Below are 72,089 nucleotides of genomic sequence, written 5' to 3'. Positions count from 1 at the left end.
CTACAGCGAACACGCAAGCTAAAGCCTACTTTCTTCCACTGTAGAGTATTTTCTCTCTGGCCTGCCACTAAGCATAACGTGAAGCTAAAGTCGAAAGTGCCGTTCTACACCATCTGCATGGAGATTGTGTCAGCACTCCCCCAAGACCATAGTCCGAAGCATCAGTGGACACGATCGGTTTGGTTTTTTTTTTTTTGTTTTTTTTTTTTTTCTTTTTTGAAGTGAAAGGTCAACAAAGTGCAAGCACTGGCTTTCCAACTGCATGGCCTTTCAGTTTGTTCAAAGCAGTGCGTCACCCTTCCATTCGAACACAGTTTCAGCAGGCATTTTTCAGAAGAGCACGTAATGGTGTCCGAGTACGTGGCAAAGTTTGGGAAAAAAGAATACACTGTACCACGAGATCAATCCAAGGATATGTAACGAAGAGACGATAATTCATGTACGTGACCAATTGAACACTCTGCGCAGACCGTGGAGATGCTACTGAAATAATGCCCTTTACACACACAACGTCCTGCGAAAAACTGAAACTGCATAGCCTGTACACCACAAACAAACTCGGTCTCCATAGACTGGGCTGTGTCAGTTGAAATGTGCACGTGACACGTAATCCTGTCAAGCAGAATTTTCACCAAGCTCATACTGACATATTTGGTACTTCGGGCAGAACTGCACCGAAATGATGTCCTTCGAACGGCACACTTTCGCAAAATGGTCCTGTTTTGCCCATGAATTGCATGTAGCTTTAGCTGCCTGGACCAATCCGGTGCATTTGCCAAGTGCTTATTAGAGCCACACTCTGTAACACGTACACTGGTGACGCAGCTAGGGTTACTCGGTTTACAGATTTAGGTCTGGTCTGTTTATAGTTAAGTGAAATTTAGAAGTCTTTTGAACTCAACCGCAATGTACCGGAGCCGTATCCCGAGATTAAATTCACATGCTGCAACGCTTGTTTAATATTGCAGCCAAACAGTCCAATCAGTACTCCAACGACGGGGGGCGGGCTGATACAATAGAAGTTTTTTTGCGGCACTGTTGAAGTGTAAGATTTCTCGATGAGCGGATCCCAGGATCCTTTCGTCCTGGCCTGATAACCATAAGGACAATCGACTGCCAATTCTCGTAACGATGTAGTAAATTGTGACAATAGTTTATCCCGCGCATTTAGGCTCTCTCTGAATGGTGACGTGCGGGGGGGGGGGCGGGGGGGGGGGGGGGTTGCGGAGGGGGGAACCCCCACGTTAACTTTCGGAATGAAATGCGCTTCCAAAGAGGAACATGGCTTTTCTTCATCATCAGTAGCTACCATAGTATTTTGCAAAGTGTAGAAGAAAATACGTTTCCTTCTGCCCCCGGCGAATGTACAAGAACCTGCGCGTCTCTTCGAGTCATCGTCCAAGGAGTCTCCTGACACGTTTTAATAGACACAATGTAGTTCTCATAAATTATTTTTCCACATGCGCAGAAGGGTGGGTATCGGTGGTCTCAGAAGCACATGGCAAGGAACGGAGCATGGTGTGTGAAGAATTGCCAGCGATCACCAATTGTTGGTTGTGACTAGTATAGTAAAGCAGGTACTCGATGAAATCAGAGTTATTGACGAGGTACGTAAAGGATAACAAATTCTTCATCATAATACACACGAACTCAGATGAACCATGTCTATCAAACTCAATTCACTGCTGCTCCCCCTCATCTTCTTCTCATCCCCCTTGTACTCAATAGTACCCGCTAGTGCAATTACACGGAACACAACAAAGCTAGTTCTGAAGGTGATTAAAACTACAAGGTGCTTTCTAGGAACTGAAATGACGCTTTGTCCATGTTTCAAAGCATTTGGGTTGTTCATGAGGACAAATTCATGCAAAAAAGTGTTCCCTTTACTGACAAAGCTTCATAACCAGGATAGAGAGATAGGAAACCAGTATCTCAAAAATATTTAGAATATTTCCTAAAGATCAATTCATTAAAAATAGATTTGCAAAAACAGAAAAGTTCTTTAAAAATATGTTCATCAAGTGCACCTACTGGCCCAAATCTTTGGGCACACCCAGCATCAGTTAGGTAAAAGCCAAGTGAGCTGGTCAGCCTGTGGTGACTGCTGAGGCACTATTGAGCTTCAGCTCATCTGTATTGTATCAGGTCAGACATATTTGTTCTGGCCAATCAGAAACACAATAATGTCATGGTCAGTAAACCGGCGGGAGTGGGTTTGGCATATGACGAGCTTCAGGGTCTGCTGGAAAGAGGAAATCCATCTCCATAAAGCATCCGGCAGATGGACTTTGGGGATGGTGAGCAACGATTCGTCTTTCATAGCCCAGGGTAGATGCTTCTGAGCGTTGTTTCCTGTTTTTCCAGAAGTGGGTTGGTAGAAAGCCCTTTTCCTGAAGACGATCTGAGTAGTAGGTGACTCTTGATGCACTGCACGCGATCTTCCAGTCCCACTCCTTGTGATGCTCTCCCGAGGTGTTTGAATCGAGCTTTGCTTGACAGTATTCTCAAGCTTGCGGTCCATCACTTGTTGTTTTGTGCACTGCTGCGCTTGCCAAATTTCTTTCTTTCCAGTCTTGCGCGTGCAATATGGCGCTGGGTACAAGCCCTCACGTGAACAGATGCACCTTTCAAATGTAGACTTTTTGGCTGACATATTTTGCGATAAGTCATCAAAACAAAAATTGCTTACACAATGTGCTAATTGTTTTGAGACCAGTCGTATGTTTCAAATTCGTTTCTTTCTTTCTTTCCCTTGTCTTTTTTCCTTCTTATCTTATTTTATCTTTTCTTCCTTTCTTTCTTTCTGTCTTCTTCTATCAATATCTTCTTTAAAAAATGTCACAGTTTCCACAAAAATTTGCAGCACAACTTTGTGACACCATTGGTCTTTCAGAGTCATCCTAATAGGGCGGGTTGGATTGCTCAAGGGTAAAGTTTTCTTGTTATTATCAATAAGAAGACATTTTGTATATAATACCTGAAGACAGACCTGTCTGGTTGTTGCTTTCCAACTAATTCAAGACCAGATATACTCAGGATGTAATACTTGCCTGTATGTAATTTGAAACTCAAGAGGATGCTGTAAAACTTGGCATATCAAAACTTTCAAACTGGAAATGGAAGAAGCAGGTAAAGTTTCAGGGGTTTCATGGGATGAAGGGTTCACTTTTTTTTATGGAAAAACAGATGCTTATATACCAAAAAGTTTGGCACTTTCATATCCTCAGATCCGCAGGGAATAGGAGGGATATTTTGACAAATGTCATTAAAAATCAAACAACACTTTCATAACACACATCTGCGGTCTCTTTTGGGGTTCACATTGCTGGAGTTCATCACTGCTTTGCCTCACGGCCTGCCACTTCCAGGGCAGGGAAGCTTGGGAGGCTAGTGTTCCGGGTTGCAGCCACGGAGATGCGGCTGGTGGACAGGCTGTCTATCATTCTCTCGCCTATAAAGGCCCAGTATTCCATGGCAGGAGGAAAGTTTGTAGGCGAGGAGGGTGGTGATTTTCATTGCATCTTTACGTAGACAGTCTTTAAAGAGACAATTACCAGCTCCATTAAGTATCCATAGGCATGTAGAGAAGTAAAAATGCCCATCACTTCTCAGCCAGCCTTGGAAAAAGAGGAAAAATGAGTGTATGTTTTCTATAACCTATCTTATCAAAGGCACAACTATGATAAAAGATATCAGCTCTCCCAACGCATACTAAAGCTAGGGCTCCCATTTCTCAGTAAGCCTTACCCAGCAATCAGTTACATCTACCAAGAGGGATGACCCAGTTTAGTTTTTTTTGAACCTTCTTTTTTTTTTTTTTTTTACCCTTAATTCTAAACCTTATACTAGCTTAAAAACGAATTGGAAACTTTGAAGATATATCATCTTGCTCTGTGTAGTCGAATGTGCTACTGTTAAAGGTTTTCAGAAGACAGAAGAAAAAAGGTAGGGCTGGATGCTGGTTGGATTCCACACACAATTCTGAAAAATACATTCCAGCTGCAAATTTCTGTATTCGTCTTGACCCATCAGCACTCCCAGCTGGTTTTCAGACCCCACTGATCTGAGGGGCCGGGCATAGGAGGGAGCATGCATGAGAAGGAGTTTTGGTTACACAGCTGGTGAAGTGTAACTTAAGGGCAAATCAGCTTAGAGTAATCCGCAGCGATGTTGTGGTGGATATCCGATGCAACTTGACATACTGGATGCGCTTGTTAGTTTGTGCGTAATGGTCGACTTCAGCTGTCTAGAGAGAGAATGAGTCTGACAGTAGTTTTAAGGCGAGGTAATTGCAGCATTTTCAATAACTAGGACAAAAGGTCAGATCGGACTCAATCAGAGCCTGTGGGATACATTCACCTTTCTAACAATAGCAGCTTCGCATATTGTGTGCAGTAAGGTGGCTCGTCTTTTGACCAATCAATTAACTATGACTCTTCTTTCCATGTATAGAGAACACACAGAGGGTAGATTGTAGTTGTGTCACACTATGAAACTGAACATTCAAATATTTTGATAGCCATCAAGTCGGATAAATAAATTTGTTCTATGATGGCAGATACCATATGTGTTTTAATAATCAGCATCTTTAAAGCACCAGGAGTTTCTTCTTTTTTCACTCTTTACAGGTCAAACACAAAACTATGTTTTTCCTATTCAATGAAAGGGGGAATCCAAGCAGGCCCACTTTCCTGGGCAATTAGATGAGCTATAAAAGCTCTCCTTTTGCTTCTCTTTGATCCCTACATTTGAAACTATTATTATGAGAGAAGCCTCTTGCATTTGATATTTGAGTAGGCTTAAAGGAGATGGATTTTGAAGGATATTTTCCTTAAGTGGCCCTCTCATTTTCTTGTCGATGAAACAATAAATTAAACATAACAGGTTTGTTGCTCTTTAATTGTTACTGATTAAACCAGCATGTAATGTATGTATGTCCCAAATTGATATGTCTTGTTGAAAGTCAAAACTAAGTTACTTGATAATGGTCTATGCAAATGAATATGTAAATGATCTTTTTGTATTTGATTCTTATTTATTATTTGGGAAGCACCCTGCTGGTAACGGTGACATGTACAGTAGTTGATGCACAACACAATATTAATCAGCAATCTCTAAACCAGATGTATTAAGCTTAATCACGAGTCAGGGGCCACACTGTAATTGCATAGTGATTTATTAAAAAAAAGAATCAAAATACAGCGTCATCAAATGTATAATGTTAATATCTATTTCATAATGCGTTTGTGGCATATGCTATCCTTACATTCAGTTGTGAGCTGTGTCAGTTACTGAAGCAGTTAATTAAAAATGAAATTATGTTTTTGTTTATTATTTAAGCTTCCTCAAGTCATCCAATCATATGTATCTTTTTTTCACTAAAGGAGATGCATGGCAAAAAAAAAAAAAATTAACTGTAATGTAAAATTTTAAACTATTAAAATCACTGGTTAACTGAAATAAAGTGCAAGAATAAGATATATTATCATATATATAAGTGGTCAATTTACAAATTTAAAGATTTACTTGAGCTCTCTCTGGCAAACAACTGAAACAGATAGACAGAATTAAATTCAGTGATAATTTGATATTGCTGTGAATTTCAGCGCCTTCCTTCATCCTCAACTTTGTTCGGCACACTGAAGCTACTCCAGCAAAGCTCAGCACACAGAGCAAAATTTTTAGCTATATGTAGAAACGAGGAACCTATCCACAAGCAAATAAACTGGTACATACATTCAGCACAGAAAAAACCAGCAGAAAAAAAGGTGACATCATTTTAGAACTGCATGAAAAATCCTAAACACCTATGTAGAACAAATTAGCTTAGCGAGGTGGACATATTAAAGCCAGTTTCACACAACCATATCAACTCTTTGACAGAACCCTGGTACCAAAGCAGTCAGGATGAATATGCAACTTACTGCAGCTACTTCAAGAATCCATAAACAGCTTATGATGATACCGACTGAGCACTGGACACACTCTGAAAAGTTTGCACAACTTGACAACTTGAGGATAACTCACATTAGCTGTTACACTGGCTTCCAAAAGACATGAGAACAGATTATTTGGAGGCGCATAACAAACATAATCTGTTTGCCTGCTTTATTGACAGTCGACGAAAATCCTGCTCGCTTTGCTAAACATCATCTGTCACTTAATTAATGTGCAATAATTAACAGATATAATGGAGAACAGGAATAATTTAATAAAATATGAGCAGCCAGATGACCTTCTGCATAGCCCCAATTGTGGAACAAAGAAAGTGCGTATTTACCAACATGTAATAAACAAACTAATCCAAAGGCATCAGCTGGCAAGGAGATTTGGAGGCTCAGGGGATGTGTGGCACAGATTTTCAGGTTAATAATCAGTTGTTTGTGTTGATGTTAATGAACTCAACAGGGTTTACACCAATAAATGCCTTTCAAGCCCCCTGCACTCCCTAGTTAGAGGTCACAGCCTGGCGCCCTTCATGAATATACAGTATACAGCTCTAAAAGGGTGAACCCTCTTCCTCATTTTACTAATTAAACAGGGGAGAGTAAACGTAGTAAACAGACCCTGTTTCTTTGAAACAAAGCTCTCTGACCCTGTTATCTTTGAGGGAAATGTGGGGAAAACTAGAGGCTTGAGGGAAAGGGTGGAAAAAGGCAAGAGCCTCATGTGGGCGCGAAATCTGAGAAGGCTTTGTAAGAAGGAGGGCGGGACTGTTACCAGTGTTCGACGTGCAAACGGCCTGGAGTACTATGGGACTTTGGGATGGGTGCCCTCTGTGTTATCGCACTAGCTGCATACCGGTCAGCATTGTGGTGATTGTGTTTGGCTCTGACTTGATGTGATACGGGTTTATTTTGATGACTTGTATATGTAAAAATAACATGAATTGTGGTATCTGTTTACTTTACCAGCCATGACTATATTGTATAACTGTGCTGATGGTCTTTGAAGGCTAATTGGTCAAGTGGCATTCCAAGAGTGCTGATATAAAAGTCTAACACGCACATTTTCCACAGTTTTGCATCACTCCAATTGTCTGTGTTTGCATTGTTGTATGATTTGTGCCGAAACTACATACTCTATGAGTCAGGGTGCTTCTTTTGACTAATTACTGCACGATTAATTAAAAAAGACCAAGAAATTATATTTCTATATAGTATGAATGTGTAGTGCTACATGCTGATGGACATGCTACATACTAATGTGACTAGTATCAGTTTGGTTTGCTTCAGTGCCATTCACAAATGCTCTCCCACTTTCTTAAGGGGATAGTAAAGTATCCATCAGATGCTACTTCAGAATCTAGATGGAAGAATCAAGTCATCGGGTACAGTACATTTTGCTTTGCCTTTTAATAAACACTATGACCTCCATATCCTACTCTTTTACATGTCTACTTAGTAGGGAAGAATGCCCATTTAAAATGCATTCTGTGACTCTTTTGTTCCTGCTCTTTACACTAGTAGGTGGCAGTATTCATGATTCAGGAACAGAATACGGTGTTTTGTTACTCCTGTTTGAGGAATTTAGTGTTCCGCCATTTATACTGATTCTGCTAGACAGAGTAGAAACAGTTTCAGATAAAAAGGCTATCATTGCTCCATAAAAAACTTCAGCATCACATGCACAAAAGACAAATTGTTCTTTTGAGATTCTCTATAATTTAATATCCCATTCCACTGCTCTCACCCTCACAATCCCGCTGCCTGTTAAGCTGCTGCCGGAGTCAAACTGACTTCTTTAAAATCTATTAAATTATGATGTGTCATAAAACTAATTCTCTCCAGAGAGCATGAATCACATGACCATCCCTTTGTACGCCCCACCTTTGACATTTTGTGTGTGTGTCTTACTAAAATGGATTAATATCAGCCTCCATTCCTTAATTATTGACCCGTCCTGGTTCTAAGGGCTTCCATCTGAAATCAGTTTAACAACCAAGAGAAAGTTTGAAGCAGGACAGAGGGAGATGAGTGGAGAACAAAGTAGTTATTTCGCTGATATTTTTTGTAATCCCATAGAAAACTACCATAAAAGAGTGATCAGTTATTTATGCATATAGTAGTCAGTGTGAACAATCCAGGTCACAGGTGATTTTTATGGGCCAGCTTTTCTTTCACTAATTCAGCAGGAAGAAGTCTGTTAATTTTTAATCCTAACATTTATTATTAAACCAATTCACATGAAAAATTCAGAAGCTAATCGTATTAAACAGGATTGAATGATGAGAGTTTTTATTTTTACTTTAAAGGGCATGTTCTTTAGTTTGTTTGTTTGTTATTTTATGTTGGCCTTTGTGGAAAGTATTCAAAAAATGATTGACGACGCGCATGAGAAAATCACAAGTACAAAATCTTCGGGTCGAGAGTAAATAAAACATTTAACAATTATGGCATTATTATTATTATTAGTATTATTATTATTATTATTAGTATTTATTAATATTATTATTTTCAGATGTTTAAAGCAATCCATTTAGTAAGGTGTTAAGTTAGGTACTATATATATATATATATATATACCTTATATACATTATATATATATATATATGTTCTATACATCTGTTCTAAATACAGTCAACTGTTTGCCATCTTTATCCTTGACAGAAATAGGAAAGTCTGTTTTAAATGAATAAATGTTGTCTATTTCTTTTTAGTACATCCTCTGCATTCAGTAAAAACAGTTTAACATACTGATGCAGCCACATCAAGAAAGAAAGAAAGAAAGAAAGAAAGAAAGAAAGAAAGAAAGAAAGAAAGAAAGAAAGAAAGAAAGAAAGAAAGAAAAGATTTCTACAAGTGGAAAAGCTGCATTATTTCTTTTTAAAGAAACCAACATTCCATCTATATTGTACTACAATTTATTTTTCATGAAACCTCAATATTAACAAACTAAAGCTTAACCATATTTTAAGTTTAAATATTTGTATAATCACAGGAGTCTTAAGCTCCACATTTTTTGTAATCACATTTTCTTTAATGCATAATACTGAATCTAATATTGATACATAATCAATATAGCCTATAAATTCAAAATTCTGCTTCTTTATGTGATAAATTATAAGATTATAAGTTACAATTTTTGTCATGTGATTTAGTGTACTTCTGAGATCATTTAGCATTATTATATTCCTTTTTGATGGATCAGAACATGAATGATGAGACCTGTCACATTAAAAAAAAAAAAATCTACTTTCTTATACTCTTTGGTAAAGATGTTTTGGTTTTTGTTTTTAAAAAGTATGTCTAACCATGTGACTCTGAGAAGAGTAGCTTTTCGACACTTACAGTAGAGGTAAAGTAGCTAGAACAAACATGTCATCTCTGAGCCTTTTTACAGTCAGCAAAGAACTGCAGAATTCACTTTTTATGACTTTTAGTAATTTACAGGAGACTTTAAAAATTTATTTAAAAGATTCTTTCAGCACCACGGAAGCCAGCTGAGAATCTTCCAGTACCTCCAGGTTGTGAATCTCTCTCACCTCCTAAGCAACCCTGATAAACCTCCCAACTCTCACAGATCCAAGCCAAGATTACCATCCATGCCGAGGCAACAAAATCATACACACAACAACACAAAAAAGCAGCCTCAGGTGCAAAGTTGATCTATTTGTTTTACTTTGTTCCTTTGACAATGTCAAAGCTTTGAAGTCATCTTTTATTCCAACAGGGTTGATTTTCATTTTTTGCAAGCTATGGCAGACCACAATCATTATTTTCTTACAATGAAAGCCAAAGAAAACAAGATCTTGACAATAACACATCTCTCACTCACTTTTCCTCTCCTGCTGTCCTTCTTCTGCTTCTCTCTCTGTCAGTTCTGACTGCTCTGAAAACTCAGCTATACTTTCAATTATCCTCAACAACAGAGACCTCACAAGTGAGACCAAAAACTGTCAAAGCAGTGGCACTGCGCCTGTCAACTTGAAAATCATTTAGTGTCACTCTCTCTTTCTCGGCTCTCTGACATTAGCTGGGCTTTTCTGTGTGTCCGATTTGTGATGGGCGACAATGTGCGCTAGAAGAGATGAGATGAACAGGAATGAGAAGATGTTGTGGCTGTTGTTCATTCTTTGAGCTGTCGCTCTCTGCTAATTAACGGCTTTCACAAATAAGTACAAAATGACACTCGCTTTTATTGCCTTGGTTCGACAGGGTGAAAATGATTTTGGGTCTTCCTGTTCACTACCTGTTCAGCGATTAAAACTCATATGCTCTTCTTTACTGGCAGGGACTATGCCATTTTCCTGTCAAGACAAGAAACATTTCAGCCCACAATCAACCTCAGCATTGTTTTATGTAAGTTAGTGCATATTTAACAAGGCAATGCATCATTTGCATATTTAAACATACAATTTCTTGTAATAGAAAACAATTATCTTGGGAAAAACAATGATGCTATCTATTAGTTTTGTGTTGTTGTTTGTTGTTGTTGTTGTTTTACCCTATTCTATAATGTCTTGATTGAATGTAGTTAAAGAAAAGATTGATAGGGATGGGAATTTATTTTATTTTATTTATTTTGTGAGTGAGTGAGTGTGTGTGTGTGTGTGTGTGTGTGTGTGTGTGTGTGTGTGTGTGTGTGTGTGTGTAAATGCATGTAAAAAATGGTCTTGTGAAAAGTAACATACAAAAAAAAGTACATAAAAATAAAAATCCATGCAGATGGTCACGTTTTCTTGTAGTGATACAACACACCTTAAATGTTGTACTTAACATTCACACAGTTAAGGAATAATTCCAGGTATAATAAAGTTTGAGATACATAAAACAAGAAATTAGTTTACAGATAATAAACAAATGTGTTAAAACATGAAAAAAAAAAATAGACATTTGTAACAATATTGTTAGAAACATGAAAGAAAACAAGTAGATAGAATAGAAATAGAATAGGGAGTGTTAGAAGATCAAGTATAAATGGAAGCGATGTGTCATTAGCCACTTAATGAAGATGGCTAAAGACTCAGGTGCCCCGATCAAACTGGGTAGGTCGTTCCACCAGCAGGGAACAGTTAAGGTAAAACTTTATGACAAGTGATTTTGCACAACTCTGAAATATCTATATAATGTGCCATTCAATTGCAGAACACAAGCGTTTGGAGGGCACATAAGTCTGAAGTAGTGAATTTAGATAAAGTGATGCAGAGCCAGTTGTTGTTCTGTAGGCAATCATCAATGCCTTGAAATTTATGAGAGCTGCTATTGGTAGCCAGTGAAAATTAATGAACAGAAGTGTGACATGCACACTTTTCGGCTTATTGAAGACTACTCTTGCAGCCACATTCTAGATTAGTTGCAGAGGTTTTGATAGAACAGTCTGGAAGACCTGCCAAGAGAGCATTGCAATAGACCAGTCTGGACAGATCGAGGGGCTTAAACAAGGAGTTGTTTAGCATGTTCTGATAGAAAGGGCCTGATCTTCCTAATGTTGTATAAGGCAAATCTGGGTGACCAGGCAGTTCTAACAATGTGGTCTGTGAGATTCAGCTGATCATCAGTCACAACTGCAAGATTCCTAGCTGTCCTGCAAGTTGTTATGGTTGATGTGCCAAGCTGGATGGAGAAACTGGGATGAAGTGTTGAGTTTGCTTAAGCCACAAGCAATTCTGTCTTGGCAAGTTTGTATTGAAGGTGATGGTTCTTCATCCAGCAATAAATGTCTGTTAGACATGCTGAGATGTGAGCAGCTATTGTCAGATCATCAGCATGAAATGCGAGTAGAGTTAAGTGTCATCAACATAGCAGTGATATGAAAACCATGTTTTTTCTGAATAACAGAAAGTAGTGATTACCATGTGGATAGATAAAAGAAGTGGTCCAAAAGCAAAGCCCTGAGGCACCCCAGTAGCTACAGTAGATGCTGTGACTTGGACATATCATCCCTCCAAGACACCTTGAAGGATCTATCTAAGACTTGAACCACTGGAGTGTGGTTCCTGAAATGTTTCTTTGCCATGAGGAGGATCTGGTGGTTAACCCATGCCAAAAACAGAGAACAGATCCCGCAAGACAAGTATTGAAGTTTTGGAAGCCGCTCTTGCCAGTCCTAGAGCTTCAACAAACTCAGAGCAAGGCAGTCTCGGTTGAATGTTCACTTCTGAAGCCAGTCTGGTTGCTGTCCAGGAGGTTGTTCTGTGTGAGAAGGGCAGAGATTTGGTTTAACACAACTCATTCAAGTTTTTTTTTTTTTTTCAATGAATGGAAGAAGGTATTCTGTAGTTTACTAAAAGTTCTGGGTTGAAAGTGGGTTTCTTAAGGAGTCCTGCATGTAAGCTTGTTTATTGTGTTGTTTTTAAATCCATGTCATAATGACAAGAAGCCAAGCTTTCTAACCACAGGGCAAGAGCTGTAGTTTGAAACCACAGAAGTTTGTAGTACTGTTTGTTTGTAAATAGTAAATTCAATTAATCTTTTTTTTTTTTTTTTTTTTTTTTTTTTGTAAGTGTAGTTGCAAATTAATGTGGGTGTCTGTCCCATTGTGGGAGTGCCTGTCAGTTTGCCTAGACAGAGGTCACTAAACCACTGGCACTTGAACTTGCTTCTTTCCAATCTAGGTGGCATTCCTGCTTTCAGACAAATCTGTAATCCCCATTCTGAGTAACTTCAAGCTGAGTTCAGTCTAACACAGAGGCAGCATTCAGACACACCCCTTCTTATTAATCACAGGTGATTAAGCTTATTAAAAATTGATTTAAAATTTTAATTTAAAATGTACACAGCTCTACAGTTTTTTCTGTCTCTATTTTTCATATTCAAAGAGGATTCATTTCACAGATTCACTGCTCTAAGCGAACAATGCTGATCAATCTCTGCTTCACCATTCTGTCCCCCATCCCAATCAATACTTTCCTCTCCTCACATCCTTTCCCCATGACTCAAGTAGACCTGCATCAATATCCATCATCTGGAGATATATATATATATATATTATATATATATATATATATATATTATATATATATATAATATATATATATATATATACACACAGTTTCAGTAAATATTTTGAAATTATTTGCATGTATTTATGTCTATATTTATATTCATAATATAAAAAGATATTGATCTGATTGAATATGATATTGTGACTTTACAAACATGATTGCCTTTGTGTTTAAATGGTGTAATATGGTGTAAATGGTGCAATGGGGGGGGGGGTGAGCCCTTGTTATTTATGGTGTATGAGTTGGTGATTGGTCCATATGTAACATCGATTACACTCATTGGTTGGGAGTGTATTTAAAAATTTTTTGACTTTAATAGTATGTATATACCTGATGAAGGTCAGGTGGACAGAAACGTTGCTTTTGTAAATAAACTTCAATATTTAGCAAGGATTGATAGTGTGCAGGACGGGCATTCTTTTTATATTTGGACTTGACAGTTTTGTTGGACATTTTTTGTACCTTTCTTTTTTTTCAGGTGTGCTGAGTTTGTGTTGATTGTATATTTATATTCATAAAATTTATATTAAAAATAAATGTATTTAACATATAAACATATTTTTTTCTGAATAATATACATGCAAGTGCGTGTATGTTTTATATATACATAATAAACATACACAGCACACATAAATATTTATGTAAACAAATTTTTTTTTGGATTTGATTAATTGTTTGACAGCATATATCTATATAATATATATATATATATATATAATATATATATATATATATATATATATATATATATATATATATTATATATATATATATTATATATATATATATATAAACTAATTAAAAAAAAGAGAGTGTCAGCTCATGTGAGAACAAAAATACTGAAAACTATACCTCATGCCTAAAAATTATTCCTCAAAGTAAGAGGAAATAAGGGTTTACCATGGCAACAGGCTGTGCTCGAGGCCCGACATTGAAGGGATTCTGCAAATGATCCAAAATAATTTAAAACTTTTATAAAATGTTCCCACCTGCACACAGCTATAAGAGGAGAGTCACCTTGCACAACACAGTTCCACATATGTTAGCATTTAATGAACAAACAATACAAAATATCCATCAGGTCACATTGGTGAGCAGCGTGCTCTACTGACGCGAAACCAAACTGAAAGCTATTTAGTAGCAAGGATAGGAATCATCAGGAATAAACAATTCCAGTTCTTCATTATTTGAATTTGAGGAAGACTTCTTTTTTTTGGAAAACAGAAAACTATTTTATGGCCACTGCCCATCTGTCCAGGGTGTCTGCAGCCTGTGGCCTAAGAAGCTGGGATAGGCTCCTGCTTAAAGAGGACAAATGGTTTGGAGGATGGATGGATATTTCACCCATATCTTTTTTAAACATTCCACTGACAAACTTATATTACACCACTGTCATATGAAGATCCAGTCTGACCATTGGTTTAGCAAACCTTTAATACAACAAAACATAGTGACAATTCCTGGTTCCATGGCCTGGTCTAGTTACTCTAGAAGAGAAAGGAGAAAAGGATATTAGAATCATCCTTCGCTCTTCTTTTGTTGCTCAGTGCTGATGAGTTTTGGGGACTCCCATGCAGCATATTTGTGCGTGCTGATCATGGAGCTAGACTACGTAGTGCCAAGGGACATATTCACAGAGGATTCGCTCAGAAGCACAGAAATAAAACCAAATGTCCTCGATTGTTCACTAATGAATAATATACCTCAGTCAAGTTTACTTTTTCCAACTCCCTCTTTTCTCTCATGCAAACATATAGCAAACGGCATCCTCATATCTGGGGCAGCTTGTTTAGCAGAGTGGAGTGTTGTGGCTCATTTCTTGTGAGGCCTTTATTTCTCTGACAAACACATGCCGCAACATTTCACTGATGAAATAAAGCGTATCAGAATAAACAACAAAGAATAAACGTCTCTACCCAGGTTTGTTCTATAGCGCACTCAGTCAAGCCAAAGAAAGAATGCAGATGTACATTTGTGCAGATGAATAGTTGGTGGTTTTGACAAAGAAGAGAATAAATAAATGAATGAGAGGGAAACAGGAAGATGAGAGAAGCGGCTGGCAGCAGAGTTCGATGCTTTCAGAAGTGCACGTATTGGAAATAAACCACAGTCTAATTTTCACACAGGCTTCATTCTTTTAGCCACAATAAAACATGTGAAAAGCTTCCACTAGGCCACTGAAATTAAGAGGAAAATTTTTATTTATCTATTTTAATTTAGAGTGCATGAATTAATTCCCATGGACTACATTTCCAAAGAAATTTTTCCAAGACTCATCATTCCCACCATTGTGGTGACCAGAGATATCAGCTTGGCCTCCGCTGTCTAAACACAGCGCTGTGTCATCAAGAGATTGCCCAGGTGTTCTGGAGGTCTACTATAGTATATGCTGACAGTGACAGATCAGCTCTGGGTCTTTGCATGGCCTTCCTCCCTCAGCTAGCCTGGTTCCCAGCCCCAAATAGAGAACATATTTCATCCGTTTGCATTCAAAAATTATCTAGGTCACAGGCATACTCTGCATATGGGCCTGATGAATGGGCTGTGTCCAGGGCATTTATGCAAGTAACACATCACACCCACTTTTTCCCTATTGGAGCAAAACCTCCATCACCATTTACAGGTTTTAATTTTTTTGATACTCCGTAAATGTGAACATACATACTTTGCATGTTAGAGGTCACAGGGGCATTTTAGAATTAATTACTTTCCAATGTGTTTGTTTAGAACAGTAACTGGTAAAAGGCAAGGACAGAGAGTTTACATGTGTTCTGGGGATCCTTTGCTTCCGTTCTGCCTGGGTCTCAGAGACCCCAAGGTCATTTTAATATCACAATACAAAAAGGAAAACTAAACAAGTGCAGTCACATTTAACCTTGTTCAGCAAATGTTCACACGGTGAAATCCAGTCATTTTGACTGGAATCCATCATGATTGGGGATTTTGCGTCAGAACAAAAGATTTCTTCATACAGATTTCACAGTTGTTGAATCGAATTTGAAGTGTTAACTGATATAAATCTGCTTGGTTTTGATAGTGACTTCTATTTGAGCTGTGCTTTATACATCACTACATATATATACCCACAGAATTGTGATCTTCGTAGTTTCACCTGGTTACAACAAAATAATCTGATAACTATTATGATGTCCAAGTCCAAAAACTGAGTAGATATACTGATATTAAAATTCTGTATACTATGTTTGACTAAGAAAACACGTAGAAAAAAAACTAATAGCATCAAAATTCTATATACAAACAGGATTTTTTCATTGTGAATCTAGAACTCAGAATGTTGGAAATTAGTACAAAATAAAATGAGGGCAATAAAAATAAATAAATAAATAAATAAATAAATAAATAAAAATCAGCTTATTTGATAAGTCAATGTTAACAGTATTTTGGTGCTTCACAATAAAAATAATAATAATAATAATAATAATAATAATAATTGTCTGTCTTTGTGCATCATGTTTGGGTTCTAATTATGCAAACATTTGATTTCGTTTTTTTTAAAAACATTTATTTAAACCTTATCTGGCCCTCTATTAATGTGGAAAACTTGTGTCATTGTAACTACTATGCTGCCTTTTACTGAGCAATAGCGCGGTGTTAAAAACACAGAACCTTATCTGAGTTTTTCCACAACAATACAGCCATTTTACAGCTGTCAAGTTCAAAGTAACATCCAGACGCTTTTTTTGAGAATTGGTTAGCTGACAGGTGACAACAGCGTTTCTCATAACTAGTTTTGTTTTTGTTTTTTTCCATTTGTCTTTTCTTGAGAGAGATGTTCACCTCCAGTGTCACCTCTTTTAACTGCCATACAAACCTGCGGCACCTCTACTGCGCCTCTTTAAAACACACAAAAGTCAGTAAACATTTGTCTGTCTGTGTGAAGGCATTCTGACTGAAAATGTATACACTATTCAGGGTGCCTTGGTGGAGAAAACATGCTGAGCTTGATTGGCAAATAGGGAAAAGCTTTTTTCTACTCGACAAACAAGAATGCAATAGAATCATGTTTATGAGAAACCCGTCTGTTTAAGATGTCCCCTCTGTGTGTATTTCATGGTTGCAACAATGGAAGGATGGGAATGTTTGGTAAACCGTTTTCGCTTATCATTTTGGCAAAGCATTTAGAGTTGATTTGCAGTGTGGCCTTACACCACTTTGTGTAAATGTTTTCACAAAGTTATAAAGAAACTTTATTCCAATGACCTTGCTTTACTTATTCATGTTCCCCCTAATCTGATTTAAGCTAATCTGATCCATTTTTCCATGCTGTACCCGTCGTTTATGTGGTGTCATTTGCTCTTGGTTTAATTTGATTCAAAAAGGAGGAGACTTAACTCGTCGAAAAACTGTGCAGGCAGTTATGTAACTGCAGGGAGCATTTGTTGTTTACGTCTGGCACACTTTTAGTCTCTCGGGAGCAGTATCCCATTTTGCTCCTTGACAACAACACTACAACCAAACATTGCAACATTGAAAAATGAAACCTCTCTGCTCCTCTAATTAAACAGCATTTCATAATTAGAGCCATGCTAGGCTTTAAGGCCTGCTTATTTTGTGGGAGGTCAGTCCACAAAACAGAAATTGTGGTACAAAGTTTGGGGAGGAATATCCAGATTCCCTGTGCTAATAATCCATATTAGCAGCACAAATTCTGAGTAGGGGTCACCATACTTGGTGCTGTATGTCACGTCACTTTACTATATAATATCCATCGGATCTATCATTTTGGTCTGTGTTGCTATAGATCTAAAGTCATACTATGCAAACCAGAGTCCTCAAACTTACACAAATCGTGCCCCTCTAAAGAATGCTCTAAAACTGCCAACCCCCACTGAGACCACAACTGAGCATATTATCTTTAACGCATATTAAATCACTCCCTTAATAAATGCTGTGTCTTTAACGCTTATGCCACATGCATTGGGAATTTTCGAATGTTGGTACATGGTAAACTTTAAATGTTAAAATTTAATTGTACGTCACGTCATACAGCTACTATAATAGACCACGCAGAAATGGAGAGCAGTCGAGCAGGCAGAGAAAATGTCACAGCAGCACATACACAGCTTCAAAAGGCTTTTTTTTTTTTTTTTTTTTTTTTTTTTTTTTTCAGGCACCATAGATTTAATCTGTGCATCAGTAATGAACAAAAGGGTTCAATTAGTTTTTACTGTGAAACCCAGGAGATCATGATCAGGATCACCTTCAGTGTAAAGCCTTTGCAGGACTTTGGCCATATTTACCCTTTTACTTCTAGAAACAAATGTTGATGTGGACTGTCAAAACCAAAAAAGCTTTTTTCATGGAAACATACCATACAGTTAAAGGGACATTTCAGCCAAGAAAATCTTTATTCATCTAATTTAAAACTTATATGATTCCTTTATATGGAAAATGGGGGATATCTGAGGAATGGCATAGTGTTAAGTGTTTTAAATGATTTACTTACCAAAATTATTCAAAATATATTGTGTGTGTGTGTGTGTGTGTGTGTTCTGCAGAAGAATGTCAGTTATTCAGTTGTTTTAATTTTCATTTTTGTGTGAACTGTCTCTTTAAGAATGTAGCCAGTCAGGAGAACAGTCTGCATCTCAAATGAAATCTATGGCAACTGATTAAATAATGTTATTTTTATATAATTTTGTTACACATCTGATGATATGCTGTATGAGTATTTAGAGCCAATTAAAGTTTAGAGATGGACCTTAACATTTCAATACAACACCAAAGTAGACACCATAAAGTATAATACACTTTACCCAGTCAGCATGTCTGAGAGATGTCACCGTTATAACATCATAATGTCTTAAATTGATCATATATCCCACAGCACAGCACATCATGAGGATTAAACGTAGCCTGAGTTTTACTTCATATTATATACTGATGTAATGCCTGGGTTTCTAATAATTATATAAGACAAATTTGATAGAAGCTAAGCATCTTAATACATAAAACTGTGGGATCAAAACCCTAATCTAAACAAAGAGTGTCTGTATAAGAACGTGGACATGCCGAGCCGACAGTCCTCAAAGCTGCACAAATCCACACATAAAATAAGAACATCTTCCCACTTCACATTCCTGGCTTCATAATTTAAAAACCACTTGTGAAGAGCACCATTCATAACATTTCAAAGACATTTCATATAAAGTGGCTTCAGCTTGGCAAGTAATGTGGTTTTGATTTTAATTTGATTATTAATTTATTTATCACATTGAATATTTTATCTTGAACTTTTAACATTTTTCATTTCTTAGACATTATACTGTGTAAATAATGTACTCCTGGTAACAGCTTTAAGAAATATTAACATGGAAAAAAAAAATATTTATAATTTTACAAAAATGGAAAGGCACAGAGACATGCTTCTAATAGATAACTCCATTTAAAATCAGCTTCATTTGCTGCTATGTAACACCATAAAAGCTTTTGCTTAAATGGTCACTTAAAAATAATACTGGATATTTCTAACATAAAAATGGGGGGAAATACATAGATATATTGTAAGAATCCATCCTCCAGCCCAAAAAAGCGGAATCCAGCGGCCATGGTCGAAGGTTAATGTGTATTTGGTCTTTTACTTGGACTTCTGAATTTATCAGGGTTTAGTTTGCATTTTAGTCTAGCTCCGTGTTCAATCTGACTCCAGTTTCATGTATAACATTAAATTTGGGCAATATTTCTATCAAAAGCTGATCACAGATATCGATTGTTTATTAATTTAGATTTTGAGTATTCTGGAAATCCCATACTTTCAATTATTTGTTCATTAGGGACCAAGTACCGCACAGGAATTGCACTCGGCCGATAGTGAACCCACGGACACAAACTCGTCAGTTCCAAAGTTACTCAGAGGATGTAGAGTGGTTATAATACCTTTAAGTGAGCTACACCCTGCATGCTCATAACAAAAAGTATATTCTTCTCTATAACCACAGAGCTACACCGTGTTAAGCCAGTGACAGTCAGAAATCTGAAATCCCTCATGGTGTTCCCCATGGTTCATCTATTGGTGCTTCAATATGTTCTGTCCTGAACGCAGATTTGCGGAAATACCACTACACATTAATCTAATTGAAAAATGATTTCAGAAGAGATCAGAAGAGTCAAATATAAAAATATTTATTGTCAGTCAGGTAAAATATGTATTATGCCAATTTACATAGTCAATTCAAAGATATCAAATCAATACAAGACATCAAATTCTCAAAGATAAATCTAGGAGTAAAGGATGCATACCTGACTTCAGGAAAATACATAGTATAGAGTGTGTGGACACACTCCCTACTACGGGCTTTCTGGCTACAGAATCGCAAAGTAGTGTTTTTTGTCACATCCCTTATATACACAGTAAAAAATGATTGTGATTTTAACAGTAAAAAGACTGTAAAAATGCTACAGTAAAAACCTATTAATTGGTTATCAGTAAGTTTCCATACTATATAAAGTGAATAACTGTAATTACTTTAAATGTACTTTTTATGGTTTTTGGAAGTGAAAAAAGAAATAGTCATTGTACAATTTACAGTGAAAAAACTGTAAATTGACACTCCCAGAATTCCCTGCACGACACTTCATATTCATGATGGTGTTTAGTATTTGTGTAAATGACACTATGCACTTTTATCTTACATCTAATGTTTTTAAATTAATGTTTATTGAATTATTTCAGTATCATATGTGTTACCATGATGGTGTTTAGTATTTGTGTAAATGACACTATGCACCATCTCTCTCTTTCTCTCTCTCTCTCTCTCTCTCTCTCTCTCTCTCTCTCTCTCTCTCTCTCTCTCTCTCTATCTATCTATCTATCTATCTATCTATCTATATATATATTAGTATATCCCTTCTAAGCTTGTGGAAGAGCTGTTTGTGATGAGTTTTGATTCATCATGTGAATTTCTCATGACCACCTTCTTTTGGTGGTTATCAGTATTAAAGTGAAAGTGAAAAGTGATAATGAAAAGTTACAGTGGTTCAAAACAGATATTAGTACTTCAATATGCTGGTTTATTAAACATCAGTTAATGAAATAAGTTTTTTTTATATTTATTTTGAATTTAGGTTAAGTCTGTAAAAGACTAAAATGTTGCTACCATATTTTTAACGGTGAAATTCTGGCAACCACAGCTGCCGGTATTTTACCGTAAATGTCACAGTTTTTTTTTTTTTTACAGTGTACTCAGACCAAAAACAAAGAAATCTTCAAATCAGCTGTAAAAACATAAAGACCTTTTGGCTTGATAGTTCTCGTGGCCCCAGAGTCACACCTGGCTTGCAAGCATTCCCACAGGCCCTAAAATGGAACACACCCCTTCCTCACAGAACACAGTTCTACAAAAGTTTTCCATATTTCTCATAATACAAGTGACTACTGTAAAACTGAGACCATTTCACCCAATCCAACAAAGACCTTTAAATGACACCACACATGAAAAGTTTACGATCATGATCAGTTTTACATTACACTCCTCCATAATCAAGGAGCTGCTGGATGTTAGACACATGGCGCTTCTCCACCTTCCACTTGAGGATGCCCCACAGGTGATCAATAGGGTTCAGGTCTGGAGACATACTTGGCCACTCCATCACCTTCACCTTCAGCTTTCTCAGCAAGGCAGTTGTCATCTTGGCGGTGTGTTTTGGGTCGTTATCATGTTGGAAAACTGTTGTTCGGCCCAGTTTCTGAAGGGAGGGCATCATGTTCTGCTTCAGAATGTCACAGTACATGCTGGAATCCATGTTTCCTTCAATGAATTGCAGCTCCCCAGTACCAGCAGCACTCATGCAGCCCCAGACCATGATGCTACCACCACCATGCTTGACTGTAGGCAAGACACAATTTCCTTGGTACTCCTCACCAGTGCGTCACCACACATGCTGGACACCATCTGAGCCAAACAAGTTTATCTTAGTCTTATCAGACCACAGGACACTCGTTCCAGTAATTCTTGCTCTTGGACAGGTTGTCTTCAGCAAGCTGTTTAAAAAAAGTGAAAAAAAAGTGACGTGACATTCAGCCAAGTATGGTGACCCATACTCAGAATTAGTGCTCTGCATTTAACAAACCATCCGAAGTGCCACACACACAGAGCAGTGAACACACACACACACTGTGAACCACACACCCGGAGGCAGTGGGCAGCCATTTTATGGTGCGGCGCCCGGGGAGCAGTTGGGGGTTCGATGCCTTGGCTCAAGGGCACCTAAGTCGTGGTATTGAAGGTGGAGAGAGAACTGTACATGCACTCCCCCCACCCACAATTCCTGCCGGCCCGAGACTCGAACTCACAACCCTTCGATTGGGAGTCCGACTCTCTAACCATTAGGCCACGACTCCCCTATTATGTTTGTGGGCTTTCTTGTGAGCCAGCTTTAGAAGAGGCTTCCTTCTGGTACGACAGCCATGCAAACCAACTTGTTGCAGTGTGCGACTTATGGTTTGATCACTGACAAGCTGACCTCCCGCTTCTGCAACCTCTAAAGCAATGCTGGCAGCACCCATGCATCTGTTTTTTGATGCCAGCTTCTGTACCTGACGCACAGCATGAGGACTCAACTTCTTTGATCGACCCTTGCGAGGCCTGTTCCGACTGGAACTCGTCTTAAAAAAACCTATGTATGACCCTGGCTACTGTACTGCAACTCAGTTTATCAGTGTTACAGATCTTCTTATAGCCTAGGCCATCTTTGTGGAGAGCAACAATTCTAATCATCAAATCCTCAGAGAGTTCTTTGGCATGAGGTGCCATTTTGAACATCCAGTGGTCAGTATGAGAGAATTATACTCAAAGCACCAAATTTTAACTGCTCTAATACAAGATACACAAATTTGTAGGTCCTGTCAAGCAGACAAAAACATTAACATGATGAAGAGGACATGTGGCTTTGCATGGTTAAACGAAATACAACACTTAGGATGTACTCTCTTTTGTTGCCAGCTATTTTGACAATAATGGCTGTATGTTGAGTTATTTTCAGAGAACAGTAAATCTGTACTGCTATACAAGCAGCACATTGACTACCCTAAAATATATCCAAGTTTCCTTTCTATAGTATGTCCCTTGAGAAGATATACTAAAATGGTTGCTGAAAAGTGAGGGGTGTACTCACTTTTGTGAGATACTGTATACACAAACACACACACATTATATATATATATATATATATATATATATATATATATATATATATATATATATATTATATATATATATATATATATATATATATATATATTATTAGACTATATATTAGATTATATATTAGTATTTTTTTTTTTATTATTTACTTTTCATTATCAGGCATTCCTGTTTTCTTATGCCAAACTTCAAAAGATTAAATCACAAAGTCAACTAAGATTTTTTTTTTTTTTTTTTTTTCCCTACCACCAAATTATTGAGATAATGAATTTTGAACTTCAGGCATTCGAAAACAAAGCAGGTTCTTACGCCCCCTTATGAAATCCTGCTATCCACTTTATCAGGGGGTCAGCCCACTCACAATCAAGTCCCATCATTATCCCTAGTTAGGCCTTTGGAAACCTCTTTGTGGTGGGCAGAGCAGCTGTGAACGTTTTATGTATACAGCATATGTATGCATATTTTGCAGGTTCCTGCAAAGTTTCACCCAACAGCTTTTTGGCTACAAACAGGAGAAAATGGCTTTAGAGTAAAAAGAGCCAAGGTCAAGCAGAAAGATCCCTACTGCAAAGTATTGTGGTGGACCTGTGAAGTTGCAGGGTGTTTTCATCTTCCAAATGCCCGGGTAGCATAGTACCACATAGATTTCAGGTCAAAATCTGTCTGTTTCTGTCTGGGGGTTTAGATTGGTCGTGGCTGGGTCCTCCTGCAGAACCATATCCAGATGAATAATACCTCTAAATTCCTGACCATAAAACCAAGATTTTGCCACATCTATTCCTGTTTTCGGACCTAAGTCCCATTGAAAATGCATGCTGTGGGTTTAAGTAGCCATAAGCGAGAACCAAGGAGAGATTTTGTATGGTCTGATGGCCTTAGATCCCTTAATAATTGTTCTCTCTTCTCATCCATTACACTATAATATAATAGAGACTGTAATCTCAGGAAAATGAAAGGTCTAAATTCAGGATGCCATCAACTGTGGCAGCAAAGACATTTTTGCTGTTTTACCTTATTCATTACGATTCCAATTTCTTTTTGTGAGAATTATGTATTTCTTACTGATTGAAAATTGAAAAATGTGTGTCTCAACTATAACAGATCACCATGGCAACAAAACTGTTGTGAATTCTAGTTCTGTGAATGTCTAATTATATAGTATGTGCCACTTTTGTGGTCTATTAGCATAGATTGGTTATTGATGAACAGTGAAGCATGTAATAGGCCTGTAATTAGTGAAAAATAGAATGTATCCATTAATGAGACACAGTCATTAATGAAGATTTTGGGATATCATTCTTCTTTGTATGTAATACCTCTTTGGAAATGTATTAAGGCGGTGGGAGGGAGTATTACATAAAATGTAATCTGGTACAAGCTATTATTTTTCATGAGCTTCTCTCTGTGTTTATGTGCACCGTTTCTTATGTGCGAGTGGAAAAAGAACTAGACAGACAGGAAATGGATCTGTGACAAAATGCTGCAGCTTGGAGCTAAGATTAGAAATTCATCTGTCTTCAATGAAATATTCAAGCACACATGGCCCAGTCAGTGGCATTACTGAAATGATGGCTGTCTGAACTGCACTGAACAATATTGGGGCCATACAATCCAAAAGTTTAGTCCAACCACAAGTCCTAGGTAACAGTTCTAGGTAACAGTACTACTTTGCTATTAAATCTGAGCCAAGGCTATGAAGCGTTTGCACATGTAAAAAGCTTTCGAGTATTTATGAGGATCTGGCTTGGGTCAGCGCCTACTGCACATAACAAGTGATATATGAGGCACATATAGCCCTTCCTGACATAAAGTCAGTAGTGTCCTTTCACAGCCCTCGCAAACATAAAGAGAAAAACAGAAAGCTAGCAGACACTTAAGGGTCAGTATTCCAAGGCTTTAAAATTAGAGGAAGGGACAGTCTAATTTGCATGCTTTAAGATAATTTAGCAGTGACCTTCAAAGTGTAGAAAAACCCTGCGCAAAAAAATATGGAATGTGAAATGTCAGAGTGATTAGAGAAGATGGCTCCTTAGTTGCACACAAAAACTGGTGCTGTTCCCTAAAAATTAGACCATTTTAAGCAGCACCTGTACTCTGTAATGCCTGAAATGACACTCAGCTGCCATGGCCCCAGACTAACAATAACTCTAGGGAAGGACAGAAATAAAAAGAAAAGAAGTGAACTTGAACTATAGGAATGACTCCAAACTTTAAAAGTTTGAAATGTCACGGAGTGCTTTCAAAAGAAGTTTTTTAGAGGTTATGGAATACGCAGTGATAGAAGTGTTTAATAGCTAGGGGTTAAACTTATGGTGTTATATCTGACCATGTACACTCATAGCATGGATAAAAGGCCAGCTACAGTGTCAGTACCACAATATTATTATCCGGTTTAACCATTGGATTAACATATTGTTATTTCTGTGTTAAAGTAGCCTTTTGAAAAATGTTCACATACTGTACATTCCATGTTCAAATTACAAGGGGGCTAAGGGGATCACGTACCCCATCAGTTTCAATCAAAGGCCCCCTGAAAATCAGGCCTAGGCAAAGGGTGGCCACTTGTCACACATCGAAGTGTCATTCAATTGTTATTTTACAGCAGGAAGTGATCTTGGACTGAAATTAAGCTAAAAGGAACCTCACAGTGCTTTAAACAGACAGTTGTATCTGATACTGAGATGTTTCTCAAATTATTGGTTCCACAGTTTATATTAGGCCATTGTAGCCTAAATGTTTATGTGTAATACATTTTATGTTGAATCAATTAAAATATTTCTAAAGCTACAATTTGTAATGTCTACTTAAAACTTTCTCATTTAACACAAAAATAGCTTTAAATAATCTTTTGTGGGTATTTTCACAGTCAAATTTATTTTGCGATTAATTACTCAAAACATCAGTTAGATTAAAAAGGAGCAAACCAGATGATTAACGATACACCAGGTGAACCGACTTAACTAATGGCAGCTCAGGAAAGCTAGGTCAAAGGTACAAGAGACAGGAGATCAGGAACACAAACAAAAGTCCATAACCATTGTTATAGATAGATAGATAGATAGATAGATAGATAGATAGATAGATAGATATTGTCATGGTTATGGACTTTTGTTTGTGTTCCTGATCTCCTGTCTTTTGAAGGTACACCAGAGGTGCGATATTTTATTGATAACAGAACTCCAACCGGTTTACCATTATATCAGCGAATGTCCATGGCGGATGCCCAAATACCCTATAATTTTATAAATAATACTTTTTTTGTGTCACAGAATGTAGTTTTCAAAGTTTTTGGGTGAGAATGTAGTTGTTTAGACATTTAAAATATGCAGTCTGTTAATAAAGATAACGTCTATTTGAAAATTTGCTTCAATGTTTTCCAAGATGTGAGCTCCATGCCGTTCAGCACTAATGAACCTCGGCCAGATCTTCTGAAATTTGCCGCTGGCTCTGATGACTCTATAGTGTTTAAACATGAAATATAATTTGTTTTGGGTAAATCTAATGGGTAGTCTTTGGTCTCATTAAAATATTATTTGTTCCAGAGCAAATTTTGGCTGAGGGCAAAGTCTTTATATAACTGCAATGCTGTATATCAGGATGCTGCCTTTGTACTTTTGACTGAATTGCCTAGCAACTTGATGATGGCTGTTGTTGATGTATATTAAATATTATTATTCAGTAAATAACATTTTATATAAATAATAGTAGTATTAAATAATATTTAGTATGAGTGTTCATGATAGTAACTTTGATTTACATTATTCTGCCATTAGGGCGACAAGAGACAACTTTTATATTGAAAGAGACTCAAGCAGGGCTGTAAAATAAGGAAGTTATTTTTACTTTCAACAACGCCTTCTAAGACGCAGCCAACAAATTTGCTGAGCAGCGCTGTCATCGGAAGTCACCCTTGACAGATGAAAGGATAGTACAAACAAGATATCACTTCCCTCAGCGGGCATTCAAACTAATGTTTATTGTGAATACGAGGCTGATCTGAAAAATGAATGCTGTATCAGATGAAGGTAATCACACTTGCTCAGTCCATCTCTGACTTATCATACTCTACATGAGCTTTTAGTGCGGCAAAACAGCTTTTAATGAACCATCTCAATGTTCCTTCGTAACTAGTTCTAAAGTCAAATTTTCAAATTAGTAATAGAGGCTTGAGCTCAGCTGTTAAACTGTCAAATTGTTGTCTCTTTTTTATTTACACACTTATGCCATCAAACTGTTGTATAAATGGAACATCACACTCCTAGCTGTTTTTGTGAACTGGCTGTATATCAGCAAACTGTGATTATACACTGAACAAAATTATAAACGCAACACTTTTGTTTCTGCCCAGATTTTTCATGAGCTGAACTCAAGGATCTAAGACTTTTTCTATGTACACAAAAGGCCTATTCTCTCAAATATTGTTCACAAATCTGTCTAAATCTGGTGTTAGTTAGCACTTCTCCTTTGCTGAGATAATCCATCCAGGTTGTTGATTGTGGCCTGTGGAATGTTGGTCCACTCCTCTTCAATGGCTGGGCAAAGTTGCTGGATATTGGCAGGAACTGGAACACGCTGTCGTATAAGCCGATCCAGAGCATCCCAAACATGCTTTAATGGGTGACATGTCTGGAGAGTATGCTGGCCATGCAAGAAACGGGGATGTTTTCATCTTCCAAGAATTGTGCACAGATTCTTGCAACATGGGGCCCTGCATTATCATGCTGCAACATGAGGTGATGGTCATGGATGAATGGCACAAGAATGAGCCTTTAGGATCTTGTCTCTGTGCATTCAAAATGCCATCAATAAAATGCACCTGTGTTCATTATCCATAACATATGCCTGCCCATACCATAACCCACCTCCATCATGGGCTATTTGATCGACAACGTTGACATCAGCAAAACCACTCACCCACAAGACATCATACACGCTGTCTGCCATCTGCCCCTGTACAGTAAAAAACCGGGATTCATCCCGTGAAGAGAACACCTCTCCAAAGTGCCAGACACCATCGAATGTGAGCATTTGCCCACTCAATTCTGTTACGACAATGAACTGCAGTCAGGTCGAGACCCCGATGAGGAAGACGAGCAATGCAGATGAGCTTCCCCATAAGACGGTTTCTGACAGTTTGTGCAGAAATTCTTTGGTTATGCAAACCGAGTTGTTGCAGCAGCTACGGGTGGCCGGGTGGCTGGTCTTAGATGATTTTAGAGGTGAAGATGCTGGATGTGGAGGTCCTGGGGCTGGTGTGATTAACACGTTGTTCTGCGGTTGTGAGGCCGGTTGGATGTACTGCCAATTCTCTGAAACGCCTTTGGAGACGACTTATGGTAGAGAAATGAACATTCAATTCACGGGGCAATAGCTCTGGTGGACATTCCGCAGTCAGCATGCCAAATGCACGCTCCCTCAAAACTTGCGACATCTGTGGCATTGTGCTGTGTGATAAAAACTGCACTTTTAGAGTGGCCTTTTATTGTGGCCAGCCTAAGGCACACCTGTGCAATAATCATGCTGTCTAATCAGCATCTTGATATGTGGATGGATTATCTCGGCAAAGGAGAAGTGCTCACTAACAAAGATTTAGACAGATTTGTGAAACAATATTTTGAGAGAAATAGGCCTTTTGTGTACATAGAAAAAGAAATATATATATATATGTTTGTGAAAACAGGTAAAAGTCAATACAGTCTGATATTGTGTAAACAGGAGCTGATTTTTTCTGTATTAAGTTTGAATACTGCAGCTGTCCTGGACACATATTCCTTATTGATGCACACCTTCCCAAAATCCCCCTTCACACCCCAACCTCTAAAGAAACACAAACCCCGCAGCAGAGAAAACACAACAGCATAACTGAATCACAGACTGCTTTTTCTGATCCAACTCTCACAGTAAATAGCATTATTAAGGACTTTAAATAGAATTTGTGATCTTGTTAGAGTTAATTCTCAGAGACAATATGTCACAAACAGATTGGTTAGACCGCTAATTAGTTTGATTTTTAAGATCACACCATTTGACACAGATGAAACTAACAAAGCCTTTATTTATTAATTTATTTTTATCTATTTGTTTTTATTTTATTACCAATTGAGATGTGTTATTTTAAAACGTCCGTTTTGTTTGGCCGATTTATTTATTCATTCATTCATACATTCATTCATTCATTCATTCATTTATTGATTTATTTTGATTGATTTATTTATTTATTCTTTTTTTTTTCTTCTTGCAATTAATTTATCTCACACACTGGAATAATGCATGTTAGGGTTATTTGCTGTGATGGATCACATATATAGTTGTCAAGATGAACAATTATCTTCCGCTGTGGATGAAGTGAGATAAATAAATTACAGCAATCTAATTTAGGAAGTTTGTATTTTGAGCTAAGAAAAGAAAGGCAGTGACTTTTGTGTTAGTTTGGAGTCTGGTTATCTTGATTAAGATAAGGCATGAGTTTAAGATAGAGAAAAAGAAAGGAATCTCCACTGTCACAAATCTTCATCTTCTTTTCTCAGGTTTTTGGAAAACAACCTGAGTTTTGTGGTCGAGTTGTGTCCCCAACTATGATGGTCAGAATGGTGTCCAACGGAAAGCTGCTTGGCTTCAAAGTCACTCTTTCTGTGCTTTATACGTTGATGCTCTCTATTGACAACAGACGCTTGGACTTTTTTGTCTGCAAAATTTCACAAATGCGACCACACCATATGATGATGTGAAAGATTGCAGAAGAAAAATGCATGAAAGCTCCATGATTAGATTGGAAAATCTCAGGTGTGAATTCACTAAACAGTTAATGACATTTTTTGCTTGTGGTATTTCAATGCAAAACCCTTCATCTTTAGTCATAAACAACCATTATGCCCAAAATGTGTTGATATGAGCCTTTAGTGTTTAAAGGGGTCATCGGATGCAAAATTCCCATTATTTCAATTGTTTCACCACCAGAGCAGGTTTAGACAAGAAAGCGGAGTAAGGTGTTTCGGTTGTTGGATGAATTAATGAACTATAGCAGTTGTCATTTACGCCCGACATCTGAGCCACTGAAGATACAGTGGATTATGCATGCCCCCCCACCGATCTACCTAAATGTGTCTATGTTGTGCAAATCTTTCATGATTCATGGGTCACCTACAGAAGAAGTGTATCTAATATATATATATATATATATATATATTATATGAAACTTTGCAAATTGCCTTTCCAATAATAATGTACTAGTTACCAAGTTTCATGACAAATGCGGGCTAACGTTACAGTCTCAGGAGAATGGCTATCACCCCATGGAAGAGAGGGGTGGGGTGAGCAAGCTCCGCTCATATTAGCATTTAAAGGAACATGCACCGAAATTGATTGCTGTGAACAGAGCTGTTTTTGACAGGTAAATGGGTGTTGTTTTTACACTACTACCTGAGAATGTTAACCAAAGTATTTTATAGGCGTGTCATTACACGATCCTAAAGAACCATATCAACTTGTGGAAAATGGGCACAACCGTGATGACCCCTTTAAATTCACATTGCTTTTGCCACAATTAATATTACACTATTTCTGCTTGTAGAAAGTAGGTGGTAGACAGAATTTTGTGTATTTCTGTATATAAAGCAGCTGATTCTGGTGTACTGGAGAGCAGTGGTGCAGTGATGCTCTACAGTCCCAATAAAGTACTCCAAATCACAGTAGTCCGCTGTATGCTCCACAACCAAGCAATTTGCTCAGAAATGGTCCACAAGTTTAGGGAATTGTTAACTGCATTTAAATTCTGCGAATTTTGCCATTCCATTATTTGCATAATTACATAGCGGATCAGTTGCTAAAAACAATCCAAAACAAAAATGCGCTGTCAGTGGGTACCATTCATTTTTAGTAAACCTCCATCAGTGACACAAAACTAAAAGCAAATAAAATTTAATAAAGTTGGCTTCCAAACAATGTTAGCAAAAAAGTCGCACCTCTATCCAGCTCCACAATACACGTCCAGCTGGGTATGAAGCACTTCCATTTCAGAAATCATAACACTGAACATATGCCCGAGCTGCACCGTGATGTGTGTGCTTTTCCATCTTCTTCAAGCCACGTTTCTTGCAACACTTCTATTATCCAAAATAAATGCGTGGCAGAGAGAGGTAGTCACATCATCATGCTTGTTCGCTTCCAAACAGAGGGCTTAAAGGTTTGCATGGAGCCGAAGCTGGATGGGAAGTTGGTATAGCGGAAATGATAACTGTGTGCGGGTTATGTGTGTATCGACGTGGGGTGGGGGCCAGGTCATCTCGGTCACGTCCGAACTCAAAAGCAAGTTGATCTCTGCTGGCTTATCGCAGGCCAAGCCAGGCCACCCCTCGCGAATTAAAGGAGAAATAGTAGTAATAGTTGCTTGACTCACTCATTTTTCAACACTCCCCGAGAAGCGGGAGAGCCCCGTATCCTTTTCTTTCTAACCCGCTGCTGTTTGGAAGAGATAAGCCAGGGTACCATTCTAGGCTGCTGGCATCCATCTTATCTCCAAGGAGGTGGACCAGAGTCCTTGGCTCCAGCGAGGGTCATTGCTTTTAACAAACCTGACATGAGACACTACAAATAAACACTTGCTTTCTTCCACCTTGTTTATTTTTTGGGACAATTTGGGCTTGTTTTTGTTACTATCTTTGCTTTACACATTCAGAAAGTATGTGCTCACTACTTTGATTTAACTATGTTTTGGCTAAAAAATTAACTACTTAAAGAGGCAGCAACGAAATGTGGTTGCCTTAGACTTTGAACGAGTGCACATGGAAGCCAATACAGGTGTTTTTAGGTTGCAAGGGTATCTAATTTGAATGTGTTCCGCACCGTGCCTCCTGTTCATTTTTATATCTTTCTTGCGAATAAACTCCACTGTCTCATATGAAGATAACTTCGAATCACAACATGACATGACGATCACATTAAAATGCGAAAGTGTTGTAATGTCTAAGCCCGTCTCAGCTGCTCTCCGTCTCAGCTGGCATATATATAAAACATGACAATCTTATATCCCGTATCTGCATGCATTGAAATCAATATCCAGTTGTTTAACCAGAAACGAATTCATAAAAAATTAATGGTACATTCAATATGAAAAACAAATATATATATTATTTAATTCAGTACATCAGAAAGGCCAATCTTGGTACACATATAATAAGATTAAGACAGTAATTTTGCAAACAACAAGAAAAAGACATGGAAATTATTATTCTTGACTATCACACGGGTCTATAACAAAATGCAAACACATTACTGAAATAAAAATAGATTACAAACTAGTAAAATAAACAGGAAAGTCAAATTGTTTCTGCTGCTGAATAGTTTCAAGACTACAGGTTGTAACCACTTTAGCTGTAACGTCTGTATATTTCCTAGTTAAAAAAGTTATATAGTTTAAAATTTCTTTCCTACCAAGAAAAGTTTCAAATTATTAACATATTTACTGACATTATCGCTCGAGGATCTTACTAATATAAAAAATTCTAGGAAAAACCTTTTTTCGCAAATAATACCTTGTGCACAATGACACATTTCTTAATATAAGCCTCGATGTGGTGTTTATGTTCACTATTGATGATGACTGTTTCTTGGGAATAAATCGTTTTTTTAACAGGGCAAGATATTTTAGTGTCACTGAAGCTTATACTTGCAATCGTCCACTTTAGCCCAATAAGCTTACCATTCATTATATCATAAGTTGGATTTCAGCACTACTTCCACAACAAAGTGCAATTTAAATGTTCCAATTAGCAGAAGTGAAGTAGCGTTTAGTTTACAAACATGCAATTGCGGGGTACTTTTAATAAGTACATAATACTTTCTCTAAATGTATTTGTCGCATACTTAGTATTGAAATAAATGCTTTTCAAATGCATTTAAATATAATTTATTTTCCAGGGTAGGTTTATTTCATTAAAATTGTCACGTGTACTTGTTATTCAGAACTTTGCGAAATCCCCACATTAACAAGTTAACGTATTTGTGACAATCCACAGCTTTTGGTAACGATGGACAGCATGCCTTTACCAAAAAAAAAAAAAAAAACATTCCTATAATATTTTGTACTACTTTTTCAGCTCATTATCATCAGTCTCAGTAAAAAAACATTGCAAGTTTATTTATGGCAGAGGCACAGCAGTACAGCTTTAATAAATTTTTGCTAAATAAAAACAGCTCAGATCATTTGTGTTGTTTTAAGTATTTAAGTTAATTAGAATTGGTCATTGGGATGACCCAAAGTGATGTGTTTGCTGATTGTACTTGACGAGTGGCTGTGAGCTGTTTACTTTTTTATTAAAGCCATCAGATTCCACCATCGGTTCTGATGCAGGAACTCAGGGCCAATTTGCGCACCTGTTTTGTACATAATCGTCTTCTACATTTTCTGTTATTAACACTGCCCCCTAAATGTACAATGCACCAATGGAAGAGGTGTTGGATGGGGTCTCGTCGCAAAAACCCTTTTTTCAAACCAAGCACATTTGTATTAACAAAAACCTCAAAGGTTCGATGGTACCAAAATGTAAAAAAGATGTACCATTCTGGATCATCCATTGGGTTGGCCCCTAGGTTATTAAAAGCAACACCGTTTAGAAATAATGGTCTGGCATTTTTTTTAAAAACAAAATTCAATGTGTATAGCAGGCAAACCTATGGGGATTGAATTACGGAAAGTTTGCAATTAAAAAAATACAAAGTAATAAAATGTTGTTGGACAAACAGGTTCAACGTTGACCGGGGTGTTAATTCATAAAATGGGGTCACTAGGATTGTCGTTTTACTGTCTTTTTTTAGCATGGTTTCTTCTGGTTACCACACAGGTCCTCATTAGCACCGCACGACCTCCCGTCCAACGGTTGCCGTGTACGCGCCTGGTCTTCGCAGAGTGAAACAGCCGCCTTTATTTCTACCCACATTTTCTTCAGAGACTCTCTAACTATGTTTAAGGTGGTTAAGTATCACTAACCCTTTGTACTCCCGGTAATGGAATTGCATTTTTAGCCAGTGAAAGTAATGCCACCGCGTTTTCTAATCAGAATAACACTTTAACTTTTGGTTTTACTTTTAAACCTACTTGATGGGTTTTTGTGAGCTCTCTGTAGTTGCTGTTAAAGCGCTGCATGCAATTGAAATTAATTCCTTCAGTGCTCCTAACAACACACACACACTGGGTCACATGCGGTGCAAAACTAATAGGAGTCCTCTTCTAAGGCTGTGACAGAGCACAAGTAGGTCTTGCTTGGGCTCGTTCCCTGATATCAGGCTGATCTTGAACAGGACATCAATCCACAGCCAGCAATTTTGTTCCACACAAGCCTCCGGTCGTCGATCACATCACGTGGACCAGATAAGTAGAGCTGCTAATATCAGACTCAGAGGGAAGTGCTTCTTGCCAGTCTCACTTTGGGAGAGAGAGGCCTGACAGATATTACACAGAGCACCTTCCTGCTTCCTTTGCAACACCATGACAGATGAAAAAGCATTCCAAGCGGGTGGGGCACACCCATGGCGTGTCCCTTTCCAGCCTGCCCTTCTGGCACAAAATAATCACTTAAACAATGGAATCAGAAAAACTCTATGACAGTGAGCAATTACACCTTGGAGACAAGGCTTGAGCCATCTTGTGTCTTTGTGTTGCCTTGTATGCGACATGGGTTGTGAACGAAGGATTTGTTGTTTTCCAGTTTTTTGTGAATCTGCCATGATATACAGCATTTGCCCATGGTGAAGATTCTGATTAATTTTTTGTTGTAATCCTTAACCGGGGACATTGGATGACAAAATTAACTTTTCCATGGTATTTGAACCCCCGCTTAAATGTGATGACGATCTAGGAAAACCCACAAACCAACATGATAACAATTTTTTTTAGGTTTTTTATGTTGTCCATTTTGCATTTGGGTCCATTGCTGAACGTAACAATTCTGTTATGGCTATCTTGAAGTTATCTCTGATTCTCCGTGAATGGAAATTTTGAGAAAAAAAAACGGGTTTAAAGTGAATTTAGGGGTTTCCTTTCCCAATCAAAACTTCACCAGGTTTTTAATGAGAGCTGTCTGTCACAGGGCGGCGCTAGTACTGCATAGACCATGAAGAGGACCAGTTTCCCGTTTTGTTTCTCATGAAGGGCCCCATCGTATCTGAACTTTTGAACTATGGAGGTCACCAGTGGTAACTGTCTAATCTGCTGCGAAAACATAGTGAGGCTTCAAACACCTACCACTGAATAACGTTTTACCAACTTTCAATGAAGACCCCGGAAGAATCATACACATGTACAAAACTGTATGATTCTTTAGGGTCAGTATGTAACAGTCCCATACTGGCAAACATTATCATAGCTGCTGTCTTTCATTCATACAGTACAATTACTGTATGTCAAAAATACTTAACGAGTAGTGTTTCGCTGTACTGTCCTATTGATTACTGCCTTTTTACTGTATTTTTTACCATGTCAATACGTGCCGATTACACCTTGGTTGATTTTCCTAATTACTGCCTCCTCTCTGTCTTATTTATTATTCCAGAGTGCTGAAATGATATTTTAATTTATTTTTATAGTTCTAACTGTATAAATTAGTAATTTGTTCAAAACTGCCTCACAAGTTTCGTTAAAATTCATTTTTAAACCTAATTCGTCACTAAAAAATAAATGACAAGAAAAATCTAACTACATTAAACGACTAATCAATTAATAGATATAATCATTATAAATAACAGAACAAACACCTTCAGTTATAATAGAATACGCATCTTAATAGCAACAATAAAATATGTTTTAAAAACACGCGACTAAAGGACAACAATTTCACTTCACGAATGGAAATAACTGTGGGTCATAACTCACAAATATTTTAAATTACCCCCCCATCAGTTTTTTAAACACCGACTAATTAATTTATAATTAATAATAACCATCACTGTGACCCCACTTCATGCCCACTCCTCGGTTAACGTCAATCTACCGTGCCTATTGGTGTTACTACGGCACATTAATTGTGGTAACAGGTGTATGAATTCAGTGGCAATTGTTGTTGGCTGGGGTTAGTCACTCTGATTGTATTTATTTTTTTTTTTTATTTCAGATGGAGTCTCATTGAAACTGTTCTATAACATCCCGCCCGATGGTGTTAAAGGTGTTACCCCAAAATTTAAATAAAGTTAAGTTTTTTACTCCACCCTCATGTCGTTTGTACACCCTATTAAGACCTTTCGTTCCTATTCAGAACCCCACATTAAGATCTTTTTGATTAAATCCGCATGTCCTCATTTAGGCCTCTATGACAGAACACGTGCATTGAACATTGATCTTGAATCTTCTAAAGTTATAGATCAGTGAACGGCCGGTTGAAATTTCCATTATTCAAAACCAAAGATTTTTGCAGCATTGGTTTGCCATCGCCCATCACTAAATATTGTTGAAAAAGCTGTTATTTAATTTTTTAAGCGAAGGCCCACAATAGTTGTTATTGTCGCCTATAATATTAAGAACCATCTGAACTCACATGAACTGTGTTTTTAAATACTGTTTTTAATACCTTTATGGATCTTGAGAAGTTCAATGACATTGCTGTCTATAGACACCCTCACATGAGCCATCGGATTTAATCAAAATAACTTAATATGTGTACCGAAGATGATATTATAGAACCGGGGGTTGCGAACGTCGGTCCGGGAGGCCAGTCAGAGTCTCTGCATGATGCTTCAGATCCCAAACTTACAAACCTTCCTACCCCTTTATTAAAACTCACCCTGACTTGCCTAGCTTTCTAGCAACCCTCAGACGTTGATGAGCATGTCAGGGGTGTTTGATTAAGGCTTGAAAGCAAACTCGCAGTTTGGCTCTGCGGTCTCAGGCTCTTCCGATGTTCCACTAAGTCCCCCTGTTTATAGCAAAATCAGTGCGGGTGGCAGCTCTCTAAACTAACATTGAGATCAACCAAAGTATAATCACTGTGTAACCAACAGAAATCATTTCAGGTACCACTTTCGGGGAAAATGGGCATGATGTCCCTCCTTTAAGGGTGGGCAGGTCCGAGCTCAGTCTCAAGACAGCAGTCACAAAAAATAGTTAAATAACAATCCCAAACTATGGAAAAAAGTTCACTTCAAAAATGAAAAAAGTTGCGTTGATGAGTTTGAAGTAGCCTACGGTATTTGACAAAACAGACAAACAGAAAGAGAAAGCTTATCTATATTATAAGTTCTCTATATAAACCATATAGACTTTATTCAAGCAACAGAAAATACAAAAGTTTTGCTGAAAGATGCGGGATACACAATCTTCCAGCCTAGGATGATGTCATTTATATAGATTAGCAATAATTTGGGACAAATATAATGTGATTTTATAGAAAAATATATGTGAGTGGCGGGCCGGATTTTGAACAGCGTGTTAAAATTTTATAGATGTGTAATGGCAGAGCATGGTGCAGTACAGTGCAGCATTTATTGTGTAACCAAAATACCAGTATAGGCTAATATCCAGAAAACATTTTATGCATATGCAGGAATTTAACTTTTCAACAAGCCCAACATAGTTCACTCGCGCTATATGGACTTGGACACTTATTTTGAACTTGTAAAATGGTACTTATGCCTTTTTGATATACTTCCAGCTGTGCTCTTTTCCAAAAATAGAACAAACAAAGACAAAAACAATATTGTCTACCGCTTACCAACACCTACTAACCTAATAGAATTAATTAAACACCCTGACCAGTAGGCTAAATTAATGAATCCCTTCCAAATTTGGCCTCCTATACTGACCTCCTCGTTTTTTAACATTGACGAGATTACTTTCCGCACTCTTTAAAGGGACCTCTTCTCGTACCCTCGTTTATAAGGCGAGAACATATCAACTTTCATACCTATGCTATGATTTGGACAAACAAACACAGACACACACACCCCAAAAAAAAAACCTCCCCTCCTGGTTCAGGAGTTTATTAGTCTGTATACATTCATATTGCGTTCGTATTTAGGACATTATATTTGTTTATGCACTGTGATTCTCGATTGAATTTACTTTACTTTTAGGGATAACATGACTATAGTTTTACACTTACGTACCCTCCAAAAGGGTCTTGCAGTCACAGTTCACTCATGTGCCCCTATAATTAGACTCATTCCTCTTCGTTCATAAAGCACATCTCTGCTTTATTTTACCCTGGTGAATGTTCCAGCAGCCGGACTAATCAAACTCACCGCCGCACCACTGACTGTTATAGGAACCGTCAAGAGGAGGGTCTGAACATGTTATTCTCTATACCACCCTGATCCTACTTTTCCGACGTTATAACCACATGATGTTTTGGTTTTAATTTAACACATTCAATTTTGAGCACTGCCCACATTCCCAGCGTTGCCAACTGATATCGCCGCTCTGGTACCCGTTAACAGCCCCGTCCTCTGGCCCTGCTTACCACCTGGAAACATATATTACTGTCACTGGGGGGCTCTTCCATGCTTTACTTCTTGTTGCTTGTTCCCCCACTATAGGATGCTCACTTTACAACGCGCTCGGCAAAGTTAGCTGTTATATTGCAACTTTCCTATCTGGTAGTCAGAAAAGTCTCTGCCCGATAGTATTCCACCGCCCGCGAACTGATCTTGTTAATTCTATTGTTTTACTGTTAATTTGGTTCCCCTCGTTCTTTGTGACGACCTTCCTACAATATGACGGCAATAACATGTGACCCGCCCCATTGATGGTCCTCAGTCCTTTTGTCATACCCTGACAACACGGTTGGAGACACAAATCTGCTTTTTTCCAGCACCTATCCCCACTACTTAGCTCTCATCATGTCCCAGTTATTCATTCATGCTCTCAATGACATTCACACTCTCTCTCATCTCCTTTGTTTTTTCATTGTTCATAGTTTTTATGAAAATTTCAGGGCGCTTGATTGCTTACGAATCCTTTCCAATCTTATCATATTTCAATGCAAGCTCTCATTTATTAAGCTTCTAAGATGCTAGTTTAGTCGAAATAAGTGCAAAAGAGGATTTGCATGTTGATTCGGGGAATAGCATTACCAGAAAGCAAACTCTCGAATTCTGCATTAAATGGATTCAGTGGTAGCATCTCCACATCTGCCAGAATCTTTTTGTAACGGACCACCCGTGAAGAACTTTAAGAGATGATGAAGGGACAAGAGTGGGTTTTGTGAATGAAGGGAATGGGTGGTCATTAGGAATCGCTTTTCTCTGGGTCAGTACACGTCTTTTAGCAAAGTGTTGCTTGATACATGGTCCGTGATGCATCTTGTCGCCAATTACCAACTCTACTGTACAATCTGTTCAACGAGAAAAAAAGCATAAGTGCTTGCCCAGTGATGTGAAGTTTGAAGCCTCTACCAAAATTAATCTAATGCGTTCCAAAGTGCTCCCTGCTTCGCTGTGCTGTACAATATGAGGCAGGGGTGATGGAGGCACACATGAAAGGCCAGAATCGCCTTTTAGACACTTGACCGAAACAAAGTTTCAAAGCTACTGTTTGTAGCAGGCTGCATCCACTTTTTATGTCATGTTGAACGTTGTTTTCTAAATGGTAAATAAAAAAAAAAAAAAAAAAAAACAAGGATTGATTAAATATGGTATACTTCCATATACGTCCGGCCCCCCAGTTTTAAAAATAAAACAGTAAGTGGGTGTTTTTCGGGTTGTTACCTTTTTTGCCCCTTCCTATTATCTCCCCGTCCCCTCTTACCCTGTTAGGGGTGGATTTTCTTATCACGTAGGACCTTGCAGTGAATCGATGCTTTGTGAAGACTTTAACATCTCTAGATCATATCTCGTAAAGCTTTCTAACATGTAATCGAATAATTCCCTAAACTTCATACGCATGTTCGGGACCGTGATTACCTGATCAAGGACGGCAGTCCCATGGCAGACACCAGTGTAAGCACTAATTAAAGCCGTATTCTGCATTTCATCTTCCCCATACCTCCCCTTCACCCAATTCCCCCCCTTTTTTTCTTTTTTTCTTGTTCTCCTTACAACCGTTGTTGAAGGTTTACTTGGGAACACGTTACCTTACTACATGTCCAGATTAAAATCTACCTTCTCTCCATGTCGATACTCTTATACGCGACTGTTCTCCCCCTTTGTCACATTTCCTATTGTGCGTGACGGTAACTCAATATTTTCTTAACTGTAATTTAATTACACATTTTTTTCTCAGTAACTGTAACTGAATACAATTACATTTATTTTGAAATTAAATTATGCAATTCTATTACATGTAACTAGTTACTTCATAACACTGCTTACTAACAATTAATATGCAATAAATTTGGAATATTGAGGCAACAGTCGCTGTTAGTAGTTAGTTAATAGTGATGAGAGTGGACCTTAAAATAAAGTGTGACCAATATCTGTTCATTGTTCTGGATCCCATGCAGAAAATCATACAGAACAGAATGGAAAATTATAATGGCAAAAAAACTGAAGGCAAATTCAGTTTGTTAACACATTAACTGACAGTCCAAGTAAATCCCCTTTCTTCCGTCTGTATTTTTTTTTTTTTTAAATTGGTCACTGTAAAATAAAGACTGGGGCAGAAGAAGTTATAGAAGTTATTTAGAGTTTGTTACTGTCGTCCTCCACCCTTGCGGCTTTTCCGGACCTTGGCTCCTGTTTATCTAGGGGCATTGTTTTATTACCTTCAAAACTCTACTGGGAGGATCTTTGCGATGGAGTTGCCTAGCAACAGGAACTGGCTGATGATCCGCTGGATCTGAGCTTGCTGAAGGAGTGAGAGAGGAAGACAGGGGCTGCTGAAAATGAGGATCTACCAATATAAAAACTAAAAACTGGAAAGGTAACATAATGAAGTGAATAATCATGTTTTTTTCAAAGCTAGAGAGACATTTTCAACAAATGTTAACTTGTCGATTGTTGTTTTGTTGCTTCGAATATTGAACCACTGAACCAAAAGAGTAGTCAGAAGAAAAGAAAAGAAGAAAGAGATGGGGGATAATAAAACGGGTGAAGCTTTGCTGCTGTGGTCACCTTGTTTTATTGCTGGCTTTGCTTATAAAGAAGGTCAATCGCAGGGGAGACCACTTTCAAAAAGTGCTTGACAAGACATTTAGCCGCAAGCTTTCCTCTCATGCCTCTCATGATTTGCAATTCCTTGGAGAGGAGTTCTCCTTGCATCTCTTTATCCTCTGAAATGAAACACCACTATTTCTCAGTCTCTCTCTCTCTCACACACACACACACACACACACAAACAGGTATATTTGATAAGCACTTGGCACTGAATCAAAACCAAAGCTTTACTTTCAGGGTGAGGTCAAAAGAAAGAATAAAGATAGAATAAAAAAGGTATTCCTTGAGTATTTTTTATCCAGTACAAACAGTGTATGGGTGCACAACAAAACAAAATTGGACAACAGCTATCTTGAGTTGAGTGAAAGCAATATTTACATTGTGTGCTCTGAAATCTTAAAAGAATCAGGAATAAATGGTGTTACAGTCCCCCGAGAGCACAGGGACCCCTTCTGCAGCTCTTGTAGATGGTAGAAAATAAAGATGCTCCGTGGCACAGGAAAGTGCTTCTCTGGCACACCACCAAATGCGTCATCATAATTACTACAACAATTACAAGATAATTGTTATTGGTGAGACTAAAGCAACACAATAGGGAAAATGTCAAGTCTCTTAGTAGATACTTTTTTCTCTTCATTTCAAACTTTGCACTTCTTTTTTAATGTTTTTTAATTAAAATATAAATCATTTATCATCAATAATTTGCATTCACCCATAAGCCTTGTATTTATGTCATATACAGCATACTTTACTTTTTGATTGTTTTTATACTGTTCACTGATCCCTAATCCTACCCAATACCTAAACTTAACAACTATCTTACTAACTATTCATAAGCAGCAAATAAGGAGTTTATTGAGGCAAAAGTAGTAGTTAATAGTTAATAAGTGTTCCCTATTCTGAATTGTCACTATTACAGATTATTTTCATTTTTGGGTGAACTGTCCCTTTAACATACAGCAGCTGTTTTTTAGTACTTATAAAGCACATATTCTGCATGACCATATTCTACATCCCTAATCCTACCCAATACCTCTTAACAACTTAACAACGTCCTTAACAGCTAGAAATAAGCAGCAAATTAGGAGTTTATTGAGAGCACATAAGCATAGTACTGGTGGTTTACCTAGGACCTTTAAACAAAGCTTTGTGATGCTTGCGGTGTGGCGGCGGGGGGGTTTATGTCTTAAGCACAACCTCGCCATATCAAGAATTGATATCTAAAAAGCGATCGATGTGATCAAGACGGAAGCACTGGTGCCATACTTGCCAGGCATTAATTGCATAAAATTTAGCCTTGTCATATCCGGCATTACTTCGCTCTCTTTTAAAATATTGACTTGTCTATTAATTCTACTAGAAAAACAAGTAGGTTAACCATTGGATTTTTGGCTCCTCCACTCAAATAACCACAGACTTGGTGAGCACTAACGGACTGGCAAAAAACATTTCTTAAAAAGCAGATGCCTAAAACGTTTTCGATGATTGTGTACAGTATATACACAGTTTATTATAAAAAAAAACTTTTGTGTTCATAGACCTTTTTGTTTTCTTCTGCGAACTTTGCTTACATGACACATCCGCCAACAGTCAGCAGCAGAAACTTTAGGCACTTAGCAAAGGGTCAATGTGTGCATTTGAGCCCTACAGGAATGGGCGCCAAATTCCAGCAAGAAGACAAACGACTGAAACAAACTGATTTCTCTAGAGGGGGATACTGTGGGAACAGCTTCGCTCTCACCCGCCCACAACACACAGGGCGCGTGAGATAGAGACTCGCAAACTTACATAAATCACAAACAGCTGCCTGTCATACAGGGGACCGCCAGGGGCAAAGAAAGGATGCGAGCTCCCCCAGTGTTTTCATGGTCCAGATAATCTAAAGGTTTTCCATGTTGGACAATTTACGCAAACACTGGTCACTAACGTCCCGGCACAAAAATAGTCCTGGGCGACTCAATGTTCTTGCGGAGGCTCCTTGTCAACTCGTCGCTTCTCGACCATAAGTCAGTGTGTTCATGATGCACGAGCCCTCCCGTCGTTCCCGCTAGGTGGGCCCAAGAGTGCGCACACGAATTCCAATAATAACCGGGGGGCCCGCCACGTCCCTTTGCGCTCTCCCACTGGTGACAATGCCTCTTTTACGCAGGCACAAAACAAACCTACACCTTCCCCCTTTCTTAGGCCCACGTGTCCACCCAGGTTTTTTTTTTTTTCCAGCCAGCTCTTTTGAAAACACTCCTGTGGCGATGTGCGGTGGGTGGCCCCAGCCATTGTCGTCAGATTCTCCCCCAAGGCCCCGCACCTTTGCTCAAGCCATTCTTTTTTATATCACTCCTGTTGTCGTTCCAGAAAGCTGTCATCTAGTCGGAGCACACAATGGCTATGCCCCCGAGCGAGACCAGGAATATTTACTGCGTTTCCAATGTTGTTCAGTCGTTGTTGTTCACTGGGATTTGCTAGCCGCCGGTTAAACCGTGATACTGCGTGCTGCATTTTACCCAACTTTGACCATTTTTTCAACCTTTCCACCACATGCCAAGTCTGCAGACCCCCCTCTGTTCTTGGTGGACTCCCTGGGCCTCACTACATCCCCCCCCTCCACGAGGTCATCTCTACCCTTCTGCTTACAAACCTAACTTACGTAATCTATTATATTCTATTATTTAGGAGTATATATGCTAACAACACTACTATTGTCAAGTACAGTCGTAATCATACCTGATATTCCATTAGACCAATTCATCACAGTCCCAAGAGTTATGCATTCGAAGATAGTTGTTTCTCTTTGACTCAGGTTACTCTGTAAAACTGCATTTTATCTTTTTTTAGTATTTCACATAGATCATATAATAGTATGATCATCATCTGAGGATCGTGAATTGGTTATTTTGAAGGAATCATAAAATCAGAAAACATACATTGCTAGTGCTGGTCCATGCCATTGTAGAGAATCAGCTCTCTACCACAGCCAACAAGGCTGTAAGCAGTGTGTAGTCCCAAGAGAATAAAAATATTTAAAAAAAAAAAAATTACAATCCAGGACAAAAGAGGAGAGAGAAAATAAACTGGATCACTTGGTCAACTGTCTGGAAAAACTGGTCTTCGCCGTGCTGTTCTGCCCCTCCTTCCGGCACGCACCCCCAGAACCCGCCCGCCTCCCCCGGCCATTCTGGTCCCCCGTTCACGCCCACCGCCAGACTTTGCGCGCTTCCTGACATGGGGCCCAGAAATCCCCAATAACGGCTGCCAGGCGGGGGACAGTAGGACGTTTGTCTAGCTGTCGCACTGATATTACCCTTTGTCGCAGCAATCGATTTTGCCGTTCTCGCCTCGTCTCCTTTTCACTCACTTCCTTCCTTAAATAGCCAACTCTCAGTAAGATCTTTTTTCGTCTGTCGCCTTGTTTCTTGTTTCGTGTGCCACAGCTTATCCTAAACATCGCCATGCTTTGTGTTTGTGTCCCCCAGTTTTAACCTGTTGTTTGGCTCCGCCCATTTAATTTGAACCAAGCGGGTTTTTAACTTATGCCCCGGCGTCCCACCCACAGAGTTCTGTATTTTTTCTCTGAGGACTTCTGATGGTCGTCAAAGACCCTGCCAAAGATCGTGTCCTTTCTATCAGGTTTACCCGGATGACACCCCACCCAATTGTTCTCTCCCTTCGCTGACAAAAACCGCAGCCTTGGCCCAAGATAATGAGTTGTTGTTATGTTGCAACAGATATTGGTGCGTGACGAATATGGTCTAGCTCCCATTTTTACCCCAGTTCAGATAACCACATTGTGGGTTGTCTAAATTGTCTCGTGATGCCCGTATAACCACACTGTCCACCTTGAGAGATTTCTAATCCTGGCATCATAATTCAGTGTTACACGTAGTATACTTTATACAATAAGAATTCCACAGAAACAAACGGAAGACACCATTATTTCTGTGGCCTAAATCTTCATCCACTTTAGCTCCCATATATAAGAAACAAAAAACTATTTTGTTTTCCCAATCTTCGTCTGTTCCAATCTTTATAGAGGGACAAATAAAAAAATCTGTATATTGTCTCATCATCAATTATACTGTTATTCCCTGTCACAAATTATAACTCTAATGCTTTCTTGTAGCTGGCCCGGCTTGAAAGTATTTAATTTATTTATAAAAAAAATCATTAAATACTAAAAAAACAAAAAAGCAACATGTGAACTTAAATCATATTTATTTCCCCTCAATAATTATTATTATATTAATAAAAAAAAAGAAAAACACATAATACTTGAATCTTACAATAATCAAAAAATATATTTGTTTAATTTATTTGCCGAAAAAGTATACACTCCCTGTTTCTGTTTACTTCATTTAATTCGATTCATGCATTTCAACTAGAAATGCCTAGGAAATATCCTATTGCCAATATCTTAACGATGGAACTTAGGACTGTCTTTGAATATTTTGTTGGAACTGCCAGTCCACTGTACAATAGACAATAAGTGAAGACGAGAAACAACTCTATTATTAGATGGTTAATTTGATAATAGAACAAACAACTTATGTGGCCAAAAATTAATACCAATTATTAAATACAAACTTATTATTAGCATTCTGATCTGGTTATAAAAATTGGACTGCAGTTGGTGGTAGTGAATACGAACAGGCTCCCTGTGGCACGTGCACTAAAAAACGCAAGTGTGAGTTGCAACAGTTGGTAAAATTTGCCCTGAGAAGACATTCTATAAATGTTTGAAGTTGAAGCAACACTCCCAAGTGGTAGTTTCTTCTGTCAATACATAGGCACAATCTTTGCAGAGGGCTCATACAATCAACACAGGTTTTTACACAATATGTTCTGGGCACGAACCACTTAATAATTATCACACATGTTGTAAAATCACTATAATTCACTACATACAGATTTTCTGACCCTAATCTCAAGCCAGAACAGAAATAGCAGGAGAGAGGAGGTATGTTGGCAGGGCAAGCTGTAGTGTTGGACCCTATGCCGAAAAGAGCCCTAACACAATCCTGCGCTTTGGCAAGGTATAAGTTAATCTTGATCATGAGTTTAATACACCATATGCTCCTTGCAATTAAGCTGTCATGGACGAACACCCATCTCTAATTTGTTAAGAGTTCAATGCAGCGCTAAAAATCTGGGGCAGGTACATTCCCCTGAGTTTAATCTAGCTAGCATGGTGGAACGAGAGAGAGATGAGAAAAAAGAGGGAGGGACAGGTCAGAGGGGACAGGGAGAAGGAAAGATGAGAGGAAGACGAGAGAAAGATAGTCAGGGTCTCTAATTACGTAGGGCTTAAAAATCCACCATATGAGAGAGCAGTGCTTCAAAACCCCTTCAGCTCTACTCTGTCTTCATTCAGTGATTTCTTATTACGGACAAAAAGGAGCAGGGACAATGAGTGTTATAAAAAAAAAAGAGAGAACACTTTACACTCATTTCCAGTGGAATGGGAACAATAGCAGCGTACCCACCAGAGGACGCAAGTTTCTTCCTAATGGAGGCATTTACAAGGCACCAACGACATTTAATCTCAGGCAAATTTAACAGGAAAATGAAGTAGAAGTATCAGAGGCCATGCAAGATCACAGCACATTAAGTGTATATCAACAGTTGTAAAGTTGGGATGTGGCGAAGCTATTGTTTTAAGGGGCATCAAGGGCAGTCCTAGGTCCCATTGACACCTTAGGCAAGATTTAGACATGAGTATAATTAATAAATAGATAGTTGTTTCCAAAATGCCACCAGTACTCGTCATTCTTTATGAAAAGCAGAAAAGTAGCAAATATTTACTTTAACGTTGACATTGTATTCTTTTTTCTGACTATTAAAAACGTAAGCTCAGTATATACTGTACCCTGTCATGATATGCTGGAAGCAAGGGAACGAGGAAACATGGCGATTTCACCAAAATGGAAGTCTTTATAATCAACAGGAGACACTGAACACTAAGGATGACGTTCAAGACCCCGACAGGTCAAACATGAGGCAGGACTACCATTATTTATACTATCTTAACGATATTGGGGCCGACATGTGCGGGGCAAAAGCAACTAATAATGAGACAGACGAACGACGAACAGGGAAATGACCCAAAAATAAGGGAAACTGAAACAGGGGCAAAAAACAGTCAATGGGCCAAAGTGGAAGCCCAGAGCCCAATGAGCGGGAGTTGTAAGGCGATTACTCGACCACTGCGAACGCCGGATGGCGCCAGTCCTGCAGATGAGCTCGCAAGCATTAGATGGTGGGCTGAGGGTGAGCAAAGTCAGAGGGGACCCAGCGGCTTAGGAGGAAGCAAGCAGGATTTCAAGCGATGGAGTGGTGAGGGCTTGGGCATTTGTGAGCCTCCGGGCTTTCAGGACCAGAATTCACTTAGGACGGGAGCCCTCTCCGCAGGTGTGGCATAGTCGCAATGCACATAACCACACGAATCACATATCAGCCACAGTGCAGTGGCATGTGAGACAGTTCCTCTTCCATGCTCACACTGTCCACCCACTTGATTCTTGTGGCCCAACATTCGTTGCTGGCTCAAAAAACCTTGACGGACGTACACAGCAGCTTCTGGCGTGTCCACGGCGATCCTCAGCTTCCTCCGTGCTGTGGATGGTCACCTCGGTCGTGGCAGGCTCCAGCAAACCTCCACTCCGCACACAGTGAGTTGCTGGCATGCGCTCAAAATGACCTCAGTCAGGGGAGATGGTGGGGTCTGGGCACATGGGTAACTCGGAGTCTCGGGTGCCCTGGTTGAGGATCGCCTTGGGACAGACGGTTGAACAGGGCTCCGTTCCTCTCCATCTTGGTCGAGTCAAAAATTTGCTCAAGGACCATCTTTCGGAGATGACCTCACGTCGCCTCATGCTACGAGTTCCGACTGTTTTCTAAACTGGGTTAGGCGTAGGAAATACCACATCAGGCCACAGGCACCACGGTAGCTGGTTAGAGCAAGTGAGGACCAGGCAAACCGCTCGCAGCAGGAATTGGTGGATTGCTTCCCCCGCTGGTACCTCCTTCACTTAGATGGCGAGAGCGGGATCCCATGGAAAATACACACGGGACCGAAACTTGCCCTAAACTACTGAGAGGACAAAAAAAAAATAGGGCAAACATGGAACCCCGGACGAAATTCCCACCTATGGATAGGACCCACAACCGAGACAGCCCTGGTAACGGTTTTGGGCGGGTCTTTCTGTCACGATGCCGCTGGAGCAAGGGAACCAAAACGGAGGGTCTTTAATAATCCAACAGGAGACACGGAAAAACAGAACTGGAGTTCAAGACCCGGACAAGGAAACATGACAGGCAGGTACTACACATTTATTACTATATCTTAACGAGGCAACAGACAGGTGCAGGGAATCAACTAATAATGAGGACAAGAGAACAGGAAACATGACCATATAGCAGGACCCACTGAAACAGAAACGGGGCAAAAAACAGGTCCATAAATCCTGACAGCATTACCTCACACTAGAAATGGGATTTCGTTTCCCCCCACACAAAAACTAACGGACACAGTTACAATGTTTTACTTACTTACTGTTTAACAGAACTTACCTATCAGCAGGCAGTAAAACAATTGAAAATTGATATCGTCTTATTTGATTTCCTGGCCTTATCAAACACAACGTTTGACCAAAACAGCAAATAAATGAGATTGTTTTGAAGAAATAATAGTCGTTATTAGTCATATTTAATTACTTTTTATTAATTGACTTAAGCTTATTTGAATCCTCATATTTAAACCATGTCCATTTTTGAGCGTAATCTACTGGACTCTCCCTTGTGTGTAAATAATATGACAATCCATCTCCCATCTATGGACGTGACATTTAAAGAGTGAAGTTAGATGATTGAGCCAGAATTTTCAGTTTTCCAAATGATTTTCAGAAGATACAGAAGGAATGATTTTAAACTAAATCTGTGTGATTTTTGCCACAAGTGTTTAAGACAAACACATTTTTAACCCACAATAATTACTCTTCATTTGCAAATTATTTTCTAAAATCAATAATAATAATAATAAGAATAATAATAATACTGCCAAGAGCCTAAAAATGTTGCCCGTAGTAGTAAAAAATTCCACAGTAAGAGGCAGATGTTGATGATTCATTTTTCATCCAGATCATCACAGATGGACTAAAACTTACAATGAATGTAACTTTGATGTTGCAAATTCTCGTGATGCTGTTTCACGACCTCAAGCTGTGAAAAACAGAGGAGGCGGCTAAAGCCGGACGGAGGTTGAGCATGCCAGCAAAGTCTGAAAGGTAAATCACGGCTTGCTTCCATAACATAAGCCTCCATAGGGAGAAACTGTGTTTAAAGCCCTGTCTGTACTTATCGATCCAGAGCCAAATATTGCACACGAAGCCCCTAAAATACACACACAAATACTTGACACTTCACTGATTGACTCATTTAAATTGAGCGATATGTGGTCACACGGGGAAAGCTCAGGTCTCTGAAACTAGAGCCTCCACCCTTTTGTATATAAGGATGTTGCCATCGTCGCATCAACAAACACAAAGAGACATCCACAACATTTTATTAATTAGCGACGGACAGCGCACTTTCATTACTGCGATAGTTTGGGGAGAAAAAATGACAGGGCCCACTCTGGTAAAACGTAAGGTATAACACAAGCACCCATCCTGCCTACTGATGTTGCCGGCTGTGGTGAGCTTTAAATACAACCAACAGGTCTGTAGGGAATATTAATGATTAAATTAAGCATTACATACGTGCCGCAAAACAGGCTTAATTGAATCGGGCAACAGCAGTTTTGAGTGCGGAGTTCGGTGAATGTTTAATGTGACGTTTGGAAAATTGAGTCTCTAATTAATGGTTGGATGAAACTATGAATCGGGTGAAGAGTGAGGAAATGTCAAATTAGTAATACTATAATTTTATTATACTACAGAGCTATATATAGGCAAATAGAGTCTTTTTCACTTTAAAATGTTTGTACTTGAGAGCTATTCTAACATTAGCAAATAGCTGTGGACATTTTTACGTGCACGGTCTATTTTTTTCTTCTCCTTAGAGCATTATGAGAAACCCATGTTTTGAAGTGAACAGCCAGTATCCAATGCTCATATGTAAGTCCTTGAATGATTTGTCCAAATGCATGCTGGCTGACAGCATCAAGCGTCATTGCCTTTGAAAAGGCTCTGCTTCTAGACTGCAAAAACTGAACGTGACTGAATAGGCGACGGTTGTCGTCGGACAATTTACAGTACCCCTGCACACTATACTGGTATCACTCAATGCCCACAGGCCTCCTTCAGTGATGTCAGAAGCAGAAGCGGTGACTGATTCAATGAGCAAAAATATTGTCTGAATGCTCTCTGCAAAGCTGAGCTGCACAAACTTCTCTGAGGATTGAAAGCAAAAAACCGTATATAAAGAGGGATATATTTTATGTGGATTAATTTACTATTTGGATGTATTTCATTATTACATTCGTTATGTCTTGGACATTTTATGTATGCTCCAGTTCACACTATTTAACTTTCACCAGTCACCTCTCCAGGCATTTTTTCTTAGTCTCTGTATATTTAGTGGTTTTCTTAAAAGCCTAGGCTTTAAACAAAAAAAAAAAAAAAAAAAAACAGGGACATGTGATATTTTTTTTTATTATTTATCCATGTTTAACATGTTCCATAGAACTTTGACTCGCTGTCAGGTGGCTAAAAACTGTAGGTTTTGGGTTATGTTTGTGATTATTTTATTAATTATTTTACTAATAGTGTGGTCTGTTTTTTTTTTTTTTTTTTTTTTAGCTGTAATAGAGGTTGTGCTATCTAATTAATCCATAATGGAGTCTGTTGTGCTTCATGTATGATTAATGTTTTCCAAACACGCCTGCAATATACCTATTTGAAGGTTAGTGTGTTGTCGCTTTGGGTGCTTTGCCCCATGGCTGATTGTGTGAAATGGTTGATTGTTGTTATATTGTACCCTTAGTACTGTGTCATGATGCTTTTTGTTTATTGATTCTGGATATGTTAAAGATTTGTTGAAACATCTTGCCAAAGGACTGTCGTAGGTTGAAAATTATCTGACTGGCTAATACTGGAACATTTACAGAAATGTTGATGTGATGTGTATTGTCCTTATAAAATAAAATCAAATAAAAATTAAAAATAAAGTTCAATTACCGCATGCAATTCTTATATGAAAACAAAAATTAGATATATTTGAGAATGTGTTAAACTTGTTTGTCTAATACAAGTAAAGTCAATTGCATCTCAAAACAACATTGGACCACACTTACATTCAATGTATGAAAAAAGTAGTATTTTACGTTCCACAGGGACGACAATAATGTCATTACAGGTTTGGAACCGACTATGAGAATAAATGACCAATCTATATTGTAATGAATTCGCCCTAAGAGAGACGTGGGAGAGACAGAGAAAAATAAGTTTAGGAGGGAGAAAAGGGCGGCAAGAAGGTTAAATATCGACAGTGGAGCAACAACTTAACACCACCTGAAGGTGAGTAGACGTATGACAGAGCGAACAAATCCCATTCTTATGTGATGCATGACGCGCTTGTTCATTCGAAACGCATTGATGCGACATGAGGAGTCATGCAAACGTCCCAGGAACATTCACCCTGCAGAAACAAACGTTACAGTGTCCGAATAATAAGGTTAATGACACTAATGTAAATACTCAACAGTACACTCAACGTCACTTATAACCCATTTGCTGCATGGTTAATCTGTATTATGGCCCATTAAATGAATAAAGAAACAGGTACTGCATATCATCATATACTCTTTAAAAAAGCGGAGTTTTCACAGCAAGCCATTATGAGAACCATTCTGGATTCCCTCAAAGAACCTTTTCTTAGAAAAAAAAAAAAATAATACTATTTTTATATAAAATAAATTATTATACTGCCACTTTTTGGTGCACGAGGGAAAGTTATTGAGTTTAAAGGTTCTTCATTGAATCCTAGTGACAATAAAAAAACTTTGTGTTTAAGACCCTGTCAAGCACGAATGTGTTATTTTCAAACACCGCAGCTTTTTTCTACACGCGCTCGGTTTGGGCAGTTCGTCCAGATTATAATGCCTCTTAGAGAACAGGTCACTGAAACCGAACAATTTTTAAAAACTGCCAGCAGGGTGAAGATGTTTTAAAACTGTGGTTGCCAGTTTAATTGTGTAGACAGCTGAAACCGGCGTTTTTGGCTTGTGACGTTGTGAGCTTGCGCTGATTCTCCGCCTACTGGAAAACTTTTTCAGGCTTTCTGATTGGGCAACCAGGGCTTACAGTTGAGATATATTGCCACATGTTGGCTGGCATGCTCTTGGACAGTGCTTCATAGCATGGGTTTGTTGGGCGTTTCCGGTGCACAGAGATTGTTTTTTTAAATGGCTATCGAAGGACAAAACTCTTGTTTATAAGACTACCGGTAGTACGTGGGGACAGGCCACTAAGAGGTGTACGTGCTACTTATGTCAGTAACTTGTCTCTATAGATAATGGACCTCTGCCTGCGCATTGGGACATAAGGAAAGGAAGACTATGATAGATGGAGTGGAGAAGTGTGCTGACATCAAGCACATCTGGGCACAAGTTGGAGAGTGAAGGTTCGTGTCCCCTGCCGATCAATAGGGAACTCAAAACTACTCGCTGATACTTCACTCTCCCTTTCATTGTTTTATTTATCTACTTGTTTATCTCCGTCAGCATCAACAATGCCAGAAAAACAAAAACGTGACAAACCTATTACCTTAAGGCAAGACGAATTTTCATTTTTCTTCAAATACGATCGCCGGTGCCGTTAGCGCCAGAAGTTAGCGAAGGAAGGGCTTCCTGACCTCACCTTCTCAAGCCGGCACACCAATCGTACATGGCTTGATGTAGAGTTGAAACATCATGACCTCCTCTCTGGCAGAGAGATGAAGTATTTTGTTTCAGCCTTCCATCTGAAGAGGAATCGAAGCGAAGGTGCCTTGACAGGGTACAGGACGAGTTGGATTTGCCAGCCTTTGGGAGCCTTTTAACCCAAAGTCGGACCTAGTTGTAGCCAAAGGGAAACCCAGTGCACGGCACAAAATACTGTAGGCAAAAAGACAAGGTGAGATTTCTGGTAAAAAAAATAAAAATTAAAAAAAAAAAGGCCAATCATTGATCCAGCGGCAGTTCAGACAGCAACTGCTAACAAATCGTCCTAAAAAACTGCCTCTAGACTCAGATTGGCCCTTTAATCTGCCTTTATGTCGGTCTAGTATAGAGCTTATTGTGAATCGATTCTCCCCACGGAATTAGAAATTTCCATGTTGTTAAAGCTATCTCATATAATACAAACTTTTCCACGTCATTTCATTCTCATACCACACTGCCCCTTGTGTACAACCTTACTGCAAAATTGTATTTTCTGTAGGTACCTTGCTTTAACTGGCCTTCTCAACAACCAATAAACTCAACCACCTCCCACACTTAATTTTTTTTTTTGCTTTTTTCTCAATAAAGCTTGTATGTACGGGCTCTGCAGTCAGAATAAAATATCTGTCACTAGGGTTTAATACACTTGCAACTCTTTAAACTCCCTTTCACTATGGGCCAATAGTACTTATGTTGTTTCCTATATATTGAATCAATTCTTTTCGGTGTGATATTGGGCATTTCACTAATGCAAAGAATAGTACAGACAACTGCCGTTTTAATGCAGTCACCGCCAGGTACCCATCAGGCTAAATGATCTTTTTCAAGCTGTGGGATTACATTGTTTATTTTTTTCCAGGTAATCATCTCAATTTAGGTCTAGGGTCACTTTCCTTTAAACTCTGCATTTGCTTGAGTCGTGCCATGAGACCAATGGACTAAATAAAAGAAAAACAAAAAGGAAAACAAGTCTATGTAAGTCGACGTTTATCGCCTCCAGCTGAAACTATTACCATCACATTAGAGGACCCTAAAAAAAAAGTATAGCTCCGCGCAATCATGGCAGGCGCCACACGACGTATTGGATTCCGATTTTAGTCCCTTCAGCAAAATGAATTTAAGTGAATTATATCCCAAAATGTTCTAAACTGCTTGTTCGATGCAGCAATAAGAATCACATGGCCAATGTGTGGCTTCTGAGTCCCTGCAATCATCCTTCCTGCCGGAATCGAAGCCACATAAATCTACATCCACATTAACTGCACTTAGGGAGACCTTTGAAAATTCCTCTCTCAGTGCATTAAAGGCTTTTGCTAAAAGAAAACAATCATTTTGCTTTCTGACCACTATGACCTCCATGCCTTCCCTCCTACTCTCCCATCATTGAGGAAACTAGAAAAAAACAAAAAAAAAAAAGACGATTCTTACCTCGACACCATTGAGTCACTGATAACACATTGAGAGACGTGGCGTGGTCAAAAGCCAAATTAGCCCCCAGTCACACACGGTTATTTTTCAATCCGGTTCTTTTTCTGACATAAAATTGGTGGCATTAATGTTCTTGCTGCAGGATAACAGCATTTTTTATTTTTTTTTAATAAGGAATTCGTGTCCAACACAGCTAACAGCAAAAGAGCTGATTTCTTCATTATAAATTGCCTAGGAGGAGTTCAGGGAACTTCAAAGTGTTGAAAAATTATATTCAAATGTTCTATTTGTTCATTTAGAGGAGAAACACTTGGATAAAAATAAAGGCAAGAAGCTGGGCTTTATTACAAAGTTTGAGCCTATTTATATCAAAAGCGTCTCAAGTGTCACCATTTCAATTAGTGCACTATTGATTTAGCAGTCGAATCAAATAATTTATCAGTTTGCTGTTGAGTTGACCCTTCCAAACACAATGATTTGTTGCCCTGATATACACTCTGCGGGTTTTCTTTTAATGGTTTGTTTCTAGAAGTGATGGTGAACATTTGTTGACAAGTTTCTTTCCATAAAAGTGGAAATGCATTCCACAGAAATATATCACATCCTGAGTAATAAGGAGCAACCAAGTGATATGAAGAGTTCAGAGAATTAATTGACTTTTAGCATGAGGTATCCGTATTTGAATATGCCTTTGAATGTGCTCTTGTACCCCTGCATCCAGCGGTAATTATTCACGACTGTATGTACGAAGAAACAAATAATTTGCGAGAAATTCAAGTTAAAAACATATGAAATCCACACCAAGAAGCAATAGAAATATTCTAATTAAAAGAAGCAATAAAAAATTGATGAATGACATGGAAACTGAGCAGAGAAATAATCCCATTTAATCAACTTAGGATTCAGATCGGTGTAGATTTATTTTGAACGAACAGATGTGTCATCACTCGCATCAGGAAGTTTCATCTGGGATAAAGAAGGATGTTAAAATTGACAATAATGATGAAGATGCAGTATTGTTTTTAATGGTGAACAATTCTGAGATAGATAAGTGTGTCGGTAAAATATACAAAGCATATGGCTTAGGTAATATTTGATCATGTTAACTGACTTGTATGAAAGCGGAGAGAGTTTCATTTATTTCATATATCTATTTATTTACCCTATATAAACAACCATTAAAAGTTTGAGGCGGGTAAGATGGCTTAATGATTATTTCAGTGTTTTTGAAAAAAATAAAAAAAAAAAATATATATATTATTATATATGTATTATGCTCAGTACCTTTATTTGATCAAAATACAGTAAACACAGTTTTTTATTTTTTTAAATTTTACTGTGCTCTATTTTAATATTTTTTAATTTTTTTTTATCCCTGTTATGGCAAGCTAAAATTATTTTAGTATAATTTGAGTTTCATAATATGATCTCTAAATTTATTGCTCAAAACATTCTAATTAATTGTTATTGCCATAGTGTTGCAAACTTTTGATGAATTCTTTGATTTCTTTTGATGAATATAAGTGGCACACTAAGGCACATAAGCATTTATTGAAAGAGAAATCTTAACCGTTATAATAACTTTCATTATAAATCTTAACTAACGTTGAATAATGTTTAACTAATCTTACATAAGTCCTGCATAATTATGTTGCTAAAAAGCATCATTCTTTTGTCTGTATTTGGTGGTAATTAAATGATTTTATAGTGCTGTTTATACTTTCAAAAAACATTGTTATTATTAAAACACATTATTTCCATCATACTGTACATATTATTGTTGCTTCTCCTCTATACCCCAGCCACCTCTAAACGTCGTCGATTTTTACAAAGCTCATTGCCTCGGATAAGCGGAGGTGTGGCCTTCTGATTGGGCCGAATTCTTCAAGCGTCGTTGACGGAAATGTTTACAGACCCCTTTAACAGATTGTGCTGCCTTGTCCCGGCCGTAGCACCATAAACCCATTTATAAAAAGTGATATAAAAAAAACATGATTTCCTAGTCGTGTCTTCTTTTGGAAGGCCAAATACAGTAGTTTCGCTTTCTCAACGAAACAGCATCACAACCGTGTCCCTTGAATAACATAGGATGGAGGCCTACGAAGTCGAACCGCGGGGGCACTTTGAGTGAGCAGAGGCGGGCGGTTTGAGAACGGCATGGCAGATTGTAACACATTTACAAGTGGGGGGGATGAATAGTTTCCACGTTGAGATTAAGGGGATGCAGAAAGTGTTTATAAATGACTTGTACACATATACAAATAATTTGTCAACCAGGTAAAGAAAGTGTCTACAAATTAATGTAACATATTTACAAGTGATGAATTAGTTTACACTTTTTAGATTAGGTGATGCATCAAGGCTTTGTAAATGATTTTGATTCATGGATGCTTTACACATCATCTATAACAGGTGTTGGAGCACCTTCGTTGTAGTGATGTATTAAGTACTTGACGGGGAGGGGTATAGACGGCTGTCTTCTCTGCCATACATGAGTCTTTAAGTCTGTGCAGCCTGATGTGAGCTTCAGTGGAGTGTGAAAGCGGTTGAGAGGTTCACCTTGTCATCACTAGATCCCCAAAAAACCACTCCGCACAGAACACAAGTCTGCTCTGATGAGAGAAAGGAGTTAACACAAGCCACTGGGAATCACCTGAACTAAACGGCATGTATACAATGTTTTACTCCACTTCAAAACAAATGAATCTCCACTCTTTAAAAATAGTGCTTTAGCATACCTGCAATGTTTGTGCTTTTGACACAGACGCAGCTAACAAATTCGCCAATAAATCATATAGCTGATCATTACCTAATGGTTTATTCATCATTAGTTCGTGATCTAACAATTGTTTATTGAGGATAATTATACAAACACAATCTTGACATAAATACTTCCAATGATTTATGGTGATAATAATGTAATCAACTAATAACTTATAAACCATCAACAATGCATCAGTTTGATTTATGTCATGATTTGACCTTTTTTTTAAGATAACTTAACAACATAGTTGTAAAAATCGTTAGCTATACACACTGGGCATGTAATCATTTATGAACATATAGTCCATGTTTTGTAAAATCAGCATTCATTCATCATTAACTAATAACCTTAAGTGACTTATAACTGAATTAATAAAACTTTACTAAAATGTTAACTTATCACATATTTATCATTTATGAATGTCATTGTCATGTTTTGGTAAATGATTAGTTCATCGTTAACTAATAATTTATAAATGGCTTATAACAGAACGTTATTTTAAAGTGTTACCCAACATTTATAGATAGTATAGCTATTGTGAATCATTAACAACAGAATATTCCTTGAAGTCATACGGTTAACGGGGGGGGGGGTGGGGACTTATTTTCAAGAAAATACTTTTAAATAAATTTTATCACTTTATCATAATAATGCAATATCAACAGATTTGAATCGTGGTTCCCCCTATAGTGCTTCAATTGACCTACTCCCTGTACACTGTTTAACCCACTTACCCAACACCCTTAACCCCACCCACTGACACCAAAACTTAGGCCTGCATCACACCTCACATTATCAGGCACATTGTTTGTGCATTACAAAAGCTTTTGAATCATTGTATATCATTCTGTTAAAAATCTAATTTGTAGAGTTTTCAAGATGTGCATGATCATAAAGAATTAAAGTTCAATGACATTTTGTAAGGCCATTTTAATTACATTAAATGTTAATTATTAGGCAATGTTTAACAGCCCATTAGTTTCCTGTTTCAGATAATGTGAATTATATATATATACTACTGGTCCGTTAAACTTATAGATGTTTTGTTAATGATTTATTAATGATATTTAGTGTGTGTTATCCAAAATCTTTTTTCGTAACAAGTATAAATGTCTTTACCAAACGGATTAGCTATCAAGTTTAATGTGCTTTGATGCGAAAAAAGTACTATTTCTTTCAAAACACATACTAAAAAGCACCTTAGTCCTAGTCCAACACTCTTCATTTGCCCATAAATACCATATAACTACCTAGAATTCTTATAAACAATCCACTTACTTGTACAGGTGAATTATTTCAAATAATTCAAAGAGTTTGTCAAAGAATAATTTGAACCCTGAGTGATGCATCTGAGAGAGATGGAGGGTATAGAAATGCTCCCTTGGCTGTTGGGTTGTTGTACTGCTCATTTTCACAGCCTGTACCCTCGATCTGATTACATCTGCCATTCTGTCTCTCATGCCCCACTGAAGCTGACTTGAACTGATGAAACTCGGCACCCCAGAGCAGCTCAAACTGCCCTGCAAAAGAAACTGATTGCCAGCCTTAATAAAAAGGAAAGGGCCTTGGTTGGCAAGATGGCCTGTACTGCTATGACCAGCTTTGTGCTTTTGCTTTGCAATGGTTTGGTGGGGTGGTTAGAACAACAAAATATAGAACTTCTGCCTCACCCTGTCAGGAGACCTATTTTTTCTTGTCTAGCTGACATGTTTGAGTACCACGCTGGTCTCGTGAGCTGCCCCTGGGGGCTACCTCGTTTTTCCTTCGCAACCTGCCACAAGGGGGCCTCCAGCCTACAGAATAGGGAGCTTTGGGTGAGCGCTGAGCTGTCTGCCTTCATAGAGCCCAACCAGACCCGATCTGACCACCAGAGTCCTCCGAAAACGTCATCTCTACCTCTGAATAGAGCTGGTTGGATGTGGGGGTTGGATGAGTTAAGGCATCACAGCGAAGGGATCCTGGAGAATGTAATGTGGAGGTGAGGAGAATGATTTCAGGGTTCATCGAGGTCTTTTCCCCGTAACATAAAATGTTGTCAAATTGTGTCTTGGTTCTTTTTATGGTCCTATGCTTCTGGCCTCGGAATAAGCCCGCATGCACAAGAAACAATAAAGAGCAGCGTAAGAGTTGCTGGAAAGATCAAAAACACATTCAAAATCAATTAATGAGGACATGCATCCATCCTAGTAAGAAGCAGTATAAAACCATACAGCCACCAAAACCTTTTCATAACAAGAGAGGTTTTGGTTGCATGGCAAAGCACAAAATTTCGGTGCACTGACCCTACCTTATGAATTACCCTGATGGCCCATGAACTCAACTTGAAACCACATCAGACCCAAAAATTGTAGCATTCTTGGCAAAACTGGCTCTGAATGGGATTTATGCTTAAGAAAAGAAAAAATGGAACAATAAGGGTAAGTGCACAACGAGAAATTGAAGAAGAGGGAGGAGATATATGAAAAAAAAAATCTGGTGCTTTTTGATTTCTGCAGTGCACAGTGTCCACATTCTTCACCTCAGGGAACTGGCGAACACTTAACTCGACGCTGTCGCGATTCCATCACAATGACTCCTGACAGCTTCCTGATTCTGTGTGGGAGGTTGGACTCGCCCATAAAGTGCTCGGCGGAATACCAAGGCGCCACAACTCAAATGTATTTACGGATCCCGTCTTCCCATTCGCTGGCTGCCTTAACAGCCCTCAGTTTTGTCCATTAGAAATAAAGGGGGCTGAATAGCTTTTTGCCCATGATGGTAGTATGGGCCTAATTTTAAATAATCATTTTGGATATGATCTGTGTGGGGTTTGAAATATGGTGTTCACAGTGCATACAGAAGTGCTGGGAGTTGTGAGTTGGATACCATACAAATCAGGTGGAAATTGAATCTCCACTGCAGGGTCGTGGGTTAAGCGTGTATGGGGGGACAGTAACTTAGACAGAGACTGGACTGAGGCGTGATGAATAGGACTGTTATAGAGATAGTAGGTCTCATTCATCACATGGGGTCAGTGCTAAATACGGTTGCAAATGGAGCCAAAAATCACTAAAACTACATCCAGGAGCACTGTCAGCCGTTTCCAAGAACAACCAGTGAAATACCCGTCAACTTTTCTGTTGAATCCTCCATTCAAGTTTTTACACCTATTGTGTGGCTCATTTAAATATGCATTATAAACTGACAGCTGTGATTTTGGCAAAAATTAAAGGGGATAGATCACACAAAATGAAAATTCGGTCATTTCAACCACAAGCATGTGTGTGCATTCGTCTGCTATAAACAAGGCACAGCATGTTCTACGTTAGAACACCTCTCCAGCTCCTGCGTTAGCAGCATTACACACATGCGGCCATAGTACTCTTGAGAATGGCTGTGGAGACTGACCCGGAAGAGGAGAAATCATTAACTCAAGTTGTTTTTTTTTTTTTTCTTCACGCCACAAAAACTATTTTCATGGCTTTTTTCTCTTAAATGTAAGGTTGAACCAACTTGTCAACATGGACTTAGTTTTAAAACAATGTCTTTGACTACATTTCTTGGGGCTTGAATGTGTGTAGTTGTGCTTGCTTTATATGAAATGGACAGAAAGCTCTTGGCATATTCATCAAAAAATATCTTAATTTGTTGCTTCCAAAGATCAAACAAAGGATTAACGGGTTGGGGAAATGGAGTAATTAATAAATCTATTCTTGGGTGAAAACTATCCCTTTAAAACTCAGCATCAATTTTTTTTGTCTATTACAGTAAATCTCTTTTCCCCCCTTTAATGAAATATTAGTTCATAAAAAAAGACAATCAAAGACGAGCAAAGAATAAGGACATATATTTGCCAAGATAATTATACTTTTATTCAGCAATGGAATGCCTATTTAAACTGGATCAAAAGTTGACACTGAAGGCATTTATTTTCAAAAAGATTTGGATGTTAACAACAAAAAGGCTGCTATTTTTAATGTTTTGTTCATCAAAGTATTCTGAAACAAAACAATGTGTCATGTTTACTAGAAAAATATTGAAGCAGCACCATCTTTTTCAACATGTATTTTCAAGAAAAGTAGTTTTAGCACCACAATCGTGCCAACATTACAATGATTTCAGAAGGATCATGTAACAATGAAGGAGACTGGAGTAATGCTCTGCTGACAATTGCAGCATTACAGTCCACAGGAATTATATTGCATTTTAAATAAAATATAATTCAAATTGAAAACACTTATTTTAAATTATAATACTTATTCACTACATTACAATTTTACTGTATTTTCAAATAATAATACTTGGGAGCATCCAAGAGACTTCGTTTCAAAAAAGAAAAAAAAAAGGAAAAGAATCCCCAACCATTTGAACAATACGTATACTTGTTACCTGACAATGCCTGAAAGATGCTGTTATGTAATAGCCGCAGTACTTCACATGACTGGGAATAAGTTAAATTCAAAATCTAAGTAATCATTTAATACATAACACATAAGACTAACATAACCAATTATTCCCCTCAATAAGTTCCATAATCAACCATAAATTTCAAGCCAGGCTATATTTGAGGAGCAACAGTTCTTAGGTGCTTTTTTTTCTTGTATGCCAGTACACAAAACACTGACCCTCTCCTTGGCGAAATAACAAGTGGTCACAGGAGACACATATTGGGACACATTAATACTAGATGTAAATGTGTTAATGTGGTCTCACCTGACCATCTCACATGAGACAGGTGGACCAAAGCTATGGTTCTTACTTAAGTTACATAACATACCAGCAGATAGATTAAACCCATATCACGTGAGAAAGAGGTATGGGCGATGAGAAAAAAAAAGAACACAATACTGTAAACAGTGAGAGGGAGAGAGAGGGGAGAGTAAAATCTTGAGAAAAGAGGAGTTTTAGCATCATGTTACTTTTGGGTCACACTTCTCATCACTCGGCCTCCGAGGTTAAAACAAAACATTCCAAGAAAATGCACTCAAGCAATACCCTTGAGTCCAAATAAATACAGGGCGTTCAATCTCTTGCGGATATTGCAGAAGAGAGATGAGAGAAATAAACTTTCTTTTTTTTTTTTTTTTATCAAAACTAAATGCCATAGCTGCAGCTGTTCATAGGAGATTGACTGAATGAAATGCATTGTCCCTGAGGTTTGTAACAATTGCACAAACAGAAAATTCAATGTCTCTTACTTCCTCAGCAGATATGTGATATTACACAAAAAAAAAGATAAACCAAATGTCAAGTTGTGAATTAAGAGAAAATTCATGCATAAAAAAAAACGTTTTAGTTTTTTCTACAAGTAGTCTGAATCTGATAATTGGCCGTACAGGAAGTGAGAAAAGACAAAAACTCGCATACAACTGGTCTCCGAGGGTGGTTCACATGGCAGACAGCAGAAGTTAAAATCCTAAAGGTGTGGGGCTTTTATTGGGTAAAATATATATAGTGCCTTTCAAACATCAACTGGAAGAAAAAAAAAACTAGCCGAATAGAAAGGGATAAAAACAAGAGATATAAGACTGTATAAGCGAGGAAATATCAAAAGTCAAAAATCAGTTACGATTGTAAAGTGTTGTTATCAACATAACCGGCACTCCATATACTGATTTTAATAACACAATTCTCAAAGAGTCGTCAAGCAGATCTAGAGACATTTTACTACATTTCGACAAGGATAAGATTGGCTTTGCATTTCTGTTCTGATTTTTGTCACAAAGGCGACTTTTTTATATCTAGAGATTTTAAAGTGTTTGTTAAATAGTTTATATATCAGTGTGTTTTGACACTATGTGCTGTCATTCCCTTTAATGTAAGTGTCTTCTGCTCTGTTTTTTAACTAATTTTAATTCCTTTTTTCTACCTGGTAGGGGGTACTTTTATGATATTGCTTTGCAAGCCTGAAAACTTGGTTTCTTTTACAGACTCACGGCAGAATTTGTTGTTAATTTAAAACTGACAATAATTCTGTAATTCAGGGAAGGACATTATATTGTTATCTTTATGAAATTCAACAGATAAACAAATAGAAATCTGTATGTTTTTAAAAAGAAGTTGACCATTTTTTTTCCAGCTCGAAAGTCTGCTATATTCTTTGAAATAGTACAGTGTTCATCCTACTGGCACTGATCATATAAACCAACCTGTCCAGAAATCTGGCGAACTAACTCTCCTGTAACTGTTAGACCAAATGCCTGGGATGGACAGTGAAGACTTGGAAAGATAGATGGACAGAAACAGACCATATTATATCTATATAGTTACATAAGCTATGACTAGCAAATTCCCATTAGTTGAATCCTCACCTTAGGTTCTCAGTGGGATTTTGGGAAGGAATTAATTTGCATAGGTTAATATCCAGCACTCTGAAAATAACACTTGAAAGGCTAATTACTTATTTCCCTCATCCATCCCTCCTCGAATCTTTTTTCCGCTCATCACAGGTATGTAAATCACCAGCAACTGGTGCTGCATAGTCATGTTTAGACAGTGTGTAATGCTTAAGAGGACGATTAACTCTTTACTACTCGACAGGCTCGTTCAGGTCACTGAACACCATAGGATTTACATTTATAACTTTATTCCCCTCCTCCCACACCCTTGTGATCATAGCATAGGGAGAGCAATTCAGTTTCACTCCAGGCAAGTTCCGCAATAACAGGAGTCATTAAATATGCCTTGGGCAAGCGTTTGCATCATTTTTATTCAATTGTGAACAGAATAATCTAAAGACCTCTCATAAATACAGAATTAAAAATGCTTATTTCCCCTTTAGTTATGATTAATTAAAAGAAGGGGGAAAGGGACAACACACAACAAAACATAAACCCAATTTCAAAAGAATAAAACATGAGAAAAAGATGTCGATGTCACTTACAAATTAGCACCTTATGTTCATAAACAATACGTTTGCAGGCATTTGTACTTCTCTAAATTTGTGGGATGTTCTCCACATTCACCCCCACAACACAAAGATATCTTTGGACCAAATCAATGCATGTCAGCTTTGAATCATGTTTCAACCCGTGGGGCATCATTAAACATTGAAAGTAAACAATGTAACCTTTTTGCTGTTTTTTGTGTTGACCATTAAAGTAGAATATGAAGGGAAAGTATAAATGCACAGTAGGTTGTATTTGGAAATGATATGTCAGACATTCAGCTTGATGGTTACAAAATAATTAAATACAATTAAAAATCGTACATCAAATCAGTTGATAGAAGTTTTTTCTTAATTTGCAAAAGTATAACATTTTAGCATTTAAATGTCGGGGTCAAGATAAGGAGTAGGTATATCTTAACAGTTTTTGATTATGTTGCATAAAACCATAAATTTTAGCTGTCGTTGTGATAAAGTTTGTACAGCCAAAAATAAAAAAAAAAATCAATACTGAAAATAAAATCAAAAAATCTCAGAACATTTCTTAAATTTTCAAAATTACTCCCCTAATTCAAGGAAATGGAACAAAGACATTCTGCCACTTGATTTCTGAGAGCAACTGTTTCCCTCAATGATGGTGTAATTTTTAAAAATAACAAGAGAAAAAGATCAGAGAATTTAGCTTTTAGTTTTATGAGTACGTACTTTACCCTGAGTCTACAGAAAGAAAGAAAGAAAAAAGACGGAGCATCCTGTCAATATGCATGAAAGACACACAACACGCATATAAAACACAAAATGTTCACGATTATGTGGTTGGGTAAATATTGGACATGACTGCAGTATTACACAGGCAAAGCATCACCCTCCCTCAGTTTCAACGTCCTCACAACATCTTTCAAAACAGCTTTTACATACTTGATGAAAATCCAAAAAAAAACCGTAAACACATCCCCTTTCTTTTATCATCTCATGCTAATTTTTAAGTTTTCTCATCTAGCTCATTGTTTGGGTGATATTCTCGGTTTGTGGCCCCCCAACGAGGTATTGGGTCACGCATGTCTTTACCCTCAGCGGGGGGGGTGTAGGTAATGAACACAGATGCTGCCAGTTCACGTAATTAGCTGTATGAGCAGGAATGGAGAGCTAAAAGCAGGTGGCACCCCCCAAAGAGCTCATCAGAAATCAACACTGAGGTTTTGCTCAATTTGAAATTTAAATCCTTTAAGGTACATGTTTTAAAATGAAGTTTTTATGAAGTGGCCTTATTGTGGAAGACTGTCAAGTTTTGGTCAAGCAACTTTGCATTTTGCTAAAATACAAAAACATAGAGTTGAATTTTCCTTAAATTTGATCTGGTCTTTAAAAAACAGATAATCTTTTCCCCAAGTGGGAAAAAGCATGCGAGCCTTAGATGTATTTACTGATGGTTGACCCCTTTGGCAGTTTAAAACCCCCACCAAACTTTTGTAATTGAGGATCATTCAGACTTGAGGAATGTACACCATTTTTCGCACAAAAGCTGTTTTAGTTCAGCATTTTTCTGACATGCCTGGTGTACTGTAATTTGTTCTCCTGAGGTCAGCCCAAAACCACATCCACAGAGATGCTAGAAGACTTTACTTGAACACTGAGAGTTCTTCTGAACATTATGGCGCATTCTGGCTTTGATCTTGCAGTCATCTTTGATCTTTGATCAAGGATTGTAAACAGTTAGTGAATCATTGTGCTAAACAAATGTACATACCTCTTAAAAATAAAGGTTCTTATTGGGACGAAGGTTCCATGAAGAAACTTTAACATACATGGAACCTTCCATTGCACAAATGGGGAAACAGGAACAGGAAACAGAATCTTTAAAAGTTCCTTAAAACATTCTTGACACTAAGAGAAAAAAAGTTTTAAAAAAAAAAACTGCTTACTGCCCAAGGTTCTTTTAAAGGGAACCAAAAATGGTTCTTCTATGACTCGCCTTTATTTTTAAGAGTATAATTTACAAACATTAATTTTGCAATTTAACAATTTAAAAGACAATAATAAAGCGACAGATTTTCAGTATCTAGTGGAACCGTGTCCGGGCTGTCCGGGTGCTCTCCATTACATAAGAGTCATAACGTTTTTTTTGAAGTGAGGGGAAACCTGCTAATCTGAAGAGCAATTAAGCTTTTCAATTAATATGCAGTAGTGAAATTTCCATTTTGTACTATTTTTTTTTTTGTTGTTTTTTGCTTGTTTGTTTTTCTTTGCTGGCTGCAAACTCTCTTTCTCCACTACATTATTCTGTCAATGTGCACCTAATTGTGTAAATCCCACAGCTGATTTTATCCCAAAGCAGAGATGTTTGTTCTCGCAGCATGAGGTATAGATCTCTTGTCAAGTGGTCACATCAGCATCCGTCACTGCCAACTGTTGTTTTACACAGCTTCCGTCTGAGTCATGTACCTCCCTCAATACACTGATTCCCGCACCCTGTATTGGCACAAGCTAAAACATTTTTTTGTTTACGAAGAGTACACGGGGCTGGACCCGGGATCAATAGAAGCAAATTTATCACATCAATTCATATGCAAACAAACAGTCTCTGTTTCTGGCTTCTGTGGGAATAAAGAAGAGGAAAAGGGCCCAACAAAGAAACAGAATAAAGAGACATCCACAACTTTAATAGTGCTGGCCAAATTGGCAGTTACAACAGTTTTACTCTCCTCAGCATCAGGTCTGACAGATGAATGCACTAGTGTAACCCACTATACTCAAGAGGGCTGTACAGACAAACCATTGCATTGGCAGCATCAAAACCAATTTCAGAAGTTTATAATTACGGTGGATATTTCAGTTGTTTAGCAGGAAAAGAAAGGACAGTTTCTTTCATTTTAAGCCAATGCGTATTGGAAAGACATATTATTCTGCCTAGAACAACTGTGCATCACTCTGACTGCTTCACTACAGGATTCCAAGCCACTTTCCTCCAGTTTCTGCTAACCAAGCAGGCAAACTCCTGAATAAAACATGCCAGGCATCAAATTACCTCCTGAATGAGAAGAGAATTTTTGCTGTTTCAGTTTGCAAGTTATTTTTTATTTTTCCTTATCACGCTTGAGTTTTGGCAACGAGGCCGCAGAGTGTGACATGCATTATACAAGTTTTTCAGACACCCTGTTGTCGAATTGACAATAGATACACGTGCCAGCTACTCTATAATATATGGTCAGGTAATCAAACCAACAGATCCCACCTGTCATGAATTTTCAAAGTTCTTAGCTTGTTTCCCAGAAAAATCTATTTCAACAAACCCTTTGCTAATTGTTTCTGTTTGTTTCTAAGTTTCAGCTTTTCCGCGTACGTTTAAAATGCATTTCAGCACCACAATAACAGATGTGGCCAGATCCCGACCACACAGTAGTGTTATGTATTTTTGTTGTCTTCCTTAAATTAAGGGCTTTTCCCTTAACTCGGTTTCACTCTGTGGAAACCCCATAATATAAGACTGAATGTAAGGTTCCTCAAAACACTTTGTGTTTAGAACTTCGTCTTCTTTTATTAACTGCTGAATAAATTAATCACACTCACAATTGATCAGTTGTCTGAATATAGTATGATTCTGATTTCTTATTTACCTGGGGTCCCCTGAGGCAGAATCCATGATAAATACCCAGTAATATTGATGATTTTGCCTATAATCAATGATAGTTCTTTCTACAGCTAAATATTCCGGAAATGCATACTGCTTTCTCCTTTTCGACAATACCCTTAATGACGTCCTGAAACAATGTAAAGATTTGAATTGTTTTGACCGAAGCGGAGAAGGAAATTTAGAAACTGAACCTCTTGGAGTTTTAATATTAACACTGCTAGCTTTTACGATCATTAATTCTGAAGACTCAGTGATTAGAGAAATATAGTCCTAATATCTTTTTTCCTTCCGGTAGCGCACAATTGCTTAGTTTAATTCATCATTACTCTTCTTTCTGAAAAACCTCTGATGCCAACCTATATTTTTTTCTCCAGCTCTCTGTAAGCTAACAACCGTATGACACCCAATGAATTATTCCAGTGTTAGCCAATCTAACTAGCATTTCTCTTTTTCTTCTTTTCTTTTTTAAGATGCTTAACAGTTCAACTCTAGGACTGGAGGATTTGATTAGGTAATATAAGTCTCAAAATGCAAATTCTTGCACACCCTTATATTACAAAAACTAACCAATTCATATCCTCGCCACTAAAATTTTTGTAAACAAAAGTATGATTTAGAAATGGAAAACATGTTGAACTGAAGCCTACCCTTAAATTTTAATTGGCACAAGCAAAATGTATCACATAAACTATGATTTTTAAACAAGCTAAAACATCGATTTTAATTATTTCTTTTTTTTAATTGTTTTTTGTTTTTATGTTTTTTTGTAAAAGTGAATGTCAGCTATTTGTAATATGAATAATGCATAGGAAATATAATTTACAGCTTAAAAAAAAAAATGTAAGAAACAAGCAATGCATATTTAGAATAAATTTAATATAAATAAACCTTTCATAACCTCAGTGGGAAGTGTCACACCACTATGTCTATAGCTATTTTTTTGACAATCATGTGGTGTGTTTAACAAAAACAAAATGCATATTTGAAGCTGTGTTTCATGCAGTGTTTGATTCTGCGTTTAGCACAACGTTTCCTCCCACTGTCTCCCACTATTCATGAACACATACACTGACGCATCTGGTCTTACCCTGCTGGTCCCCTATCCCAGTCCTCTTATAGCTCTCATTGTCAAGTTCCTGACAGCCATGGATGCACGTTTACCACATCAGTGGGACTCCAGATCACTAGGGGCTTTGCCACACTGCTTAGGCTCCATAAATTACTTGGATCTTGGGGCACGTAAGCAAGCTTGTTAAAACTGCAAATGAAATAAATGGAATGGAGTGGAAAATGCAAGAGAGAGAAGAGAGCCAAAGAGAGATTGGATTTATGAAGTAATAGAGTCAATATGAGAAAGGACTGTGAGAGGAGGTTGATTCTGTTACGCCCTCATGGAAACGGCTCAAGGAAGAGAACGAGATGCTGGTGGAAAAAGAGAATTAGGGAGCTATCCCACACATGAAGCAAGCGTTATTTCCAATTGTAAAAGTTTATGATTTGCAATGAAACATTTCCATGTGGTGGGTCCACTGGGCTGGATAAAAAGCGCTCGGTCTTTCCGAGGTTATGAAGAGTGGGGTTTTATGTCCAACATATGAGACAAATCCACATGTGGCCCATTTCTTGTTTAGCTACTATTAACACCACAGTTTGGAACTTTTCTTACAGGATTGATTGTTTCTTGATTTTTGAGAGTAGTTCAGATGGTTTAAATGCTGGCTGAATTGTAGGTAAGTATTGTCATGGAACCCCGCAGTTTTGACAGCATTGCCACCGCATACATTTATTTCCTCACTGGGCGAAATGTCTTCCACCATGTTCGTGATCTAATACCAAGCAAGCATAGTCCAAACAGTCTCATTTTGGTATCTATTAACTAAATGGATCGTATAAACACATTATCGTATGCTGGAAATTAGTCAATATTAATGTTCTAGTTTTGTGGTCCACATGTGGGTGGCTCATCAGTGGGCGGAGAGCAATACCATAGCCTACACCTTGTCACTTACATTTCTCGCACCACTTTGTTCTGTCTTGCTATAACTGTTCCAGTTGGTATAAATACAAAATACAACTAGTTCCCCTCAATCCTGATGAGCAGTGGGTAAGGGCGCTATACACGAGGTGCAGGCAAAGGCCTTACTCTGCTGGCCTAAGAACCTATCCAGAAGACCTACATCTGGACATCTCTACTGGGTAGTTTGAAAGAATAAGAGGTTTTTTCCTTGTGAGGGGTACAGCAATGAGCTCCAAATAGGGCGCTCGCTTATGTGCTATAAGATTGCTCTCTCCAGGTAGCAGGTTTAAATCTCGGGGGGGGCTAAGTGAGAACATTATCGACGAGGATAGTAAGTGCGTACAACAAGAAGCGATCGGATCGGCCTGAAGATGGGGTCGGGTCCGGCGCACGATGTGCAAGGCGCCGGTATTATACAATATGTGGCCGATCAAGACTCGGGTGCTATTCGAGCCATTGCCTGAGGGTCGAACCGTTTACAGCGAATTGTGGCAGCCCCGATCCACCTACCATCTACGATAACAGTGCAACTTATGCTCCGGACCTTGGATTGGAGGGTGAGCCGAACTAGAACCCAGTCCGGGGGGGGTGAACCGATTGGTTGGGTTGTCACTATAATTCACAGACATTAAAGAGATGTTTTCTGGCGGGGTTTCTATACCGGGTAATCAATGTCATACGCGTGGATGCTGATAGTCAGTGAACGAGATTTGTGCAGTCCATTACATGAAAAGGTATTACACCTGTGACGAGCGGGGACTCAATAAAAATATTGCTAGGCAGTGGGTCATAGAAAGACAACAACCAACACCGACTCCTCCTGCGCAGATGGCTTCGATAACAGACGATAGTGAAGATGAAAACCACGAGAGTAGGGAGGTTAATGTTGTGTTGGGTTTTGTTGGGGTGGGTGGTTTTTTCACGTGGAGTCGGCGGGTACTGGTGTCGAGTAGGTGCAAGGTATATCAGCCATGTTGTAACTTGTTCGTAAGCATATCGCCTGATTCAATATGCCCTTGGCTGTCAACGATATTGACTGTGGAGACTCATGTGAAGAGGAGAGGCCTAGGGGTAACATTAACATATGAGTGCGGAGGGTGGGGTGGCACTTTTCTTCAGTGCGTCGATGGGTGAATTAATGTGAATCGTACTGGATCCTTTTTCCAGGAAAAAAAAAAAAAAAAAAGCTATGCTAACCATAGTTGTCTTCCTCCCACGAAGCGGTTTGGGCAGGACCGTGCACGACACGCAGCGTCATGAAGATGTAAAGCAGTAAGGTGTAACAGGAAAGAGTGAGGGCAACGGTAAAACAACCAGGCTATCTCTTGAGTTGTGCTTTTAGGTACCACTGTATGGGTGGTAGGGTGTTACGGCAGGAGAATCTGGTTGATCGGTTGGGAAGTGTGAGAGATGTTGCGGAAGGGGGAAAACATATGGTTCGACGTAGATTGGGTGTCAGGGTGTGTGGCGAAGTCGGTAGGTAGGAGAGGAAAGGATCGGTCGATCATGGGTACATATGTGGCACGTGCTGTGGGACGTACTGTGTATACGTGGGGAAACTGGTTTGGGCTCCTGGTGGCTGGGTTATAGAATGGTGGGAAGCTCGTCCTGCAAAAGATTATAGAGGTTGTTAATTTGAAAATATATTAAAGATTGTTTTATGGGCGGGATGGGAAAGCCTGGAGATTTTCAGCCAGGCACATCATTTGCCCGTTTGCAGGGCATCAGTGATCACGGCAAAGAAGCAAACGGAGGACAGAGCTGCACCTGGCACCGTGGCATCGTGACACATCCCACACGGCTGCTGGCTGCTGAGGAGGGAGTTAGTCGGTGGGAACAGAGGGATCGGGTGTGTTTTGTAAGGAAAAGTTCCTAAGATAAATGAAGGCATTGTAGAAGAGAGGTGAGGTATAGTTTTATTTCATGCATTCAGTAATTCGTAACAAAACATTGGCAACGAGGGTCAGTGTCGTTTTTTTCTTAGTAATTTTATTGTGTTGTACGGATGTTTATTTTAGAATGTGATGAGATTCAAAATATACTAAACACATGCCCATAACCTAGTTAATTCGCCGCATGAGGAACTTAAAAGCCAAAAAACGAACAGGCCTGACATCAATGAACTGTAATAGGAATAATTTCAGTTAAGTTGTTTAAAAGCCAATAAAAGGTGGTTCTCTGTACTTTTAAAAGCAAGTTGGGGGGTTCATTTGTAGAATTAAAAAAATAATAAAAAAAAATCTAAAAGTCTAAAGCTGCCCTTAACAACATGGAGGCAAAGCACAGCTT

Source organism: Cyprinus carpio, chromosome B7 (genome assembly GCF_018340385.1).
Source record: "Cyprinus carpio isolate SPL01 chromosome B7, ASM1834038v1, whole genome shotgun sequence".
NCBI classification, from domain to species: Eukaryota; Metazoa; Chordata; class Actinopteri; order Cypriniformes; family Cyprinidae; genus Cyprinus; species Cyprinus carpio.
This window is presented reverse-complemented; position numbering follows the sequence as displayed.